This window comes from Panthera uncia, chromosome D1, assembly GCF_023721935.1.
Source record: "Panthera uncia isolate 11264 chromosome D1, Puncia_PCG_1.0, whole genome shotgun sequence".
Classification (NCBI taxonomy): domain Eukaryota; kingdom Metazoa; phylum Chordata; class Mammalia; order Carnivora; family Felidae; genus Panthera; species Panthera uncia.
The window spans coordinates 92,456,143-92,528,231 of NC_064808.1; the positions used below are offsets into that span (position 1 = coordinate 92,456,143).

The following is a 72,089-nucleotide window of genomic DNA, read 5'->3' on the forward strand; positions in this document are numbered from 1 at the left end:
AAGTTAACATAAGCTAGGTAACAGAAATTAGTCACTCCTGTGTGGGAGATGAGGGATGGGAGAGTAGATATTTATCTTTTCCATAATACTGTAAGCTCTGGAAGGGCAGGGACCATATCTAAGACCTCCTTCATAATTCTTTACAACACCTGCAAAGGGCTTAGCTCACAGTGCATGCTCAGAGCATGTGGAGAATCTTACTGAGTTCCACGGAAATCCTCAAATTTGTTATAGGCTTAAATGGAACGTAAGTCCTTGGCTTAGGATGTAGACTTCAAGAAGTCAAGGACCACACTATCTTTTTAAACGGCATTTATAATATAATATAATCTCCCATGACACAAATATCAAACCCACTCTGGAAATTCTAACTCCATAAAAATAGAAGATGTACATCATGGGTTATGTTGGTTTGTGTTTAGTAGATGAGAAATAACTCTAGTTAAAGCATTTGGATCTAATTTTCCTTTTACAGCACCAACTCACCCTTTACTATTTGTTACTTTTCCTATTTGTGCTATTTTTTATGTGTTTATTTATATGGCTTCCACCATGGTGTCGATACTAAAGAGCAGCATTAGCAATATTCTGAATATGATCTGGGTGGAGGGAACATTTGGATGTGTCTGAAATAGGATTTAAGAACTTCAGGATAAAGGGAATATTTACCAGAATAGGTATCTTCACTATTTCTTTGGGGTTCATTTTACCGATTTGCTCTTTGACTTTTACCATAATTCCAAATCTCTCCATACTTTAAATTTCAAAATGACTCCCAGTTTCATGAAATGTAGCCACTGGGAATGGAAAACACTTTGATCTTTAATGTAGTAAGTTTTTACTGGTATGGGAGTCTATTGTTTTTATTTTCTACTTTGAGCAAATCCATGCTTTAATATCTACTTGCTCTGAAACTTGTGAAAATAGATTAGGAAAAAGTTAAGAAGAACTTGCCTTTGGACTTTCTTTGCTGAAAGGAAACTCCCCAGCCAGTTCAAAGAGCAGATCCCTTACTGTTCATATTTTGCAAACAAGAGCATTTCTTCAACAAATGGAGGCAGTTGGAACATTGTCAACTCAGATAAGTTAAGCTTTGTGTCTCCCTGGTAAGTGAAACTGTTTAATGATAATTTTACTAGTCCACTTGGGAAGTGACCGAAGCACTCTTAGATAAGTTAAGATTTTTAAAAAGCCTGGAAAATACTTTTGCCAACTGTTTCTTCTTGGCCTCTTGGCAAAGATCAACAGTTACGTTCCCTATCTAGGGACTATCTCTTATGGGCCAGACCGGATGATCTAATAGGTCTTTATAATCTCTAAATACTGTGACTTTTATCCCCAAGTGAACTACACAGTTTATTTACATAGAAACACATCCACAGGCTTAAGGAAATGCAGTATGACTAATGCTAAGGAAAGTGAGCCAGAATGACTCAAGTGGCTTTTTTTTTTTTCTAAATAGGATAAGTAAATTAAAATCATAGACATTCTCTCTAGTTCCCTTCCAGCATCTCAATATGTAGATTTTAGATGTCAGAATTCCCCAGTAGTGAATTATTTTTCTGCCACCAGCAAATTATAAACATGTTGTCCTGTTAAATCAGTAAACCTTTGCCGTACTTCTCAAGAAAGCTCTTCAATGGAGATTTGGTTTAATTGTTGTTTTAATTTTACATTCTATCTCAGGCACATGGGAAATTAAAAATGTTGGGAAGGATAGAAAAATAAAAATTGCTAGAAAAATACAAGCATGATAAATAAAGCATAATCATTGTGCATTTCAACTTTATTAAGAATGTGTTTTTGTGCCTTGAGCTACATTTATCAAGACAAATGAAGCATTGGGAGGAATCTCAATTTTTTAATAAAAAAGTCGTTTCCTCGGGATTGTGTTGGCAAAGACCATGCTTTTAAGGAGTCTCCTCCCCCCCCCCCCCCAACCCCACCTCTGTGTTGTACAAACTTTTTATGCTTTCTCCATCAGGTGATACTTTGAATTGTCTATCTGGGACTAAAAATCAAACAGTTTTATTGTTGTTGTTGATTTTTTGTTTTAAATCAAATCTCCATAGATGACACTGGACATCCTTAATAAATATAGGGACAGTCGAGAGGTCTTACTTCCAGAGGACTTCGAGCTTCTCAGCTGATTACTTGCCCAACTTACTCTGGCATACACAGGTGAAAAGAATGTGGACATGAGATACCGAATAAGAAGGCAGATGACAAGACCCTGGTATTACCCGTGAATTGTGTTCCTAAGCCAACTGGGTAAGCTTCAGGCCATTCTTTACTTTCCGGGGAAGTGTCTGGATGCTGATCCTTTCTGATAAAAACGGGTCGTAGTGAGGAATTCTGTCCGGGGGCTGGAGGATCAGTCCCTTCCGTTGTGCTTTCTGCTTCCCCAGTCCTGATTTATCATTTGGAAGTCAGTTCTAGTTCAGCACTGAGGAGAAAGGCCATATAAACACACTGCATTACTCTCCGACAGCCTGTAACTGACTACACAATTGATTATGTTGCTTATCCTTAAACGAAAGCATTTCTTAAGAGGTGATCATTTTTCTACGGGTTCTCTTATATAGTATATGCTACAAGTTCCAGTAAGTCACTCCCAGCCCCCCACTGCGTCAAGCGAAGATATGTCTTAGGTCACTCCCACAGTAAATTCAACATGAAATGTGGTGTATATTCCTCATCCCGCAGTCTTATGGTTTAAGGGAGAGTATCACTCTCCTGAACATAGCTCATTTTACTAACTTATCTCCGTTTGGTGTCTCATCACATTCTACCATGATTTATCTTTCCTCTCCATTACTTTCATAGCGCATGCTTTGAAATTACCCTAAAACTTAGATCCCCGCTGAGGGCCGTGTTCATGGTCGAAGATGCGTTTGTTTGGACTGTTGGTGTCCTCCGAAGTCTAGCTCAAAGGTCACCTTCTCTCTTTCTGTTTCCCACTCACCTCCCTCAGGCAACCCTTCCTTTTGTGCTCAACTAACACTTTGTTCAAACAGTTAGCATACCATTATATGAGTGTTACACACGTCTGTTTTACTGAGAGCTTTAGTGAATTCTTTGATGGGACAGACACCATTTCAGTCACCCTTTTGTTCCCAAGCAGACACATAATAGTTGCTTAATAAGTGTTGGCTCACTTGAACCAGATTTTCTTTTAGTAAACAATGTTGATAGGCCCGTGATTTAGGGAGTGGTAAACTCAGCTAACATTGGCACCCCACGTTTCCGTTCTGTTTTGCATTCTGGAGCATCTAGGGATTTTTTTTTTCTTTCATTCTGCTATTGTTTCAGTGCACAAGATTGACTCTGAAATACGTTTAATAGCCAAGTGAAAGTAGGATGCGGTTGAGGCTTGGCTTTTGAAAAGTTTTCTCAGAATATCGGGAGTTCTCAGAAATGTAAGTGTTCAGTAAACTGTGGCTGCGTAGAATCAAGCCCAATGCGAAACATTAATGCTTATCAGAACGCGATTGACCAAATTTTATTACTTAATTTTTATTTCTGAGGAATCCCATGCGATTTCCCTGCAATGGGATGAAACTTCCAGGGGAGGAAATCTTCCTTGATGAAATCTACTCTTTTCTGCATTGTTTATTGAGTGCAAATAAAACCATCATGGTCATGAAGATGATGAATGGCTTTGCTTTGATGTTACTAACCTTCCACAGTTGTTGTAGCTTCCTACTGAGCCACATTTCTACTATAGTTTTTGAAGTTTTTTAAACCGAGGAATATATTTTATGATGGTGGTGGTAGTGATAGTGATGATGGCTTTTTGTTTTGTTAGCATTCATTGTCCAAATGGAATAGACAGTAAATACTGAGTTACCTTTTTCACTTACCAAAATTAAAAAGTCTTCCCAATTAAGTGACATACTATTACGATACCAGCTGCGTCTAGCGATGTCTATTCAATTTAAGAATTCAGTGAATACATTTTAATACATCTCTCTGTCTGAAAGGATTTCAGTACAGCCCTGCCCAGAGAGTTGTGACGATAGTTAACCACTCATTGGTTTTCCCAACCAACTTCATTTCACTTTATCAGATAATTGTTAATCTACTGATCTTCTGTTCTCTTTTCTTTTATGTCTGTTTCAAGTTTTAATTTATCAATAGTTAATCCGTAATTAACGCCAATAATATGGGCCATTCACAATGTATTGTATGTGCTCAATCTTCTCTGTTATACATAAATTATATATATGTATATATATGTGTGTGTGTATATATACATATATATATATATATCTCACATTCACTCATTCAGTTATTAAATAGTGCTTTACTGAGCATTTATGCTAGGCACTGTGGTAAATGCAAGATAGATATGATATTTCCTGCCCTCAAAGATCTTGAAATGTAGTAAAGGGAATAATGTAATTACAAAATAATTACTTCACAAATATAAATGCATTACGAACAATTCCAAAATGCTGCAGTGAGTCAGAGGAAGAGGATATTTCCAACTGTAGAATCGGTAGGAGGCTGCATGAAAGATACGTATTTTGTGCTGGGCTTGAAGAAGGGGTCAGATTTTGAGGAACAGAAATTAGGGACAAAATATTCCTGATGGAAAAACGTGAAGAAGAGGCTTAATTCGCAAGAAGTGGGACCTATTTGGGAATGGAAAGAGTCCATTTGGGCTTAGACATAGTAGAAAGAAGAAAAGACTTTACAAGCAATCTGAAATCAGTTCACAGAAGGAGTTGAGTGCCATGTAAAGGTGTTTGGAATTTTGCCAGGTAGCTATAGGGAGCAGGTAGGTTGATTAACTGTCCACTTTAAGATGATTAATTAGCATATAAAGTGGACAGGACAGGAAGTGGGGAGACTAGTTAAGAGCTTATTACCATAGACTCAGGTGATCCCTGTATCAGTCTGAACTAGAGTGTTGGCAACGTGTACAGAGAGGAGGGAATATTTGGCATATCCTGTCCGTGCAATGGGGATTCAACAGTAGATGAATAAGAATAAGGATGACAAATACTTGCCGAAGGTTGATTAAGTAAATTAATTTATTTTGGATTTAAACAGTATGGCGTTGTGCATTTTTACAGCAGTATTTGGCAGGCCGGGATAGACGCAGAGGAAACAAATGGCGACACTCAAGATCAGAGTTTGGAAAATGAAAAGGTATAGAAGATCAGAAGATTAAGATCCTGGGGTTCTAGTGAAAGCATCACTGAAATGTCTTCACAAATGTTACTGACTAAATAGAGATAGTTTAAGTACAGCTAGAAGACAGTGATTAACTGAGGGGATCAGAAGGAATTTTGAGGTTTCTTCTATCACGAATAGAAATTAAATACATCCAACACAAGTGAGGAGTGGATGTGCAGTAAGTAAGAGATTTCCTGAGGGTGGGGCCATTCCAGATGATGATGAAGTTCAGGTTATCGCCATGTGTACTGTTGACTGTAGTCATGGAAATGAAAGGGGATAAATATCGTTAGACTTAATGAGGCCAGGGTACTAGAAAGGCCCTCAGACAGCAAGGAGGAAAAGGTAGTAAGCTGAAATAGAACTGAATTATGGAATTAAAACACCCCCAGACAGAATGGAAGTTCAGAGAGAAATCTCACGAACTGTCTCCATCTCTAAGAAAATTGTGACGCTCAGACTGGGCAAGTCTTAGTGAAGAAGCCCCATTCTTTCTGCTGGACTCTGATGATTGAAGAATCCTTAGTTACCTTCTAATTTTTCAAGAATTCAATTTGTCATTTCCAATGCAACTGTTATACTCATTCTCTTATTCACTTAAGGCAGAGGTACCTCAGTTCACAATCACTCGATATGTTTTAGGATACAGTCGATGCTCATTTATGAATTCCATATTTTCAAGTTGGCCAACTCACTAAAATGTAGTTATTTGTAAACCCAAATTAATACTAGCAGTGCTTCTGTGGTCGTTTGCAGACACACACAGAGCATCGAAAATTTATGTCGCCCCATTCACATGTTCCAAGCTGAGGTCAAACAAGGTGACCTCCTTCTGCCTTCTTGTTGTGTGTTTGTGGCACCTCTACAGACATAACTACCGCAAATAGCGAGAATCAACTGTACCTTGTTTGTGTTAAAGGTAGCCGTTTTAATGGTTTGGATCCCCACTCAAATTCTTTGTCACTAATGACCATTTCCTCTTCAAAGTGTATAAGCTTTTCATCGACGCTATTCTCTGGTTAATCGGTTGAAGGAAACCAAAATGTGATTTGCTTAAATGTTTTATTTCGAAGGAATTTTAGACTTACGAGACAACTTACAAAATAGTACAGTGTGTAATCTAAATTTCCCTAACGTTAACATTTTTTATAACCATGGTGTAATTGTCAAAACTTGGAAATCAACATTGTTTTAATAGTACTAACTAATCCATAGACTTTATTCGAATTTCTCAACTTTTCCCTTTAATGCCCTTTTCCTGGTCCAGGGTCCACACTGCATTTAGTGTCACGTTTCCTCAGTGTCTTTCATGTTGTGAGAGGGGTTCAGTCTTTTCTTTGTCTTCTATGACCCGGATATTTTTTTTTTTTAACGTTTATTTATTTTTGAGACAGAGAGAGACAGAGCATGAACGGGGGAGGGTCAGAGAGAGGGAGACACAGAATCCGAAACAGGCTCCGGGCTCTGAGCTGTCAGCACAGAGCCCGACGCGGGGCTCGAACTCACGGACCGCGAGATCATGACCTGAGCCGAAGTCGGCTGCTTAACCGACTGAGCCACCCAGGCGCCCTGACCCGGATATTTTTAATGGTTACTACTGGTCAGGTGTTTTGTAGACTGTCCCTCAGTTTGGATGTTTTCTGATGATTAGATTGCGGTTACTTCTTTTTGGCAAGAAGTCCGCAGGAGAGATGATGACGTCATATTGGAGCCAATGATGCCTTACTAGTCTTTCTAGTGATGTTAATTTTGATCACTTGGTTAAGGGAGTGTCTGCCATGTTTCTCCACTATAAAGTTACTATTTTTCTCTTTGTTACTGTATTTCTCTTTGTAATAAGACTTTTTTTCTTAATGTTAAAATTTTCTAGAGTACGTTTCACTCAACCAGCAAGCACTCATCAGTTATCACTCATGAGTTCAGTGCCGAGCACAGTGATGAGTGGGTGGCTTAATTTTTAAACGGTATCCTTTTGTTCACTGGGGACTGACGTCTAGTTGGGGAGTAAGGTATGGCGCTCATTAAACACACACAATACAAGGAAAGAAACGGAGAACTACATTGTGGCAAATAGTATGGCACAGAATAGAAAGCTGTAGGGGTAGGGGAGGTATCTTGCGGAAAGTGGGAACTCATGCCAGACCTTGAAGGGAGGATTTTCCTAGGTAGAAACTTACAATTGTTAATTCAGTGAAATATATTGAGTACCTTAGTTCCCTGGGAACTGTGCTAGAATCTGGAACTATATAGAACTTCGAGGAGTTCCCAGTCTAGTGAGAAGGACAAGACAGAGAGAGGTCTGAGCGGAAAGCGTGTATGATCAGTGTTGTATAGAGGTGGGTGAGCACAGTTCAGTTTGTTACCGGGGCTAGGGGGGAGCAGTACTGCACCTCAGGGGTTAAAAATCGACAAACTTCAGGTTGTCTAGACTCTCCACACTCTAAGAATGTGAACAAAAAAAAGTTCCTGCCTTGATGTCACTGTCGACTACTTGAACACCTTTAGTCATAGAAGTTAACTTCTGAATACATCTTATTCCACCAGTGGGTCCAGTTCGTCCCTCTGTTGCTGCAGAGAATAATTCTATTCCCTTTTTTAAAAATGTTTATTCCTTTTTTGAGAGAGAGAGAGAGAGAGAGAGAGAGAGAGAGAGACCGAGCACCAGCAGGGAGGGGCGGAAACAGAGGGAGACACAGAATCTGAAGCAGGCTCCAGGCTCTGAGCTGTCAGCACAGAGCCCGACGTGGGGCTCGAACTCACAGACCGAGAGATCGTGACCTGAGCCGAAGTCGGACGCTTAACCGACTGAGCCACCCAGGCGCCCCCATCCCCTGTTTTTTTTAAGGATAGTCCTAAAAGAAAAGACATTATATCTTTTCTTAATGTCCTCTTTTCAAGAGAAACATGGATAAGTCTACACACTCTATGCGATTTCTAGATCCTTCACAACTCAGTGTGTTGGCTGGGTTCGTATTTAAACCAAACCTTAAAAATAATCCATTCTCTTGTACCCTGTTCCTCATGTTCTCACCCTTATGCTGGTCTCCTCCCCTGCAAATATTTTAAAAGAATTGTTATGTGAGGTCTCCCCCACCCAGTTCAGTTGGAGTTTTGAATCTAGCATTCAAAACTTATTTATTTCTGTCATATTCGGTGCTCTTCATTTTGACCTCTTGCCGGAGTTCTCTTTGAACTTTGGTCTTGTTGGCTGGCATAGCTTTTATTTCCCCTCACCTTTGATATCAGAAGATTTGATAAGAATATAATCTTTTTTTTCCTTCAAGGATTTAACAAAATAAACAAGACAGGGTCAAGAACAGAGCTCATGGGCAAACCACGTATGACTGGTCATTTCACCGTATAAAAAGCTCCCACCTTCACTGTCAGGAAGCTTCCAGGTCTCCCTCTGCAGGGAACACGTGATAAAGGTCATGCTTGTGGGCAGCGTGGAGCCTGACCCAACTAGAGCCCAAGGTAACGTGTTGGCCGGCAGTTTCAAAGCAGGTTACACTTCAAGGAAGATGAGTTACATTATGTCACGTCCTAAAAGCCAGGAAGAGTCATTATTGCTAATGACAGTGATTCTCTCGTGCTATGCTGCTTGTGAGGTTTTCTTAGATGCATGGTCTTACAGATACGAGATGGCATAAGTTGCCAATGAAGACTTTGGGTTAGAGAATGACACAATGAAAAGAAGAACTTAAATGGAGCTCCAGGTGGACTGGAGGGGGAAGAAACTGGAGAGAGGGAGGCCAGTAGGGAAACGGCTGGAAGTTACCCAGGAGGTGAGGAGGCGAAGAACTTGGTCAAAGACGATAGTGCGAAGTGGGGAGGAAGGAACAGATAAAAGACCCGGGTTCACAGAAGGGCGACAGACTTTGTAACTTTCGTAAAAAGCGATTTGGGGGGGGGGGGGGGGGGGAGGTGGGGCGGGGTCCAATCGAAGATAACTTTCACATTTTAAATCTGGGAGAATGATGGCTGGAACCAATAAGGAGAATCCTGTTTAGGGGAAAGTTGGTTTTCCTGTTTTTGTGTGACTCGGTGGTGATGAGAGGCAAGAGTATCTCAGACGGGAGCCTAAGACTATAGAGTCATCATCCACTAGCATGGAGAGAAGGGTTTCTGTGGAATGCTTCCTTTGTGGTATGGCAGAATCATAGGACCACAGTAGCTGTCAACTCCCCTTGGTTTTCTGGCTCGTCGGTGGATGGTTGCGAAAGCACCAAATACCGTTTCTGATTAAAACAAGGATCCCTTAATTTTGCAGATCCTCTTGATATGTTGCAAATGGTAAATGTGGTTATGAACATCTTGGAAATGGAAGTGTGCGAAGATAGATTATGTCCACGTCATAGAATGAGTCCTGGGAGTAAAATCTTGGAAATCCTATTCTTTAACCATCAGCAAATATTCTAACAAAGCAATCCACATACTTCCAAATCGAACATTCTACTTTCTTCTTTCAATGAATGTTCAATTTGTCATCTCTCTACACCCACTGAAGTACGAGTGCCAAGAGAGAATGAAATCATATTAACTTGAAGCCCCATTAATCAGCCTTTAGAGAAGACCCTGTTATTAAATTCTTGCTCATCATCGTCACCAGACATTCATTAAGCACCTGACTGTGCTTATGCACGGGGCCAAAGTCACATAGGCTTGCCCTCCCTGGAGACCCTACATGCAAGAGCAAGAGAGAAAAAAAAGGTAAGATGGCCCCATAAAAAGGCTAAATGAGCCCCTCGTCAATTATATCAGCAATTCCTCAGCTACCTGATTTTATCAAGGAACAAGGTCTGCCGCGGAAGTAAATTTTTATAAGAATAAAAGCTGACCTACCTGGGCATCACAACACTCTTGCCTGCTTAGCCTTTTAAAGCAGTTTTCTGCCCCTAACCCACTTGGTGCCTAAGGGTCACCCCTTAGCAGAATGGGCCATTGTTGAATTCCACACTCTCATCAAGTCTTTCTTCGCTTTTTGCTTTTTAGTCGTCTTAGTATTGACGGTTGGCAGTTGCCCCTCCTGCTCTCTTGTGTTTGCCTTTCAACTGCTTCCCCATGCCACCTGCAGCTCGTTTCTCTGAAACATAGTCGGGCCTGGCGAAACAGTTAACCAAAATGGCGGTAGGTACACTATAAGTGAAATGAGCCACCACACGGTTACGAGGGGGGGGCTCTAAAATCAAGGCGTACGTAATGTATCGTGGAGACATTCAGCTTGCCGCACTGAGCGTCCAAAAGTGGGTGATTGGCTCGCCGCTGTCTCCCAGGGTGGGCGCCAGGAGGTCGAGGTTGACAACATACTGACTGACTCAGAACTGGCGGGCGGGGTGCGTTGCTCTAGGTACAGTATAGATTAGGTCACGAGTTAGTATGTGTTTTAGGGATGGAAAGCAAAGTCTCGTGTCTGCAAAGTGGAGAAAGGATAAACTTTTCTGTAATCAAGCAGCGGCAAGAAAAATGTAGCTTACCGTGGGATTATAAAAATAAAAATAAGTATTACGCTGCCATATTGGGTGTCTTCTTCCAAGTATCCACATATGCACACACCATTTTGTCAATTTCACCGGTGGCCATTTTATTAAACCAGAGTAAAGTGGTGTTCGTTCACTAATGGGAATGCCGTTGTTTTCAAAGTTTCTGAAGAGTATTGTCCCCGGTAACCATGGAACAGCGCTCTGAGAGCCAAGCACTGAAGAGTACGCTAGACACACAGCCCTAGGGCAGAGACAGAAAAAGGGAAACAGTCACTTTGAAGATCACAACTATATTTTATTATTGAAAGGTTACGAAACAGCACGATTAGCTCAGAGCTTCAGGTTTTGTGTTAAGCTTTTGAGGATTATTTGTGAGTCTTCCTAAGTACCTAGGTGGGGGGCACCTGGGGGGCTCAGTTGGTTAAGCGTCTGACTCCAGCTCAAGTCATGATCTCACAATCTGTGAGTCTGAGCCCTGCATCAGGCTTCGTGCCCGCAGCCTGGAGCCTGCTTCGGATTCTGTCTCCGTTGCTTTCTGCCCCTCCCCCACTCGTGCTCGCTCGCTCTCTCTTTCTCAAAAATAAGTAAACATTAAGAAAAAAAGTTAAGTACCAAGGTGGGCTTTGCATATGTCAGGTGATATGTAGCATTCTTTGCTTTCTTTACTATTTTTAGCTTTTTCTAAAAATGAACATGTGGCCATACTCTTCTCTCTCATACTATTTTAGAGGAAAAGTATTTTAAGTTTCAAATTTATGATAATTTCTAGATTGGCTATTTAAAAAAATTTTTTTTAATGGTTATTTATTTTTTAGAGAGAGAGAGACAGAATGCGAGTGGGTTAGGGGCAGAGAGAGAGGGAGACACAGGATCAGAAGCAGGCTCCAGGCTCCGAGCTGTCAGCACAGAGCCCGACGCAGGGCTTGAACCCTCGATCCGTGAGATCATGACCTGAGCCGAAGTCGGACATTCAACCGAATGAGCCACCGAGGAGCCCCAAGATTGGCTATTTTTTTAAGTTTATTTATTTTTGAGAGATAGAGAGAACACACAAGGCAGGGAGGAGCAAAGAGAGGAGGAGAGAGAGAATCTCAAGCAGGTTCTGCACCGTCAGTGCAGAGCCTGAAGCGGGGCTCAAACCCACACACTGTGAGATCATGACGTGAGCCAAAACCGAGAGTCAGACCCTCAACTGACTGAGCCACCCGGGCACCCCTAGATTGGCCCTTTTAAACTGATGCAGAAATAGTTTGATTACAACCGTCATTTAGATTGCCTTTAGTAATATCAATATTAAGATAATCTGGGGGTGCCTGGGTGGCTCAGTCAGTTAAGCATCCAACTCTTGATTTTGGGTCAGGTCATGATATGACAGTTCCTGAGATTGAGCCCCACGTCTCTCTAACCCTCCCCCGTTCATGCTCTGTCTCTCTCTGTCTCAAAAATAAATAAACGTTAAAAAAATTTTTTTTAAATAAAAAAAGAGAATCTGTTATGCGTGCAACTTAGAATAGTGTTCGTATCTCCATTAGTGACCTTTCCACTTGTCTTTAGTAGATCTGTACAGAGAACCTGAAAACATAGCATTCCCATTTTATACATGGTTGAACTGGAACCCAGAGAGGACTAAAGACCCAGGCTCACCCTGGGATATGGATAACATGAGACCAGTGCTGTCTGGAAGGAACCGGAGAAGAAGTTCAAAGAAGCAGGAAGGGTTTTCTGACAGCAGACTAGGGTTCAAGTACAGAGGAGTAATTCACAAAAGACGAACAAGTGGGAGCAAACAGAGTCTCGGGTTCTAAAGGTCAGGTGATACGCGAGGAGAAGTTAAGCAAAAATAAACATCAGTCTGAGGAATGGAAGGTGTCCTCTCTGTCCAGTTTTATGTTGTTTGCTGGCACAGGTGGTTCTGGGGCCTCAGAACTTAGTCATGGCCAGATAGAAGTCCGAGGAGAAATCCTGCCCCTCAATGAGACGACAGAGAAACGCACATTGCCTCCTAGTTGGTTCTTTGTCAGTGGCATCCTGAAACTGAACTTCTCTTTCTGAGTCCATTGCACAATTCTGCCCATAAACTTATGAGATGGGTGGCAATATTTGAAAAGCCTTTCTCTCATCTTAGCAAAATGGTTTCAGGCAAGAGGGGGGAATTCAGTTTTAAAGAGGATCCCACTAACACCGTGAGAAGACAAGACTTTCCAGAGATCCTTTTAGAACAGCTCCCCTATTCTTGATACAACATCGATGCAGATGGTCCAGTATCCAGATCTAACTTTGCATTAGAACAGGAGGCCATCAGACTTTATCTAGAAAGGGCCGGAGAGTAAATATTTTGGGCTTTGTCGGCCATAGGGTCTGTGTTGCAACTACTCAATTCCGCCATGGTGGAATCCCGCCATTTTTCATTGTAGTGAAAAACAGCCATATCAAGAGTAACCAACGGGAGCAAAAAGGTTCTAGTGCGACAGGAAGCAGGATGGATTTGGCTCAAAGCCTCTAGTTTGCTCACCCCTAGACTAAAAGAACGAAATTTGTGGGGCACCTGGCTGGCTCAGTCGGCTTAGCGTCCAACTTTGGCTCAAGTCATGATCTTGAGGTTCATGAGTTCGAGCCTCGTGTGGGGCTCTGTGCTGACAGCTCGGAGCCTGGAGCCTGCTTCGCATTCTGCGTCCCCCTGTCTCTCTGCCCCTCGCCCGCTCGCACTCTGGCTTGCTCTCAAAAATAAATAAACATTTAAAGAAAATTTTTTTAAAGAATGAAATTTGCTTACCAACAAAAATGTATTAAAAAGCAACCCACATCTCCCTGTATGTCACGAAGAGTGTACAACAGAACGTGGAGAAATAAAGCTCATCAGAGGTGTTCAATCTCAGAATTTCTCAATGAGTATAACTGCTCTCATCTATAATTTGCCATTTCTATCAAACGGTCCTATGAATCAACCAGCCTTTGACAGTGTGATTATATTATCCATTTTATTTTGGGGACAAGGGATGCCTGTATGCTCCTTACCAAAAGAGTCTGGTTACTTCTTAAAGACAATCTCCTAGCAATTTGCCTCTTCTAAGCAACTGGGTTAAGGAGCCTCCTTCTGCCTTGATTTTCTTTAATCATATGCCCTCAATGTATCTATTATTCTAGTTTCTCCTTGAAACCTTCACACTGGGACCACATTTACCCATGACTTGTTTATCTTTTGTGTGTTTGGTTTTTGTTTAGACAATAGTTTGCTCTCCATTGACTGCAGTACTCAAAGCAGTGGCATAGAAAATCTAGAAACAATGCATAATCCCCAGTCACTTCTATTGTGGAATGCTTTATGTGATTTTTTTTTTTTTTTAAGGAACACATTTACTTTGGTAATTGTGTCCTGCCCAATCTAATACTAAAATCAACTCTAGGGGCGCCTGGGTGGCTCAGTCGGTTAAGCATCCGACTTAAGCTCAGGTCATGATCTCATGGTTCGTGAGTTCAAGCCCTGCATGGGGTGATCTTGAACCCTGCTCCATCCAGGTGAGCCCTGCTTCTCTCTCCCTCTCTCTTTCCCCCTTTCTCTCTGCCCCTCGTGGGATTCTCTCTCTCTTCTCTCTCTCTGCCCCTCGCTCGCTTGCACCCTCTCTCTCCCATAAATCAATAGATAGATAGAGAGGTAGAGAGAGAGAGAAAATCAACTCTAATTTCTCGAGTACTTCATTGACCAAAGTGACGTAAAAGTACGTCTCTGACTGGGAAAATCATTTGACATGGAAAACACGTATGCAGATGATAAGAGATTTGAGTATGTGAACAAGAAAATAACAGTCGGGATGTCAATCAACAAATATGTTTGGAAGCCCCACTGTTTCATGCATATGTAGCATGTACTGGAATATTGCTGGGGACTCTCGTAGGTATTATTTTAATCTTTACAACAACTGTATTGTGGGGATATTGTTACGTTCATTACGCAGGTTTGGCTTTGAGAGGTGAAATGACTTCCGCGGGTCTCAGCAGGATAAAGGACTGGGATTTCTACCTAGTCTTCTGGTAGTCGGCCTGTAGCACTCTCAAAACAGCTGCCTGTGGGCATATACCGAATAATTCCATGCAACTCAGATGCATCGTTACCCTCCTTATTTCTGGACACCGAGAGGACCGTAGATAAAATACAAGACAGGGTTGCTGCCTGGAGGGAAGTGTAAACTATTTTCCGAGATAAGGCATAGATGTCTTCTATGTGCCTTGTTCCTATGCTTCTCTCTGCATGCCCTGTCTTCCCCCCTGTCCAGCTGCTATCTTTCTACTCCGTATGTGTAGCAAATTTATTGAGATATAATTTACACGCAGCAAATTGTATCCATTTAAAATATACAGTCAATGAGTTTTGACAGACTCACATCCACAACACAGCCATGACAATCAAAATCCAGAACATCTTCATCACTTCCAAAAGTTTCTGTGTGTCCCTTTGCGGTCTTTCTCTCACCCTGGCCCTAGGCAAACTCTGATCTGCTTTTTGTCTCCATAGATTAGTTGGCAGTTTCTACAATTTTACAGAAATGGAATCAATATAGTATATACTCTTTTGTTTCTGGTTTCTTCCATTCAGTATAAAGATTTTGAGACACACCCATACTGTTACACGTGTAAATCATTTGTTTCCTTCTTATCAGTGAATTAATTAATTTCCACACAGAGCCCGATGCAGGGCTCGAACTCACGAACCACAGAGCCCGATGCAGGGCTCGAACTCACGAACCACAGAGCCCGATGCAGGGCTTGAACTCACGAACCGTGAGATCGTGACCTGAGCCAAAGTCAGATGCTTAACCAACTGAGCCACCCAGGTGCCCCCCTTCTGGACTCTTGAAGGGAGAGTCTGTCCTATGCCTAGCTTCTGGAGTCTCCTAGGTGTTCCTCAGCCAACCTTTCTGCCTATGTCTTCACATGGCCTTCTCCTTCTAGGTCTCAGTGCTGTCTCCTTTTCCGTCTCTTACAAGGACTCTGTCGTTGGACTTAGGGGACAGCCTGTTGCAGGATGACCTCATCTCAAGATCTTTACCTTAATTACATCTTTAAAGGCCCCTTTTCCAAACTAGGTCACATTCTGAGGTTCCAGATAGTCATATCTTTTGGAAGTCACAATTGAACTCACTCTACGCATATTTTAGAAAATTTCCTCCTAAATATTGTGTTTTATGATGCTGTTATAAATGGTTTAAAATTCTTCATTTCTAATGATTTGCTGCTAGTACCTAAAAATATAATTGACTTGGATATGTTAATCTTGTATTTGCTAGATAATAATTTGCCAAATGCAATTATTCTGGCCATTGTTATAGAGATTATTTTAGGATTTTCTACTTAAACAAGCACACCAATTACAAAAAGTTACATCAGTTACAAAAAAAAAAAAAAGCCATGTTGCTTTTTCTAGTTATGCCTTTTCTTTTTCTTGCTTTATTACAATTACTAAGATAGATGTCCAGTGAAATGGTGACTAGAAGTAATTAGAGCAGGCCTTTTCCCAATATTATGGGGAAATGATTTTATAATTAAGCATTAGGGATTTTGTTTATAATAAGTTTTTGTAAGATGTGTGTTATCAGATTGAAAAAATTCCTTTTTTATTCCTAATATGAGAGGTTTTTTAATAAAAAAAAGAGTAAGAATTTTTTTCAAATGATTTTTCTGCACCTATGGAAATAATGGTGCTTTTTCCCATATATCCTACTAATATGATGAATTACTTTGATTATTAGATATAAATCAATCTTATGTTTCTGGAATAAATCCTAATGGGAGACAATGCTCTTTAATATGTTGCAAGATTTGATTTATTACAATTTTGTTAAGGATTTTTGCGTTTATGTTTATCAGGTATATTGGTCTGTGATTGCCTTATAATTTATTTGCCCAATTTTGATTTAAAAAAATCAGTGAGGGAAGTACTCCCTGTTCTTCTATTTTCTGGAAGAGTTTTGTAAGATTAGCATTATTTCTGACTTGGATATTTGATAGGAATCACCAGTCATACCATTTGGACCCGGAATTTTCTCTGTGGGAAAGTTTAGACAATGAATTTAATTGCTCTTGGAGATACGAGGCCATTGAGATTTTCTGTTTCATCGGTGTCCATTTTAGTAAGTTGTATTTTTTAAGGCATTTGTCCATTTTATCGAAGTTCTGACCTCGTTATTTTTAATAGGTCTACCCTAGATATCTTCTCCTCTTGAAACTTTCCCTGACCCTTCCAACAGAAGAGATTTCACATTCTTCGTGCCATTACTTTACCTAGTAGCCCTTGTACTCCCACTTTCCTATGCGGCTGTGTGCCCATATGTCTCTTCTTATGCTAAGTGAAGGGCCTTAAAGTTTCACGATTGCATCCTCTTTATCTCTGAGTCTCTGCCACCTTGTGTGGTGCTTGGCACCTACCGCCAATGTTTCGTCAACCTGTTCCACCTCTCATGGTCTGATTTGTAGCTACACATGCATGTTTCTGACTTCCTCAGTAGATTAGGAGCATCTTTTGCAAAAATGGCAAGTACCAGTCCATGTTCATATTCCTTCCATGTGTTAGATTTAGAATAATTTAACCTCTAAAATAACACTAATCTTACAAAACCCTTCCAGAAAATAGAAGAACACGGAACACTGCCCCACTCACTTAAAAAAAAAATGTTTATTTATTTTTGAAGGAGAGAGAGACAGAGCATGAACAGAGGAGGGGCAGAGAGAGAGGGAGACACAGAATCGGAAGCAGGCTCCAGGCTCTGAGCTGTCAGCACAGAGCCCGACGAGAGCCTTGAACTCATGAACCGCAAGATCATGAACTGAGCCAAAGTTGGACGCTTAACTGACTGAGCCACCCCAGGGTTTCTTCCCTCACTCATTTTTAATCAAAATTGGACTATTAAATCAAACTGTATAGAAAGTCAGTGTTCTATAAATGCACAAAATAGGTTAAATGGAAATCAGGAAAGCATGCATCAAAAAGGGGAGAGAACTAAGGAAACTAACATTGTTGAGTGCTTACTATAAGCCGGACATTGTGATAAACAATTTCTATTCCTTATCTCATTTAACCTCAAAATAAATAGGCATAGAAAATACAATCATCCCCAATTTTACACGTCAGGAATCTGAGTTTCCAAGAAGTTAAGTACTTTGCCCAAGTCCACAGAGTTACTAAGTGGCAGATCTGGGCTTCAGATCCAAGCCTGAATGATTCCATTATCCATGTTAGTGGTTTCAATTATACTTTCGCCCTACAAGGCACTTGATGGATTTTTTCCCAGCTTACCTTTAAATTTTGCCAGAGTAGAATATTATGTGCCCCCTACTTCCAACTGAGTGTTGGAATGACTGTAAGTTTAGAGAAACACCCAAGTATTCCCTGAATACTTGTTCATATATATATATTTTAAATTTGTTTCGTGTTTGTTTATTTTGAGGGAGAGAGAGGCAGCGTGCAAGCCGAGGAGGGGCAGAGAGAGAGAAGGAAACACAGAATCCGAAGCAGGCTCCAGGCTCTGAGCTGTCAGCACAGAGCCCGACGCGGGGCTCGAACTCACGGACCGTGAGATCGTGACCTGAGCCGAAGTCGGACGCTCAGGAGCCACCCAGGCGCCCCTCTTGTTCAATATATCTTGATAGTAGATACAGGAAACACCAGAGCCAATCGCATAGCCTCTCTGCTGTTGCTAACTAAGATGCTTCTACCTTAAGTCTCTTGTCTCTCAACACAATAGTACTCTACAAATCACCTAACCAGGGTTCTCATGATAATCAGGCTTTTCCCAATGAGAAATAATGACTAATGCACCATTTTCCCAATACATTTTAGCCAAAGAACTAGGAAGGGGAGGCAAGTTTTTCAACGATTCCAGCCTATCAGTCGAAGCAAGATGTTCTGAGGTCTTCCCGGTGTGGAAAACAACAACAGCATAATGGCATTTGTTTATTTATTATTTGTGTACAATACCATGGTCAGGAACTTGCCGTTTCACCAGGGAAATATTGCAATACATCTTTGAGGAGATGACTTACTTCACACTGATCATTCCCTGTAGTCTGCCATGGGGAGGTTGATACTTTCATGCATTATAAGCACCAGACAAGATAGCTGGATAAATTTTCTCTCTTGAAATTCTAGTCTCGGTTGGAATGACTCCCTCAGGCACCCACAGCTCTAGGTTCTTGCTGACTAAGAAATGAAGCAAATACTCCCAGGGGTGTTCACATTTGGGAAAAAAAAAATCCAAAAAAAAAGTATCCCTGCTGTTTAGATGTCAGAGATCAACATGGGGAGATTTCTTACCTTTAGGTAGAAGATAGAGCTTCTTTGCAGTCTGAGCATCAAACTTGAGAGGACATCATCAAGACTTCGTATTAATTAGTAATGTTTATTCACACAAACCTAGATCAAATGATATTCTAGGTGGAGGCAGGTGAGAAGAGGCTAGAATGACTACGTGAACCCTTGGAAGCTATTATCGGCTGAGGATTTTTGATGAGTTGCCACTTGAAATCAAGGAAAATACCAAGGATAGTAGGAGTTGAGAAGAGAAGGGCAGGATGTAATCTTTCTTCTTCCACTTAACGCTGTGCATAAGGAGAGCCCAGTCTATATGAGCTGCCCTATAGAAACTTGCTGAATGAATGAATGAATGAATGAATGAGTGTTTGATTCTGAACTTTCTCACACTGTAACTTAAAATTATGGTGGATGTGCTGTGCTCCATTTGGGTGTTGCAGGAAGCCAGGAGGGACCTTTCTATTCGATCTTGGAAACTGAGAGTGACTTTGTACTGCCTGGTTAGAGCAAGCTTCTGGCCATTATTCCATTTATCCAGAGGCAGAAGGGACCCTCTTGCCTGTCACTAGAACACAGTTGCCAGTTTCAGCAAAGAGCCTATATTGTATTGCCTAAGGAAACAGTGTTTCCTCTTACAAGGTACAATCTTGGCTCCTCTGCCACGAGGGGGGGGTGTTCTTGAAAATGTGCTCCAGAGACCTTCCTATTTAACCAGGATGCAAATTGCATTGCTACCTAATTCCCCCTGCTGAGGCCCTATGAAAGGAAGAAGTTGGGACAGATACAGCAAGATATTAGGGCAGATTTTCCCCCATTCTTCCTGCTCTACTACACAGAAGTGAACTCGATTTCAACAAGATGACCCAATTCTTAGCATGCTTTTCTACCCACTTTTACCCACAACGCTTCCAAATCACTGTCTGATTCACATTGTGCAGAGAAACCAAATGGAAAAGAAAAGATAAACTGGCCACTAAAAAGTAAAATGGCATTTAATTAAAACTAAGCTTCCAAGTTAATGAGGGGGGGGGGGAGTGGGAAATGGTATTTTGTTAAAAAAAAAACAAACACACACACACAAAACAAAACAAAAGCTCTGTGATTAAACCTCAGGACAGCATAGCACATCACTACCCTTTTGTGGTTTCGAGCGTCTTTTATTTGTGCACTGGAGGCAGATATTTGTCATGTTGTTAATAATTGCTCTGCTAAATTGTACCCAACAGTGTACATCACTGTAACCTTGTTTATTCGCAGACCTTTCATTTTCTTCCTGTACTTTCCTTAAGCTTGTTTCTGACGGGTGATGCCTTCACAGGCGTTTTCAATTTTAAAGAACACAATCCGTTCATTTCACTAGGCATCTTTATTTGCTTAAAGTGGGGGAGGAATCAGATCGCAATTATGTTGTAAATAAGTCCATCCGCTTCCTCCCCTTTGCAGGAAAAGCTGGGGGTGACAGCAAAGAGAGCCCAAAGAAATAGAAATTCTACTAGGTTTTCATGAACTCAGGCCTTAGAGCAAATAGAACTAAATCTGTGGAGTTGGTGGAGGGAAGTGACAAAAATGCAAAGGGGGTTTTGTTAGAGCTTTTACTCTAAGGCATTCCAGTGTTTCCCTTCTCTTCCTTCCACTACCCTGACCCCACTCCAGCCCCATGGTCAGAATCGAGGGCGAGGGCACGGGGCGCTTCCGAAGCCAGAAGGAGAACAAGAATGAGGCTCTGGGTTAATCTTTCCGGGTCATCGTGAGAGGTGGAAGCAGAAAGGTAGCCTAGAGGGCCTCGTTTTTTGACCTCTCTAAAGCTGCCATCAGAGAAACTCCGAAAGAACTTTCTGATTTTTAAAATACTGAATCCTAAAAAAAATTTTTTTAATTAAATCAGATACTTAATCTTGTTGCGAATCTTTTGAGGTGGGAAAATCTGATGAGAAATAAACGTTCGCTATATTCCTATGCACTGGGTAGGCTCCTGGAAACATTGGAGGGATTGTTCGCCAGAAAGCCTTGGCAGTTTTCAAAGCTGGCTGGCCAAGTCATGAGAGACGAGGAGAAGTGGTTTGTGTAGTATTGAGTCCAGCATTGTGTGCAAAACACAGGTTTCGATGTAAAGAAATCTGTTGCACAAAAACCTTGGAGAACCTAATCCTCCCTTGTCTTTACAAGTACTCTCTCCTTCTTCTTCAAAAAAAATCTTTTTTAGAAAATCTGAAAAAAATATAAGAGAATCAACGTGGTCCTAAAGGAAGCGTATCTCTTTGTTTTAATTTTCTTTTCTTTTTGCTTTTACATTTAAGAGTTAAGACAACATTTCAGCAGAGAAATGTGGAGAAGGGTAAAGGGAAATCAATAAAGTTATTCTGTGACTTTTCCCAGGAGGCGGCTGTGTTAATCGAGAAAGGCCTGCTTGGCTATATATCGAGTCCGAGGAGAGAGCAGGAGTTGATTTTGAAACAGATTTTCCCAGCTAGACTGAAGGAGATATATATATATAATATACACATATGTACATACATACATGTGTGATGTTTACAAGAATGGTATGTATCTGCATTACGCTATTCTATACATTCTAACATATATGAAAAGTAGATTTAAAATTTAATTTAAAAAGTAGATAAAAATAATTGCTTTCGATAATTAGTGATACCGATATCAACAATTCCTCTAACCGTAGTTTCTGCATGGTGATCTAGGATCGTTTTACACTTTATGAGTTTCTCTCGTAAGTTCTTCGACTCCCAAAGAAGGAGCGCCTAAGGTGACAAACGGAAGGGATGGAAACCGGATAGATTTCCTGACGCAAGGCCGGTGGAAGTGTCATTGACCGTAGGGAAACTTCTAAAGAGTCTCTCTGGGTTATTCATGTGGTCACTTTCTCTAGTGATCAGTGCTATCGCAGGCGTGATTTCAGCAGAGTTTTTGAAAGCCAAGTTGGTCAGGACACTACCCAGTTACGCTGGGTCACAGCACCACATTCTCGAGGTCACTGGAAGCAGTGGTGGGTTCTTTCTGAACGGATTTGGGCAACATAATTGGGTGGGAGGCAGGATACCTGAGTGTCAGGCCTGACTTCATCTTCACAGTGATCTTGAGTGAATTACCTCTCCTTTCTGGATGTCAGTTTCCCTTTGTATGAAATGGGATGGATAATTCTTGCATCTTCTGGACAACTTCCTTATTGCCTAAGAATCTTGTCAAAACTTCTTTGATCCAGGCAATGCTCAGGAGATTTGGGAGACCGTTAAATGGGGATCTCCTTTTCATGACCCGATCTGCTGTGATTAATTCCTCCATTTTGAGACTCTGCACGTTTTTCTTCTTTCATTTTGGATGTCTGGATCCTATATTGTTTTTAACATCAGCTAAGATGCTCTATTTATTTTCGAAAGACAAATTCCGTCTGTATCATAACTGTTAAGAAAATAGTTTTGTAAGAAAATGGAATCTAGACAGAGAGAGGGACTGTGCAGTTCTAGAATTTTCCTGGAGGGGATTTAAAAGTTCATCTAGTCTCATCCTCTCATTTTATATTCAAGGAGGAAGCTAATGATCCGAGAGGAAAAATGTCTTGTCCAAGGTTGCTATGACAACATTTTTTTAAACTTTTTAAAAAAATTAATTATTTTTTAATTTGCATCTAAATTGGTTAGCATATAGTGAAACAATGATTTCAGGAGTAGATTCCTTAGTGCCCCTTACCCATTTGGCCCACCCCCCCTCCCACAACCCCTCCAGCAACCCTCAGTTTGTTCTCCATATTTATGAGTCTCTTCTGTTTTGTCCCCCTCCCTGTTTTCATATTATTTTTGTTTCCCTTCCCTTATGTTCCTCTGTTTTGTCTCTTAAAGTCCTCATATGAGTGAAGTCATATGATATTTGTCTTTCTCTGACTGACTAATTTCTCTTAGCGTAATACCCTCCAGTTCCATCCACGTAGTTGCAAATGGCAAGATTTCATTCTTTTGGATTGCCGAGTAATACTCCATTGTATAAACATACCACATCTTTACCCGTTCATCCATGCTGTGACAGAATTAAGCGGAGAACCCACGTCTCTTTAACTTTCAGTTCTATATTTTTTCCATTGGTTCATGTGCCTTGAGACCACTATAATTGGAAACAGTACCTGAAGTTCAAGTAAGCAGACCGGACCAAGATTTGTCAACCTTTGGCTTTCCCCAGGGCCATATTCTAATTCTCTGTGCATAACCTGACCAACATGGCGTTAGCATCCTCATGGAGGATGGATTCATGGTTGCCAGAGCCTCTTCTTTGTCCCCTCCTGTCCCATAAGACCCAGCCTAGACTCTGGATCTAATTGAACTCCTACTTTTCCAAGCTTACTTTGGGCATGGTTGCATCTGCACTTTATCTGACAGCTCTTAAATTTTATCTTTAAGTTGACTTTACATATTTTTTTAAATTTTTATGTTTATTTATTTTTGAGAGAGAGGGAGAAACAGAGCATGAGCGGGGGAGGGTCAGAGAGAGAGGGAGACACAGAATCCGAAGCAGGATCCAGGCCCCGGGCTGAACTGTCAGCACAGAGCCCCAGGCAGGGCTCAAACCCACAGACCGGGAGATCGTGACCTGAGCCGAAGTCGAATGCTTAATCTACGGAGCCACTCTTGTGCCCCAACTTTACACATTTTTTATTCGACATTTACTGAGAGTTTACTGTGTGCCAGTCCTGGGCAGTGGGCCGGAGATACAGAGCTGGATCCCACAGTCTCTTTAAGTACAATCACGGTGTAATATGTCCTGCATGAGATATGCTCATATGAGATGTGCTGTGTGGCGGCAGGAAGCGATGAAGAAGGAGAGACTGGGATCATCTGAAGAAGTCCAAGAAGATGGAGATCTGGGATAATTGCCTTTACTCTCTCCTCTCCTTCTTTATCAGAGCCAAGAAGTTAATTTTAGACAATAGTATTTTCCAGAGCCATCTCGGCCTTGTGTTCAGCAAAAGAGAAGTAGCATGTAGGATTTTTCTTTTACTTCCTGTCTTAGATATTCTCACCTTCCTCCATAAATTCTCTGAACGAAGCAGGTTTCCTGATACTTCAGTCAATTCCTCCTGTGCTACAGAAAGCAAGTCCTCTGGGCCCAGAGATGCACACATATGTAGATTCGTTGGGGGGAGAAGATGTTATTCACCAATCGTTTCCTCTCCAACTTTAATTTTTAAATCAGTTTTCTTGATTTGCTTTGCTTTTAAAAAGACCTTGACAGGTTGACACCTAGGTGTTTACTAGAAACACCCAATAGCTCTGTTAACGTTTTATAACAGAGCCCTAGCCGGATTTTGTTTGTTTTATTTTCAAAGTGCGTCTCCTCCTTCCTTACCTTAGAGTTGTTCTCATTTTCCCATCAATTTGAAGACATGGATTTTGAGTAATTGAGCACATGGCAGGAGAGGAAAATCATCAGTTGAAGATTGCTTGCCTGTGCGTAATCCGTTGATTGGTCTGTGTGCATAACACTGTGACCCTAGATCATATTAAATTCCCAGAAGAGGACAGACAGAACAATAATTTGTAAAGCACCCATCATGCGGCAGGCACAACGCTAACCATAGTAAAATCATAATCAGCACACTTCACGCAGGAGGTATTAAGTATCTTAGCTCTTAGCAGAGCTAAGAGACCCACGGGCCCATAAACCGAGCAATTTTCCAGACTTGCGGTAGGTCGTCATAATATCACGGCGAATCTTTGAAGACTTAAGAATGCCAGAAAGTTCACTTAACCTCCCTTCATTTGGGAGTGCAGGTTGGTTGCAAACTCCAGTTGGTTTACCCTGTCTGGATTGGAGAGTGTGCAGTCCAACATTCCTGAAGGGCAAAGCATCGGACCCCGGAAGGCTAGCGTGGCTCCCTGTGACAGAGTTCCCTGTGGTCTTCCTGTCATTGCTGTTTGCAGCATGGAGAGACTCTTTGATGAGTGTTGAGTGCGCCACATTTAAAATCTCTGAGTTAGCAGTTTCCACCTTGGGAATATTCCTGGGTTTCTCCCCCAGAGTGCTCCCCGTGCATCTATCTCCGTTTGAATCTTAGCAGGAAGTCTGGGGCTGCCACGGCACCTCGGTCCCCGAAATGTGTCTCAAACAGTGTTTCTGTGTTCTTTTATTAATTCTGCACACTCAGTGCTTTTGAAACTCATCTATTTCACAAATACTCAAGTAAATGTAATCGTATCTTTTTGAAGCTCTTCCTTACTGTGCTGTCATTACTAAATAATGGGGGAAACCAGGCGGCATAGGGTATGATTATTAGTAACAATACTTTGGATTTGCACAAACTCACTCTCAATGAACCCTAGGCAGTTCCTACACATTAGCTCATTTTTCCTCACCACAGCTGGGCCGGGAGACCTAGATTCTATTCTTGGTGCTTCAACAACCTTCTTGGGAAAAGTATTTAGCCACTAATTGCCTCAGTTCCCAACTATGAAAAGGGAATAATGATATTAGGATATTTGCCTCTCCCTGTCTTTATCCTAGACCTTTAGAACCTAACTAGTAAAAAAAAAAAAAAATGTTTTTAATCTGAAGAGCCTAAAAAGTCTAAAAGAGAAGGAGTGTGGCTTGACTTTATTTCCATTAATGAAAAGGTGAGATACAGTCTTAGGAGTTTGACTGGAAACCTTGAAATCTGAATTGTAATCCGGTATCTGCTTCCTGATAGACCATTGCCTTGGATACCTCTCTCCTTTATATTGGAAAGCACTTAGCAATCCAGCAATGGTGAATACTATAAAAGGGGACTGATCTTCTAAGGAGCATTAATTTGGTCAGCAAAGATGTCTCTATGAACCATGGCATCAATAAGACTGAATTTAAGATGAGAACACTCTTGGCTTCTAAAGCCTTCCCCTCCCCCCACCCCTCTCCTTTTCCTCACAACCTCCTGGCTGTGTAGCTGTTTCAAATATATAGACAAATAACTCCAGCCCAAGTCCCTGGCCTATATCTTTGGTCTCCTATCATCTCTAGACTCTTGGCCTGGCAATCTCCATCTTCAAAAGTTCCAGGGGCAGAAATAAGCCTTTTTGCTTGCCAGCCTAAACCTAATGACTGAATGGCAGGGAACCTAGACCAAAATAGAACTTGGCTCTTAGATGATATGCGTCAGCCAAGAATAATGCTTCTTTTTTAACGTCAGGCTCAATTCTATTAGTGCACAGGTAATAGGGACCTCATCCTTTAGAAGGGCCTTGATTTTCTCTATTTTTCACTCTCAGTTTACCCACTTATTGTATAGGAGTGAAAGCTGCTCTCTTTTACCTGCCTACATCCAAAAGGCTACTGAAATGTACTACTTACAAATTGGTCAAGTCAGACCCCAAGGCAGTAGGCCATAGAGTACCTTCCAGAGGGCTTCACAGACAACATGGGCTCGTCAGATAAGTGACAGTCCTTGTATGGAGTTAATCTAGAAGCCAAGAAGAGTCCTCTGAAGCTCACCCAATGAAGGATAAGGAGGTAACAGAATTAGTATACATATTCATATCAAAAAATATTATTTATTTTTTTTTAAATTTTTTTTTAACGTTTATTTATTTTTGAGACAGAGAGAGACAGAGCATGAACGGGGGAGGGTCACAGAGAGAAGGAGACACAGAATCTGAAACAGGCTCCAGGCTCTGAGCTGTCAGCACAGAGCCCGACGCGGGGCTCGAACCCACGGACCGTGAGATCATGACCTGAGCCGAAGTCGGACGCTTAACCGACTGAGCCACCCAGGCGCCCCCCAAAAATATTATTAAATAATATGCTGAAGACTTCTCTCACCATTGATTTCCCCTACTATCCTAAAAGGTGAAGGAAAGCGAAATAATATGTTTTTTCTTTTACTAGGCAAAAATTCAAGTCTTTAGCCTGACATTACTTAACCTGACACTTGGAACTCTTACAGATTTGGGGTATAAAATCTGCCAGATGACTCCTTTGGAGACCACTGGAGCTTCAGACTGCTTGCACCAAACACTGCTCCCTACTGGCTCAAAGTCTCGTTGCTTCAGGAAAATGGTTTTGCTGATCAATGCAGAAGGAAGCTTCGTCTTCCTCCCCTTCCTGGGAATATCTTTTTGTCAGTTAACGAGGGACTCTTGCTGAGGGAATTTAGATAGTTCCCATCTAAAGCATGTTTAGAGTTTAGGGGCTGGAGTCGGGGGGACTGTGGGTATGCATCCAGCTGTCCCTTGAGAGTCACGGTCAGCCGCCAAGGATGCATCTTTAGAGACTTGAGTGGTGTCAAAACTCTGAATGTGCATCAGTGCCTGTCAAAGGACAGATTGAGCGCCATCATATTCTCCCTGCCCGCCCCTATCGCCCAGATGAGGTCTCGGGTGGAAGCTAGCCTGCCAAGGATACCACTTGTACACGCTTCAATACACTTTCCTTAGGCAAATAAGGACTTGTGTAACCTTTTTTCAGAATACAGATTACGAAACTCTGGAGCCTTTCGGTCATACGGTCACGAACGATTTCTAGCTTCTCAACCTCTTTTTTCTGAAATGAGGGCATCTGAGCTCGGTTGCTTATCTCAGGTCTGGACTTACCCACACAGTTTAAAGTGCAAGAGATCTCCCTCCCTCCCTGCGTGTAGCCCAGAATAGGCCTTCACAGCCACGTCATCCTGGACACTTTATCACTTGATATTACCTCCTAATCCACAGATCAGTGAGATTTCAGACAGAATCTGTCTGGCTCTCAAACAGAAACAGCATGACTTCAGAACATTTAGAATGAATTAAGCAGACCAATTTGTTATTTTTCAGAAACACAAAGGTGGCTCTAAGTGGGACCTCAGCCAGAGTATGGTCTTAGAAAATAAGGTTGCAGTTCACCCTTTATTGAATGTTATTTTATGTGGCATCGTACTAAGCGTTCTTCCAAGGGTTATTTAGACATGAGCTCTGATCACTCAAAAAGTTACAATCAAAGCCACATCAGCATAAACGTTTATTAAAAACTTTTGCTATGGGGGTACCTGGGTGGCTCAGTCCGTTCGTTAGGCATCCAACTTCGGCTCGGGTCATGATCTCATGGTTCAGTTTGTGGGGTCATGCCCCACGTAGGGCTCTGTGCTCATGGCTCAGCGCCTGGAACCTGCTTCGGATTCTGTGTCTTCTTCTCTCTCTGCCCCTCTCCCGCTCACACTCTGTCTCTCTCTGTCTCTCAGAAATAAATAAATGTCAAAAAAAAAAAAACCTTTTGCTATATACCAGGTGCTGAGCTATATACCAGAAACACAATAGCAATCATGTGACAACCACCCTCCGCGTTCATCTTGGAATTTGGAGCTAGAGACAACATAGTCTATGGATAGTGCCAACACCAGAACATCGAGTTCTTTCCTCTAGCTAACGGACTTATACTGCCGAGCACAGTGCCTGACATACAGTCAAGTACTCAATAAATATTCCTTGGCTAAAATGAGCTAATGAAAAGAATGAATGGATGTTAAAGTGAAGTAAGTATAGACTGCTATGGAAAACACATCGGAGGAGAAACCAGACTCGTGGGAGGGGATGAACTGTGTGGAAAGTGTCATTTACACGGAGACAAGAGTCAACACAATGATCTAAAGGAAAGACCGGGCTCATGGAGTTCGACCTGGTTCGGATCCTAGCGCTGCGCTCAGAGCTGGGCATTTCCAACTATCCCAAACCTTTGAAAACACTGATGATGGCTTTGGAAGACAAAATGAGATATTATTTGCCTGTTAAGTGTCTGTCACATCGAAGAACTCAAGAGCAGCTAGTAAAGGAGTAACAGAGAACAGAACTGCAACGTTAAAGCAATAAAGACCTGAGGAGTAAGGTTAAGAGCACAAACACTTTGAGGGATGGATGGCAATGACGAGCTTAATTTAAAGTCACGGTGGCAGCGGGGAGAGGTGCTCCCGAAGTTCTTAGCTTCTAAGCCCAGACAAGGCTGGGGGGAGGGTAGGTGTCTTACGGGATTTATCTTCCTCTTCCGATCCGTCTGAAGGCTTTCGAATTCAGCTTTTAGCTGCAAAACCACGTGGGCCCTGCCCGTCACTGTTTACGGTATGGTAAATGCCCTTTTCAGATCATCAGATCCTCTTAAAATATTGTGACGTGTCGAAGCTCGAGACAGACCATATATGTGTATATGTTTATATACAGAGACATAGAAATACACACATAAAAATATAACCTTTTTCTCTAGAAGGCCTTGCAATAATTAGCTTCTGTTGCTTTTATCTTAAATACCCACAAATATACCAGACCCCTTTCCTTCTGTGCTTCCTTCCCTACATGTCCATCAGGCCCTTTCCCACTGCATTCATATAGTTAGATCAGCGCGCGCGCACACACGCGCACACACACACACACACACACACACACACACACAAACACACACACACCTGTTATCTACCAGCTTCAGCTTTTTTTAGGTGAGCCTTTGGGAAGTGCCCTGATCTGAACTGGATTGTCAAATATGTTAATATGGGGGCGGGGACGGGGGAGGGGGAGGAGAAGATGCTGGCAGCTGACTTTGGGTTTGGGTTTTCGGTCCATAACAGGAGATACAACTATATTTTGACATGCCCCTCCCCCCCCCCCCCCCCCAAAAAAAATGTCAGACAGGAGAATGTGAGAGACCAAAGAAAGGGAAAGGTGGGGGCCAAAAATGAAAAAAGCTGCTGGACAGGAGAACATTCTAGACATAAAAATTGGAGGAGGGGAGAACTAGAGGTGTTTCGAATGACAATGGGGGAGGGAAAGCAGTTGGTTGGGCCTTTGAAAAGGTGCCAGGAACCAAGAGCCAGGGGCAGTGGCAGAGGGGAAGGCCAGGTAGGACAATTAAAACGGAAATCTGGCTCCTTACAGCGCAGCTGGAAGCGGGCTACAGAATTTGCTGCAGTGGGAGGTGGGGCCAGTCTGGCAGTCTGTGGGTTTGAAAGGAGCTGGGCGGGTTGGGGAATGCCAGTCAGCCTTTGTAGTTCTGGGCTTGGGGCGGGGGTGCCGAATCCTGGGCTTCAGGTCAGAAGCCTGGCTAGGGTGGCTTTGGAGAAATTGTCCCTCTGCTCCCAAACTCTTAAAATGCGCTCATCCCTTCACTGGCCTCCAATCACAGCAGAAACACGTGTCCTGGAGGCTGTCCTCCAGGAGAGGTCCCAGCTCTGGTACCTGTTGGCTGACTGATGGGGTCCCTCTCCTTTCCGATTTCCCTAGATACCCTAAACGGGGCTGAATACAATATCTCTACATATGTCCCTTCATCCTGCCCAAATGCTTCACATCTCCCAGACTCCTAGGGTTAATCCCAGGGACAACCTTGCTTTGAAAGAAAAAAATGTGCTGAGCCTACTAGAAGATTTGGAACTCAGAGGCCTCTGTCTGTCCCTGCTTCAGCCAGACCCCAGACAGCCGGCTCAAGGAGATGGACATTTACAGAGAAAGAAGCAGTAAGTTTATGTTTGTTGCTGTTTGTTTTCAAGGCTTGGTCTCTCTCCCCAGAATTAAGGTCCCTGAAAGCATGAAGCTTTCTCTTTTCTTTTCTTTTCTTTTCTTTTCTTTTCTTTTCTTTCCTTTCCTTTCCTTTCCTTTTCTTTTTTCTTTTTTCACCCCTCTCCTTTCGTTTCTTTTTCTTTTCTTTCTCTCTCAGCAGAAGTAAATGATATCCCCTTCCCATCTTGGGGGATGATTCAGAAAAGCAATCGAATTAGAAAGGGTTTCTTCACTGGTGTTCCTATCTTGGGTTAAAAATATCTGAAGCTGATTTGTGCGTGCTTATTCTCAACACTGTAATATTTTAATGTGTATCTGCATTTGTTCAAGTAATTTGTACTGATTGTTCTTCTCCAGAATAAATACTATATATCTGGCTGATTGGTTGTAATTAGGATGAATTTGTCCCGGCAAGGCACTTGCACGGATGTCTTCTTTGAGGATTTTTGCGCATATTTGCTGCTCATCAAAGGGAAGGCTAGAAGGACTTTGGAAGGAGGGTGTGGTCGAGCTGATTCAGCTTCCTTCCAGGCCCATCCCTGACTTCTCTCTGCTCCTCCCTCTCCCCATCTCCTACCCCGGCTCCACACATCCTTCCTGAGCCAGCTGTCAAGGAAATGGCATATACCTTTCTTTTCTATTACCGCCTGTGTTAGACGGCTAGGTAGGCGACCGGTCCCTGCAAACAAACTCACTGCATTTGTTATCTGAGCATATTTTTCCCAAGCAAGACAGAGACCGGGCTATTGAATCTACTCCCTAAGCTCCTCTCACCCTGGGATTCTTAGCCAACACGGTAATAACAATAATAATACTGTATTTAGAAACTCTCCAGCACATTTCCTCTCTGAGAGTCTTACAGATGTTAACTAATTAATTTTCACAACGCTCCGTACGAGAGAGGTAACTATTATTAACCATGATGGAATATACATATGTATATACGCGAAGGACAGCAAAACAGTTCACTTGCTTATCATGGTTCACTTGATATAGTAACTGGTATTTTTAAAACACCCATCATAGATACAATAATTAGAGATGTGCTTTTGTTAACAAAGCCACTACCCACTTCTAGCGTACCCTTGGGTACTAAATAATTACCCACTTTGTGTGGTTATCTAGCTCACTAATTACCCACAGAAATTGGGGTCAGGCGTTAACTGCTTGAAGTAAGGATCCTCCAAAGACATCGCTGAGTTGTGTAGAGAAAACGATGTGTTCGTAGCAAAACTTTCATAACTCATACATTTGTATATCTTTGTAAGCAGAGTGAATACAGACAGGGGCGGATTCGCTGGGCGTGTGACAAACCGCGCTGAACTGTGGTTGCACACAGAGAGGGGTTTAGGGGAGTCTCCGAATTTCATTCTCTGCTTACCTTTCCTTTCTGAAGATGGGTGCACTGACGTGATTCCCATAATCTGGCCTTCGTGTGCAAGCACACTGAGACAATTGACGACTCTGGTTGGGAATGATTCATCTTGGCGTTACAGGGAGGCACCCAGTGAGTCAAAGATTTTTTTCTTTGACAGCTCCACCCTTTATGATTATTCTAGCATGTCTTTTTTTCTCATCAGTCTAGTGCAAACACACTATTAGCCAAATCTGAAAAAGATTCTAACCCAGTCCCCAAGCCTGCCAACCATGTCTTTCTCCTTCCCAATAACGACACACACACACACACACAAAAGTATTAAAGGGAATCCAATGCTATGATTGTAAGTCTGTCTGGCTTTGTTTTTTTGTGGTTTTTTTTTTTTTTTTTTTTTGCCTCTGTTTTTTCTCCCCCCCCCCTCCCCTCCCCTCCCTTCCCCTCCTCTCCTCTCTTCTCCTTTCCCTTCTTCCTCTCTCTGGGTCTCCTCATGTGTGCTTTTTCTTCTCCTTTTCCTTGGCATCCAGCTGCGTTTCTGCAGGTCTCCCAGTGAGAGACAAAGCACAATGTCTGAGTTTAGCACAAAGAAGCCACCTTTAAAAAACATCGACTTAGAGGAAACCTGTGTCCTCAGATATCTCCCTCCCTTCCCTGCTATTTACGGAACCCAGCGTTATACTTAACACAGCACTGCCTGTTGTCTGCGTGATTCCGGCCAGCAAACTCGGGTGGAGAAGGCAACATACCCACTGTGTGTGTAGATAGGTAGAGACCCCGATTTTCAGGAGCTACCTGCTTTCCAGGATCGATGTGTAGCCGAGCTCCGAAAACGCGTGCCACCAGAAATGATGGGAGACACTCCCCTACTCAACTCAGGATGTCTTTCATTTTTATCTTCTGCCACTTTTTTGTCATCTGAATTATTACTTATCATTACCAAGGGGCTGTAGGCTGATCAGTGGAGGGTGCGTGGATCTGATGGACATTGGAGGAGAAATACTTCAGAAAGAAGGAAAATGTCTGCGGTAGAAGTAAAGGGGTAGGAGAGGCCGCAGTGAGTGATGAGTCCATTGCAGAAGCCAAGTGGTAAATTAGTGCATATGGCAAAGATAGTCAAGGAGCAAAGCCTGCCGCTGGAAGGAAAGAGATTTTGAGCGTTGTCGTCATCTCATGCCTGAATAGAGTGCGTATTTTAAATAGGGCTTGGAATCACTGCTCTTCGTGCCTCTAAACGCCGATTGCAAGGAAGTATTTGGGGGCTGTTGACTTTCTGTCCGTAAAGAAAACCCAGCAAGGCTCACAGAATTCTCTACCTGCACGCATACAGGCATAGGTGCTCTAAATGCCCGGTGGGATGCGGAACCATTAGGCGGAGAACTGCGCCCTGGTCTCCTCTTCTTCACTCCTTTCTCTCCCCCCCTCCACTCCTCCCCTTTCTTTTACCCCTTCTAGAAAACGTGATACCTGATCTCTGGGTCTAGCAGGCTGAGGGTTTTTGTTTTTTTTTTTTTTTTTTTTTTCCTGTATTCGTATAATACAATGTCTGGCCTTCCCCCTGACCTGCTGGTGTATTTTTGGTCTCATTAGCAGTCAGGGAGATGCCTTAGTGCATCCGGGGCTGCGAGTCAGGGATGAGACACTACAACGGAGAGAGAGAGAGCGAGCGCGAGAGGATATTAGAAGGGAGGCTTGTCTCCAAGATATGGAAGGAAGTGAGAAATGACAGGACCGCAAGCTTTGTATGTAGGAGCCTGGCAGGGCGGGGGAGCGGCGGGGAAAGCCAAGTGGATTCTCAGAAAAGGAGGGAAGCCGTAGATAGAGCTAACGGTGATTAGAGGGGGGATATTGATTCCTTATTCTGCCAGAGATTTAAGCAGGCATGCGAGGAATCTGCACCATGGTTGGCAAAAGGAGCCTCTGTAACCAGACACTCGGGCTTTCCAGGAGCCCAGGGAGAGAGCTGAGAAGAAAGGGGGCAGTGTGGTCTAGGAAAATTCAACTTGTCGCTGATTTGTGCCTGATGCTTGCTGTCCGTCAGCAGCCTCCCTTACAATCTTTTTTTCTCTCTCTCTCTCTCCCTTTTTTTCTTGCCTTCTCCTTCTTCACTGAAGCCTAAGGGAGCCAGCAAAGATTAAATGTGCTTTCTCAAAGGCGGCCACTTCACGCTGCTATGTCGAAAAGGCCATTATTATTATGATTTTTAATAGTAAAAGAAAAAGGGAGAGAGAGGTCGAGACAGGGAGAGAGAAGCAAGGTAGGTTGATGACGGACTAGCCTTTCTGAGAGGAAAAGGAAAGTGAGAGAGAAAGGAGAGACCCTGAACTGAACGGAAGATTGTGCCTGAGAAGAACCTACGGAGGTGAGAAAAAAAAAAGTTGTCTTGGAGATGGGGGGTGGGGGATGCTGAGTAGACCCTGTACAGAGGGAAAAGAGGCATCATCTAGTTGTCTTGCTGTTATGATTCTATTTTGGAAGAGTGGGGGAGAAGAGGGGAGAGCCTGGAGTTTTAACGGTTTCTAGTTGCATATGGAAACATCTACCAAGTATTTAGCATTTTTACTAAGTGCCCGGGGCCCCTCCAGTGTCTTCCTTGGAGGGGGCTGCTTTGTCATTCTCTTTGACTAGCCAGCCATCTACCTTGCTTAGGCTGGAATAAAGGAAAAAAAAAAAAAAAAGAAGGAAGGAAGGGAGGGAGGGAGGGAGGGAGGGAGGGAGGAAGGAGAGAAAAAGAAAGAGAGAAAGAAAGAAAGAAAGAAAGAGAAAGAAAGAAAGGGAGAAACACAAGGAGGAAGAAAAATTTTAAGAGTCTTTCCACCCACTTCCCCTCCCTTTCCTTTCGGTTTTGGAGGCGGCACAAGAACCCCTGGCTTGGGGAAAACTCAGCTTCCAGGCAGATGGGAACAAGCGACTATCTCTCAGGTACAAAACTGGTAGCTTCTGCGACAAGAGAAGGCAATTATGCTTCTGATTCCTCTGAAATATTGGCAAGAGGCTCCAAAGGTTCGGCGGCGGCGGGAGTGGGGCGGGGGAGACGGATCTCCCCAGCCTGCACCCACCCCTTCCCCACCTCGCCTCCCAAATGACAGCCTGGTGCTGGCTCTGGGTGATTTGGCCTTGGCCTCAGCCAAGCAGCTGATGAAGACGAGGCCCCCGTTTGCAGGACTGGCAAAGTGCACGCTAAAGAAAGAAGCAAGGAATTTTTTAAAAGCAGCTCTTGGGAGGTTTCTCATTCTTAAAAAAAAAAAAAAAAAAAAAGAGAGAGAGAGAGAGGGAGAGAGAGAGAATTAAAAACGTTTTTTTCACTGAATATTTTCAAAATTTGATCAGTCCCAGTCCCTCCCTCCACTTGCACCAAATTGCCTTTTTTTTCTCCCTCGTCAAAGCATGAGAGCTACAGAGTTACAGTCTCGAGATTTGGTGTATCGCTTCCTGCCCCCGCCTCCCTCCCCGCCCCGATGTCGATGTCGGTCCTCTGTTGAAACACCTCGCCCAGGCTAGCGCACTGCGAGCTCCCATTTCCCCCCCTTGCTCGGAATGGTGTTGCACGAGGGCTGCAGCCTGCTCCGCTTCCATTGGGTGAGTTTAAAACGCTATTCGTACTTGTACCTCCACGGCCTCCAAGCCCTGTGTCTTGGGTCTTCCTCCGAAAACCTGATTTTCTATGATTTTGCATGCGGCATGCTTGCCCAGGGGGAAAGAGATGCCTCCTATTTTCTTTACCGTCATCTATGCTAGTTGTAAGTTAAAGCTCCAAAAGGACATTTGATCCTTCTTTTAGACCTTGGTTTTGAAGACAGGGGCGTTCCTGGGTCTATGCATATGATTTTCCTTGTAAAACTGGATTGCCCAAAGCGTCAAAGAGTTTTTTGTGTTTGTTTTTTTTTTTCTCTGATATGCTCGCGATCGTATGTTCAGGTACGTATATGTGTCCACAGAGAGTGCGTGTGTGCATATGAATGTATCGTATTTACGTGGGCTCTAAATTTTGTGACCTGAGGAAGCTTCGAGAGTGAGGGAATACCCTGCCACCTGTTTGTGGCCTTTTTGGTCATGAACCTGGACCAGAACCTGGCTGTGGTTCTTGCTTTGCCTTGCTTTGTCTCAAGAAAGAACAATTTTCCTGCGCTCCTCTCAATCCCTGAGACCCTAACTTGTGATGTTTACCGTTTAAATCCACGGGTTAGGCTCTTGGGAGCTGTGAGTCGTGCTTGTGCATCCTGGAAATTGGGTGGAACTTCTTTCTTTAAAGCAAAAACAAAAGAAAAGAAAGTTTGTCTGAACTGACGGAGCACGGCTCAGAGGTTTTCATTGTTAGATGGGGTCAGGTGAGCAGAAAGTGGCCGCTCTCCTGGATTTCTGGTGAAGGAGGTATACGTTCTGTTAGAGGAGCGTGTTGGCTGCTGTGCGTACGAATGTGTATCACTGATGCCCAAGGCTTGTGGAACTCATCTACCGTGGTCTGTTTCTTGAGAGCAACACGCAGTACTATCCGAGCGTAACAAGAGCAGCTCAGTACCTGGTGCTTGACCTCAGAACATAGCAGCTGAAGTCCCAGCATGCCCCGTGCCTCCAACTTTGAAACTCAACAGTTAATCTGAAAATCATGTCCAATTAAAACGGGCATGTGGACATGTTACACACTCAGTCCTCACACGTATGTATCACATGTACGGCCGGACAGTGAGCACACAGACGCAGATGGGGGCAAACCAGGAGTTTGGGCTAAAATAGTAGTAGGCTAAAAATTCGACTCTTGCTACGCTACAGGGAGGATGAAATTGATGGTGTTCATGAGGATTACATTTGTGGTACTTTGCGAGATTTTAAAAATAAGAGAGACAGAGCCTGCGTGCCTGGCGTCCGTTTTAAAATGTTACACGCTGTGAGTTCAAGAGTAATAGGCGTTGGAAATATATTTTCTGAATGTATGAAAGCAAAGAAATAGCAGCATGCACACAATATGCAATTATTGTATCTTTTAGGAGTAATCAAAGGGTGGAAAAATTTATCAGGATTTAAATGTAATCCAACAAAGTTACGTATAACACCAAACTGTACCTTTAAAATAATCTTAAGGTAATTTGTCAGCATTACCTCGTCTGCAGTTTTCAGAAAAACGGAACTTTCTGTGACAGAATAATTTTAGTGATTTAGATCTATCTCATAGCTGAAGAAGAGGAACATTAACTTACCTTTTCTTTGTTGTGAAAAACTCCAATATACAATTTTATTTAGACAGTTTTGGTATTCTTGGGCCAACACTTGTCTCGTATTTTTGGAAAACACCTAAATCACCCCTGACTTCTAATGCTTTCTTCTTTTAAAGACTTTGTATTGGCTGTAACCTCATTTTATACGTGTAGTCGAAGGTTAAGGAAACTGTTCTTTTCCTGTGTGTGTGTGTGTGTGTGTGTATGTATGGGTTTTTTTTTTTTTTTTGAGTGTTTATTGCAATTTCAGTCATTGACTCCAAACCGTAGTCAAGAAACCATTTTGTATCAGAAAACTGAATTGAGAAAATGAAGCGTGCAACAATTGCACTACGTCTTTTGTTGCGACCTCTCGTGCAGTTGTACTATTTAAATATTACTTTCCAGCCTTGGGGAGCCTGAATGGGCTTCAGAGAAAAGAGTTATTTGATTTTCAAGTCACCTTCGGTTTCTCCACAGTGGATTAATGATTTTTTCCCCATCTTAAGCTGGTGTGTATGCATAGGTATTTGGAAATGATGGAAAGGGATCTATTTAACTTATGGATCTATATTACCGCATGATGCATATCAAATATTTGCAAAACATTTGGTGCTTTACTAAGTCAAAATCTATCTGCAGTCAGTTCTGTAAAGATGGACTCATGGGCCAATAAAAACATGCTGGATATCATTCTTCTATGATTTTAAATGGGAACAGGATAGTAATTTAATACAAGTGATACAGTTTGTATTCCAAGGCTCTCTTTTGGTTTTTGTTGTTTTTTGTTTTTTTTTTTAACATGTTTTCAAGTGGATTGCTCATGCCCTGAGGTTGCCATCACAACTGATCACACGGGCATTTAGCAATGCACAGCGACGCACAGGATTTTGAATTTCAGCAGCGGACTGCTCGAGTGTAAGGGCAGGTTTCTCAACACCCCTTCTTCCTCACCGAGCCCATCAGCGAAGTTCAGTGAAATGAATAACATAATTGGTGGTTGGTTCAATCACTACCAGTCTAGACTAGCCCAGACGCATCAATTAGAGAGAGCTGTCTTTTAAAGGGGGAGTGCAACCGAAACAAGCCGGGCATTATTGATACCGATCTTTAAAAGTGCAAATCCAGCTTGGCAGATAAAAAAAAAAAAAAAAAAAAAGGGGGGGGGGGGGGGGGGGGGGGGCGAGGTTTGCGTTGCAGGAAGAAAAGAAAAAGACGTGAAGTGGAGCTTTCGGACACAGAAGGACAGGAAGCTTGAGAGAAAAGGAGCGGATAATGAGTGAAATGCAATGCAACACCTCGTTGGAACACACAGTTACAATTCAGTTCACAGGGCATCCTGGTTCACCATATTTTTAACTAGATTCTCCCCCTCCTCCTTTTTTTATTCCTTTTTTTTTTTTTTTTTTTTTTTGCCTCTGTTTCCAAAGAAATGCCAGCTCTACACCAAGGCAGTTGGAAATTTAACAGCTTTAGGAAGCTCTACTGAGAAGAAGGCCAAGTAATACGAACCAGCCAAAACTCCTTTTGCAACATTTTTCCCCAAAAGAAAAACACACAAGATGTTTATTTTTGAGTCTCTAATTCTACCTTTAAAAAAAAAAAGAAAAACCCAACTGTACTAACGACCAGGACTCATTTTAAATCCTGCACCTGGGAACTAATTTTATGGGCAAGACACCTTTAGGTAAACAGCTCATAGTTTTCTGTTGAATACAGTAAAATGATGAAGAATGTAACAAAAGGCTTTGGTAATTTGGTGGTGGGGGGGGGGTTGATGGATAAATACCAGATGATTTAGAAAGCGTTAGGAACACATCAAGCCCCAGGGAAAGAAAATGTTTGATTGGTATTAATTAAAACACTGCTAATATATTCTAATAAAATCAAATTTAACATTCTAAACTAATCCGCTTGGTATGTCAAAGGAAAAGAAAAGTATTATCTTATTTGCATCTCTGCCATCCAAACGCATTTGCTCATTCAGCAGAATTAATTTTTATCACCAGCCTGTTTAATCTCCTCACAGATTTAGTCAAACTTATTCTTTCAAACTAAAAGGGATCAGGGGAGGGAATCCATGGAAGGTATCGGGAAGACTAGCGACTGTATTTAGTACTGGCTTTATATTTTACCACGTCCTTTCCTCTTCATTCCCTGGTACTGGGGTGTGGAGGAACCCACGATGCTGCAGGGTGGGGAGGGGGGGTGAGGGATGGTTAATTTTCCTCCCTTTCTCTTCTACCTACTGGATTATTGGGGAATTTCAGTTGCCAGATTATTTGAGTGGCATTTATTTCCACGACCGATGTTGCTCCGTTGATTAAGATCTCATTTATTTCTAATTTCAGAATCTATTTTGTTACAAATTCGTGATGCGTTGGGGCGGGGGGGGGGGGTGGAGAAAAGGCTTTTGCACTACATGCCAATTTCCTCTTCTCAATTCTTTGCAACTGTAGTCCTCCTAGGAGAAAGTGGGGAGGTGGATGTAAAATTCTATTTACTAAGAGCTGAGTTCTTTGTTTCCTTTTTAAGTCGGAATGTCTACAGCAAAATGTATATTTTCTGAAACGGCGAGTTTTGTGCTCTTGATGGTTAAACTCTCACAATGGATAAAAACTGTCCCCAAATGACATCACGGCCAAAATGTTTCTCCTCTCATTAGCCTCTCATGACTACGATATCCTATGGAAAGATGTGCCCAACACAAAAAAATGAATGGGCCGTAAATATTGAGGGCCGCGTTGGCGTCTTTCAAAAGTGGGGGATTTTGCCCACTTATCAAGGGGATGGAAACTACCAGACTACAGTCCTGATGATGCTGCCTTTTTTGCTCCATTGCCTTTTTCAGTTCTTCAACGCAAAAGAGCAATCGCAGTTCGGTTTCACATGTATTGTTCTATAATCCAGGCAATAAATGCTAATTAGTAATGCTCAAGGATCCGACCATTCAGAGTAATTATCATAATTTACTTCTTCCTTGTTAAAGACATTCCTTGCTGATTAAAAAAAAAAAAAAAAAAGATTCAATCGTTTTACCATTGCACTGCAGTGGAAATGCAGTGGGGAGAGGTCCAAGGTATAGTAATTCCATCCTGGCTGCGTTTGAAGTTGCCGACATGTGCCTTTTAACTTCTTCCAAATGGAATTGCAACTTAATTTCTAAAAAGAGATTCATGTAAATGCATAAAGTTTTGCATGGGCACCAGGAATGTATGATTTTATTTTACAAACCCCAGGCTCCTCCTTCCCGGCCCACCCCCCTTCTAAAACCACTTACTGAGTAGAACAAAGGAAACTGCTAACTATAGAGGCATCATTAAGTGTGAACAGCAGTAGCATGATAAAGTATGTGATATGACAACATATTTCATTGCACAAAAGTGCAGATAATTAAATAATTCAATAGTAACCCTGACTAATTAGCAGAAAGATCTTCGAGGAGGAATCAAGAAAATGGATCCAATCAACTTGAATAATACGCTCCACTCTCCAAGATCACAAATATATATTTGGTTATTTGATAATTGATTGATTCATACAGCAAGCTGAGGACAAAAGCCTGTTCCTCAACATGGAGCTTTGATCTGGCCTCCTTTTTCGGACAGATTAATCATATGTTCTATAAGAGCGGAATTGAACGGAGGGCCCTCTGTTTTCAATCAAAGATATAATCCGCCATTCAGTTGCATAGTTCTCTTTTATCAGGTGTTCTAAAAAATTGTGAGCCCCTTAGCTTTTTATATCATTGCCTCAGACTCTACATGGGAAGCCTCCCCCATGTTTTGTAATGAGGATTGTGTTTAAGTTTGTTTCTTCTTGCTGGAAGCAAATAAGGATCCTATGCACAGAAGGCAGAGGATAAATAACCATGCGGAATATTATATTTGGTGGAATCTCCCCCCTCCCTTGGTTAATCTATCAAGGTAATATTCCCAGTTTCATTGTTCATTGGTCCTTTCAGGGAGAGCTTCAGCTTTTACTTGAGGGTTGTAAGCACATTAGAGGAATAATTCTCTCTGGATACTATGGAGAAGGAGCCACCTGCAAGATGTTGATGCTGTTATTGAAATCTCAAGTGGAGTCAGCTTTCAAAAAATTAGATATTAGATACATCCGATATAATTTGCAATGTGTAATTATACTAATGTGCATATAGTTGTGTGTGGCTTTACATGTTGCCTACTTGAGATTCCCACCCCCCCCCCCCCCCCCTGGGTGTTTCTCATTCTTTTAAATGGCTCCTGACTAGAATGTTCTTAAAATCAGCTTTAAAAAAAAATTCCTCGCTAATTGATCTAAGAGAAAAAGGGCTCCACGGTCTGTGTTCCCATGCAAGAATGAATGGATGTGCGTGACCTTGATGTTGGAAAGTAATGGTCTCTAAGAGGGTTATCATTGTGGACATTGGGACGAGTTGTAAAATATTTGCTACTCTTTACTGATTTACTCTTCATCCAGACTGTGGACAATTTGTGAAGGGAATGGAGAATATTAGAATGGTAAATCTTACTCGTAAGAAATCCATTTCCTTTACTGGGATGAGATAAAATGCCAGGGAAATGGCTTTAGGCAGAGATAATCATTTTTTATTTAATCAGAGCAACCAAAATCATAACGATAATAACTTCTTTTCCATTTTTCCTCCATCTTGCGTGGCACACGACGAATACCTAAAACTCTGCCTTCGGTCATTTATGCACTAACATCAACTTCCCACCAAGGAGCTGACCCCCGAAGATCTAGCCACTAAGGAAAAAGCCAGACAGTGCAACAGTGAGTTTGGTCAGCCTGGTGCAAGACACTTGCTCTACGCTCTGTAGGTGAAGGTGCTCTTGATGCAAATTTGGAGAATCATTACCATCAGATCACGGAGGGACCCTGAGCGAGGCTACGCAAACATCCCAATTTATGCTTATATGTTCGGGAGACAAAAAGGAGTCCAAGGGAGGCTCATCTTGAGATGATATAAGAGATTACTCATTCCAATTAAGTAGGCAGAGGCCCCAAAGAAGGCTGGCTTGTTAAACATTTGACTCATACTAGACACCAAAATACGGTGGCTCATATTTTTATACCATTTGTTCCTCAACAGTCATTTTAATAATGGGGCCCATATCATGAAGGAGGCGCTCTGCATGGGCCATATCTATGCAACACCAGAGCGATGCGTTGTTTTACTTCTCGTTTGCTCACGTATACAAGGACTTTCCCTTATTAGCTACCCCCAAAACTGTGCCAAGCGTCCTTCTTGACTCTAATAGCATTTTAATGTATTCACAAGTGAGTCCTGCACACGTGTGTCAGGGGCTTAGCGACCCCCGTCCCCAACGATGTTCACAAAACACTGAGTTCTAAAATACAGACCTCTGTAACATACATTTTTAATTACTCTTCCGGGATCAGTTGCTGCATGCTTGCTCAGCACAGAAAAATACCTGTTAACAATATGTCATACAGGGTTATATTTCATGTTTTAGGAAAAAAAAATATCATACCTGCTATCTAGAGACCCATCGTCAACATATCCAAAGTGTTTTGGGCAGATATGTGGCAGTATATCAGTGATACGTGTTAGTATATCTCTTTTGCCGTGCCTAACTCATTATGCACCTTCATTGTGCTGGCATAATGAAAAGGCTGACAGTAAGGGCTTTCGTTACATCAAAATCCACCTGCAAAGTATATTTCATTCATAATAACTTTTGCAGCATAAGAGAAACACGAATACAGCTCTTCCCGAATATCCTTATCTGCAAAATGAGTGGGTTGGATGAGTTGGTCTCTAAATGTTTTTGCAGCCTTAAGGATTTTTGAAGTTGCTCTAAAGTATAGAAATAGAAGAACCATTCCAGGACCCTGGAATCCGGAGTCTGTTTTTACCAACAGTTGTCCTTTAAAGTTATATTTGATTCCACCTCCAGGTACTTTATTTACTAACATCTTTTGCCTTGCTGCTAAAACAGTAAAGTCTGAAGTTCATTTTCAGGAAGGGCAGAGACAAAAAAGAGGAACAGCTGAAGAATGAAAAAAGCTACACAGTGGGAGAAGGAAATTCTTGATCTGACTTCTAAGCCCATGTCCTTCAGCATTAACACAGAAGAAACCCAGACAAGCACCTGTCTTTCTATTTTAAGACCATAGTCTTTGGTCCTTCTGCCTTCATTTAATTTCTTGCAGCATGGTTTTGTTTTACCCCATTGGGTTAACGGCTTTGAGTTTCACATTTCCCTTTCCATTCGATTTATCTGAATCATGTTAATATTCCCTTCAAAACCCACAAAGTCACATTAACACGCCACATTTCCCAAATTAAATCTTAACATGTTCAGGACCTCCTGAAAATTGCCCTGCCCTATTTTCTAAAGCCACTCCGAATGTATAATCTCTCCTTGAATTAAGCAAGCCTGCTCTTCCTGGCTTCCCGGTCTTTGAATGAGCTCACACACTGCTATTCCTCCCCGCACACTCTGCTCTCCACCACTGGTACCTTTCAGCAACCTTTCTCTTCTTTCTTTCTTTCTTTTTCTTTCTTTCTTTCTTTCCTTTTTCTCTCTCTCTCCCTTCCTTCCTTCCCTCCTTCCTTCCTTCCTTCTTTTCTTCCTCCCTCCCTTCCTTCCTCCTTCCCTTCCTTCCTTCCTCCCTCCCTCCCTTCTTCAGTCTCTCCCTTCCTCCCTCCCTTTTGTTCTTCCTTTCCTCCTTTCTTTCAGTGGGCACCGTATGTCGTGCTCTGAGCCAGGCACTAGAAATACAAACACAAGAAACTGACATTAACTCCTAACAATTTCAGTGACTTCATTCACCCCTGCGTTGCTAAGCACTTCTGTATCCACAATTATTTTATTTTGCCTTTGGTCTTCAGATTTATTTGAATTTGTCCTTAATGTCCTGTGTTCTTTTGTTGTTTTCCTACGTGTCCTATTTCAGTAAGTTGCCTGTTGGATAACCCTGAAGCTTTTCTGACGGAGCTTTTTCTCCCAGAGTGATTAGCGTGAGGTGCTCACACGCTCAAGCAATGCTGTTGCTTGACTGGTCCTTGAGCGACGTGAAGAGCGAGAAAGTGCTACGTCTTTCTGGTGATGCAGCATTTCACGTGGAGTTAGAAATAGCATGGCCCCCAAAGTATCGTTACGTTTACTTATTTTTATCGAAGAGTCAATGTGATAACTTTCTGTGACATGTTCTGTTATTTTTTTAGTTGTGTCGATGTTCCTTTCAGCTGGTCCTATAGCCCCCCTCCTCAGGAAGGTCTCCCCAGGGAAAGGACAAAAACTTCAGAGACACAGCCGCACTGATGGACGCTCAAGCCAACAATGGAGTTGAAACAAAGAAAGAGATCGCCTGAAGACACCTTCCCTGCTAAGCAGCACACCCCAAATGGCGCAGTTGCAGGCAATAGAACTCTCAGAACAGGAGACCATGTTTTCAAGAACCAGACAAAATTTAACAGTGACATCTAGATTTCTAAAGAGCCAAGGACTTTCCCTTCCTCGTGTGTATTCCTCTGTTTGTATTTAAATTCAGTGTGACATTCATTTCTAAAATATTTTCCCGGGATGAGTATGTTTATGAAGGCATCAATGTTTTTAGAACAGAAAATTGCACACAGGTGTTCATGTGGTAAGGAACAATTTTAGTGCTATAAGAACATCAATTTTTAGCCACACACGGTTTGATCTTAAGAGTGACCTGAAGGAACATAAAGTACTTTTGAAATACCAAAGTAGTCAGAGGCAATCCAAAGGATAACATAGTGGACATTATCCCACCTGACACAGACCAGTCAACCATTCTTTTAATCCAGCAAAATAGGTTCGCTGAGACATGATCCCTGCCTCTAAAGAGTTTAAGTTTAATGAGACCGAGACACACAAACTTTTGAAAAGATAGTAACCAATCAGGTGCATTGATGTTAAGACCACAGTAAAACTAAAGAGATAATAAGCAAAGAGTTCGGAGGAGGTCACCATAATCTGGGCAAACCTGGCCTGTTTAGGGAAGAAAGTTTCCAAAGGAGGAAAACACAAGATGAATCTTAAAGGGTAGTAAGATTTAGGGGCACCTGGTTGGCTCCGTTGGTAGAGCATGCGACTCTTAATCTCAGGGTTGTGAGTTCAAGCCCCACATTGGGCGTGGAGCCTACTTACAAAAAAAGGGGGGAGAGGTATTAAATATTTAGATAAATGGAAAGGAAAGAGAGAATAGATTGCTTTAAATGAATGCAATGTGAGCAAAGCCATGGAGGAAGGAATCTATGTGGTGAATTTGGGAATTATGAGTATACGTGTCTAGTTGACATTGAATGCCTGCATACATAGACATACACGGTAAGGACTTTGCACACACACGTCCCCTCTCCCACCTTGGGTGTCACCTAGAAATACCATCTTGTTTTCCACAAAAGCAAGTGGGAGTGATTGGTGGTAATATGAGAACTTATGATTTTACTTTTCACTTAATAACAATTAGTATTTATCGAGGTCTTAATGTATGTTAAGCATTTGACGTATGAACTCGCTTAAGCCTACAGCTCAGAACAGCCCTGCAAGATAGGTACGATTATCCCTGTTTGGAAGCTAACATTTAATGAGATTAAGCAACTTGCCAAACTGCCACGCACAGGGTCCGCACTCAGAATTGTGACCGTAAATCTCATGATCTGAAGCACGAAGTCCCAATATTGTGATCAGTGTTGCAGTGTTACCACTTCTGTATTCCCCGATAGTTCTTTATGGTGAACAAATAGCTATGACATTCAGTTATCCCCTCAAATTTTTCAGTTTTCTGCTTAAATGACATTAGAACGATCGAAAGACTTTTCATGGGAGAAAACTGACAGAATTGGGGAAGAGAGCTTCTCAGCATTTTAGGCTTTTGTTTGTTTTTTTGCCAGACGTTGAGGAAATGGTTCGCCTTGTTCTGCACAAAATCTAAAATTCCTGAGGATTAATAAAGGAGAGGGGAAACTCAAAGGTCATCTGTTGCAACGTGCTTTTCTACAGACGGCAAATCAAAGTGTGAGTGGCTTACAGGAAGCTCACACATTTGAGTGTGGCAGAGCTAGGTCCAGAAACCAGGCTGTCCAGTCTCCTCTCCGAGGCTCTTGAACTACCCCACCCTGCCTACACGAAGTATGAACTTGAATTTGATCAAGGAAAGTGTTCTGCCTGGGTGATCGGGGGGACTGCGCCTAGCAGGTTGTTTCCATTTTGCACCTGTTTCGCTTCCCACCTCAACGTGAAAACTAGCCAGTTATGAACTGACATCTTCTGATGCAGACATTGTCAATGGTCCACCCCCAAAGAACACATAATGGCTCAAATTATGTGCGCAATGTCTCCAATGCTATTCTTAAGTTATTTGGAATTCTTAGTTCACCTAAACCAATCGGATCTTCTAATGAGCATTTCCTTACCCGATTTTATGCGCAGTATGTATTTGTAAGTGCTTCTGCATGAATATTTATACACGACTGTTTCAATAGTCCTTATGTTTTTGAAAATATCAATGGTTATTTGCTATTTTAATCCTCACTTATCCATGTAACTAACTCAAGAATACTTCAGCCATAAAAAGCTAGAAGTGAGGAAATCTCACTCTTTTTCACCGGCTCCTTCGCATTTAGTTGGCATTTAGTAATGATTAATAAAGTGGTCAGCTGGATGACACAGTTCCAAAATGCAATTCTGTCTTGAAGGAGTCAGTTAAGCTGCATCTACTTAAGGACACACATCTAGACATTTGGAAGCACCTGAATATTTGTTGTAAATTTCCACTTCAAAATCTGGCATTGTCAGACCTAGACCTCCTTGTGGCTCAGGCCGTCCTGTTTTCAAAATGATGATTATTGGCCATATCTCACACAGTTCTCATTAAGTGAGTAGCCAAGCACAAAATGTGACTTTGTTGACATTTTCTGAGACTTTGTCATATGTCCCTTGAATCCCCAAATAAAAGCAACGTTGCATCAACTGTGAACTTGTCTTGATTTCTTGGAAGAGCATGCTCTCATAATTTGTTTGTTTTCACTAGTGTTTATCAAAGCTAGTTTCAGGATCCACGAGGAGCAATTAATCTGATGCGATGGGAAAACGTAAATTTAGAGACCGTAGCTAACAATCCCATATTGCCTTTCAATAAACAGCCCTGTCATCTACTCAGGTCAGAAAGCAAGGTGTGGTCCTTGTCTTTTCTCCTTTCAATTGTCACGGCTAATCATTCAGGAAGGACATGTACCTTTTCCCTTCTTCTGTTTTCAAGTCCTTCTGCTTCTCTTCATCTTCTGCGCGACTGTAGTTAAGACAGCTCTGGTGTCTCACCTGGATGACGGCGGCATGCCTCCAGTTTTTCCCTCCCCACTGCCAAGCAGCCGCCAGGGAAATCTCTCTAAACCACAAATATGGTCATATCACGCCACGGTTTCAAACTTTTCACGGCCTTCCCATTGCCCTTGGAATAGCGTGATGCCTAAAGCCCTTCATGTTCTAGATCCTGGCCCCAACATTCCTCTCTGAACTCATTGAGTGACTGTCTCCCACTACCGTTCTAGGTTCTTGCCATACCTCTTTGCCATTTCTTAACATTCTCTTTAACCTTCAGGGCTTCTCAAACACCTAAACCTTCTGCGTAGTACTTTTTCCGCTACCCTTTCCAGATCCATCTCTTGTCCTGCTGGTCTCGTCCTGGAGGTCATTTCTTCTTGGAAATTTCCACCCCTGTCATCCACTCCCCTGACCTAGGATGAGCTTCCTCAGGTAGGAGATTTCATAGCATTCTGTGCTCACTTCACCCAGATTATGATCATTTATGTGCCAGTCTCCTCCCTTTGGATGTGAAATTCTAGACCTGCCTCGTTGGGTAGTTGGATACGGTAGCCGCTTGCCACATGTGGGCTACATCAATTTAAATGAACTAGTATTGAAGAAAATTCAAAATTAAAAATTCGGTTTCTCAGTTGCACTGGCCATATCTCAAGTGCTCGGTAGTCGGATGTGGCCAGTGGCTACCCTGTTGAGCAGCCCATATAGAACAGTTCAATCATTGATAAAGTTCTATTGGACAGTATGGTTCTGAAAGACAAGTATTGGGTTTTGTTTGTCATTTCATCGGCTAGACCTGCAGCCTTTTTAAACTTGTATTTGTTTAGGGGCGCCTGGTTGGCTCAGTAGGTTGAGCGTCCGACCTAGGCTCAGGTCATGATCTCGCAGTTCGTGAGTTCCAGCCCCGTGTTGGCTCTGTGCTGACAGCTCAGAGCCTGGAGCCTGCTTCGGATTCTGTGTCTCCCTTTCTCTCTGCCCTTCCCCCCCTGCCCCCCCCCCCCGCCTCTGTCTCTGTCTCTCTCTCTTTCTCAAAAATAAATAAACGTTAAAAAAAAACTTGAATTTGTTTAAAATTCATCTGAACCACAGAGCAAAAAATTGAGTGACTGTTTTTTCCCCAATTCTCCCAAGGATGATATATAACTAAAATGATACTATATGCATAGGAGGGAAATTGATTCATGACATGTTAAGATGCCCAGGATATAGAGATTTAACTCTAGCATAAAATCCTCATCGAGAAAGTTGACGACGGGCTATCCTAGTGCATGGCGCAATGTAAGTACTTCATAAATATCTGCTGAATGAATGCATGACACAGTTGGATTCTTAGGCATCTCATCTTACTCCTTTTCACCTAGCTGCATGGACTTATGTAAGAGACACGTCTTTAGATTCCGGAGGGCCACTTCTCAGGAGGATGTGGTGACAGATGAGGTCCTCACTTTCATCTCAAGGATAGTTGAACTGTAGCAGGGCCATGGGATTGCCCGTTATTTCGCTTTCCTTCATTGTTTACACTGGCAACCAGTAGTAAAGAATTGAGTTCCTAGTCAGTGAATAAGATCAAAGTGAAAATGATCAAAGTAGATACCAGGTTTGATAAGCCCTCTTTCTCTTAGGGATTGGCCAAAGGGCACTAAAAACGTTGATCATTTCCTGAGCACCTACTATGTCTGAGACATTTTATGAGGTCCTGAGGATACAGGAAGTGACAAGACAGACACCGTTCCTATGCTCAGAGTGAAGCATTAACGTTATTTCAGTTCCTCTCCCTGCCTTGTACCCAAAGCAGGAGTTCTCAACATTGACTGCGTATTGTAACCACCTGGGGGGTTTAAAAAATACCAATACCAGCATCTTTCCCCCAAAAGGCTCTGAAATAACTGGTGTGGGGATGGCCTGGGAACCGGGAATTTCGTAAAGCTTCCTGGGTGACTGTCATGTGCAACCAAAGTTGAGAACTATTGATTTATCGGGACATAATCTTGGAGTGAGCTCAGAGATTAAGAGCTTTTGGTATTGATAACTGATAGCCTATTTGAATCAAAAAGGGAAACTGTAAAGTCTTCTGCCTAACATATCTACATTCTACCTTTCATGCCTCAGAATATAAGCTGGTACTTAAGAGTCACTAAGTTGTCTGGGTCAAACAGCCGGTTTATGACTTAGGTAAGACCCGATCCCGTGCTCCTTGATAACACCATGCTCTTTCTGCTCTGCTGAGCTCTCTCAGGGAAACAGAAAATATCATCATCTTCAAGTCAAGAGAAAACCAGCACCCACCACGGCCATAATTTTTTAAAGCAAGAATTGAAGTTGGACCAATTTGAATCCCATGGACTCACAGCTTTCTGCTAATCAAAAGTCAGCACCATAGATTCCTTTGTTAGAGTGCAACATCTTTTTGGGGGGAAAACATACAACGTTCTATATATAATTGTAAAGAGAGCGTTCAGGTTCCCAGGGGCCATGACCACAGTCTCACAAATTCAGAAAATCAATATGCATACGTTCAACTCCACATGTAACCACGAAAGACATTTTGCCTTTAAACTTGAACTACTTAATGGCAAACATGGTAGTAGGAGGAGAAAATAAGAGTGCATTGTGCTCCCACATTTTCTGTCTCCACCCACCTTGTTACAGGACATTCCACTGAGTTGAACGTTTCACAGCGCAGGTAAAAACTTCCAGTCCGTCCCCATGAGAAAAGCTGACTTCGAGAAATAAATACCATTAAAAAAAAGTTACCCCTCTTAGCTACCACCCGGTTTTAGATTCGACTCCCAGATCAAGAGAATCCAGGAACCAGAGTCCCCTCTTCTTCGTCCGTGGAAGACCACAGAGTGAAAAATGTGCCTTTCCATTTTTTAAGGTTGTCAGAATAAAACTCACGTTCCCATACATCCTTCGAAACATATTTCAGTGTTTGAGAGCCTACACAGTTGGGAAATTCTCTTTTATTTCGATCCCAAATCCCTCACGCTGTAGTTTAATCCCATTTTCTGTTGTTCCCTGTGGAGAGAAAGAACAGCTGGTCTCCGTTCTCTCTAAACTCAATTCCTTCAAGTCCTTAAAGACACCTACCACCCAGCCTTCTCTTCTCTGGAATAAATAATAACAGTTCCCATCAGGAAAATGTCTCTCTTGGATTGTGCATATTCGCTGCCATATCACATACATTCATGCTTCTCACATAATGTTCATAACCAAAACAAGCCAAGGCCAAGAGCAGAAACAAGCTAATGTATCATTGTTTTCATGAATGAAGTTACAGATCCAATAATAGATGCTGAATACATAGCTGTGAACGATAATCTTCCAATAATTATGTGCCCAAATTATCATAATTTCTTTTAGAAAGTATTGGCGATCTGTTGCTTTTGGAGAGGTGAATTAAAAATTCGATGATTAGGTTTCAATTTCTTTCATGCAAGTTCTCCCCATGCCCAGCAATGGAATATTCCATTCAGCATTCCACAGCAGGAGCCACCATTGCTTTGACAAAAATAGATACAGTATTGGAACGTTCAGTCAATGGAGTAATCCAATTGTCTGAACATTCTTTTCTGCTTTGTCATTTACATTTTAATAAATCCCAGAATATGTCAAGCCGTGTCGAGTTGTACCAAGTGTAGCTAATAACATGCAGTTACCAGATGCAATGAGGAAATCGTAACATGCAAGTCCTGAAATGCATCAACATTTGGTTTGTGTATATTTTTAGGTTCCGACATTTAAATAGGGACACTCTTAAAAATAAAAATGGATATTTAGCAAAATCCTTGCTATTATCAACATTCTGTTAGTATATTCACTTTTCATAAAGGAAGCTATAGGGAGGGGATGCTGTACTTAATTGATCTCGGAATGTTGGCATCTGGTAACCACAAGGGTGACCCCATATCACCAGCAGAATCTGGAATGTTAAATCGTCATCTTATGCCTATTTTTCTCCATTCAGGAGGCTCTCCATTCACTGCCTCTCCATTCAGGAGGCTCAAATAATCACACTTTAAAGTCACTTGACATTCCACGAGGCCAAGATTTGAGGCAAACCAGTCCTGAGAAAGATTGTGTGTGTGTGTGTGTGGGGGGGGCGATTAGTATTATTGTCGATCACACATAACTTATCCCATACCTATATTGACCACTGACTATTTCAACACTTTGAGAGATTTATTATCCTGATGGAACCCCCTGAATTTTATAATAGGGCAGAGCTGTAACGATAGTGGAGTGGGTCTCAGCATATTAGGGATCCCTAGACAGGTATGTGCCTGGAGAGGAGGGTTCTTCAAGGATGAGACTGTGTGGAGTCATGTAAGAGACACGTCATTATTCAGATTATTCCATACTAGCAAAAACTCACGTGGGCTATGAGGCTAAAATTCAGCTCTGGTTATCTCCTTTGTATCTAATTCCCTAAGTCACTTAAATTAGCACATCACAAAACTCTCATGTGAGGCTTCTTCTCTCAAACTTCTGATACATACCTTGGGTTGTTAGTTGCCAAAGGGCCAGTGTTATTTTCGGACATCAGGTAAATCTGATTAGTGTTATACTTCTAATAAACTCAACAGTTAAAAGGAACCAGTTGGTTTTTGCTGATGTATAGAGCAGATTATATGCTTGCCGTAGGGACTGTGAGCAGTACACCCCCATTACCACATGGGGTCAACTATGGTGTTGAGGAGAATGATATCATAGCTTAGAGCAGTGCAATGGAGAAAACGAAAATGTGTTGGCATTGCATCGCCCAAGTGAGGTCATCAGCATTTCCTGAGTCCCAGAGTTTTCTCCTACTCTGCCCACAGTGCGATAACTGATAGATTCAGGGGGAAAGTATGACCTAGCCAATAGTAGAATGATCACAATACCTTGAAGACCCCTAGACAAGGATCCTTTACAACTTTCCCGTTCACTTAGAATATGACCGAACACTTGCTCTCATAAAATACTACATGATTATAGAATAATGGTTTACAGCTTTGGATTGCACTGGATTGAACCTATCAACTAATGATCTCAGCCAACATTAGGGAGAATTTTAGAAGGTATGCCAGATAGTGAAGGTTGAAGGGCACAGCTGACAGTTTTATTTTCTTGAATAAAGGTCCCTGTTCTAGATCGAACTCAGTAATTATTTCCTTCAAAATATCTGGAGATGACTTAGCTCTTCCATGAAATGAGACATGTGGTAGTTGGCTTGTTCTTGCTTTGCAAGATCTTGAAAGTAAATGTGGTAAAATGTTTTAAGAAGTCCTTTCTACTTTTAATATTCTCTCCTTCTCTATTAACTTTTGACACTGTAACTACAATGTGTCTTGATGAGGGTCTCTTTGGTTTCATCTTATTTGGAACTCTCTGTGATTCCTGGATCTGGATATTGGTTTCCTTTCCAACTTAGGCACATTTTTAGCTATTATTTCTTCAAACACAACTTCTGGCCCTTTTCCCCTCTCTTCTCCTCTGGGACCCCTCTAATGTGAATATTAGTCCATTTGATATTGTCCCATCGGCCCCTTAAGCTATCTCCGCTTTTTTTTTGTTCTTTTTTTCTTTTTTGCTGCTCTGATTGGGTGAGTCCCACTGCCTTGTCTTTGAGTTGACTGATTCTTTCTTCTGCTTTGCCCAATCTGTTGTTAACCCCCCCACCCCCGAGTCGGTTTAGTTACTGTGTTTTCAGCTCTGTAACTTCTGTTTGATACTTCCTTACATTTTTCGTCTTTTTGTTGAAGTTTTCATTGCGTTTGTCTAGTCTTCTCTTCAGCTCAGTGGGCATCCTTATGACCAATACTTTGAACTCTTTATCAGGCAAATTACCTATCTCTGTTTCATTAACGTTTTTTTTCTGCGGTTTTATCTTGTTCTTTCATTTGGAACACATTTCTGCTTCTTTATTTTGCTCGTTTCTCTGCCGTAGATGAAATAGCCACCTCCCAGTCTTGAAGGAGTGGCCTCATATAGGAGGTAAACCTTGTTGTTCAACCCTACCTGGCTCTTTGTTGTCTCCCAAAACTTTGTGCTTGTCCAGGAGCCTATTATATTTTTAATAGCTCCAGAGGCCTCCTTTACAGAAAGACTGGGGAGAGAGGGGTGGTGTACCTTAGTCTGCTGTAGGCACAGTGCCTGGGGATGGCATTCTGCCAAGAACCATCTCTCTGACTGCCACAGTCCTATGGGACCTAGGAATGCAAATCCCCTTGGCCACCAGCACCAGGCAATCAAGATTACATCCCACTGGCTTTTAACTCCCCAGGTTAATAGAGAAGAACAGGGATGCACATGTTATTTAAAAATTAATATGGTTTTACACGAGGCACTTTTGATGTTTTCTTTGGCCAAATGTCCTTTTGGAATCAAGCTCTACAGACTTTCAATGATAAAGGAGCCACAAGGGCCATCTAGTCTATCTGTTGCTTAAATTGTCTCTGTTAGCCTGTAACAGACTACTTTGTGGATCAGCAGTTCCACCTGTGGACAACTCAGATCGTTCAAGTACCTTTTCTTTACACTGAATCACAGGACACTCTTCCGTCTTTCTTGGACCCATGGATCATAGAGTGCAAATTCAGTTCTCTTCCACCTGATTGGTCTAGGTATCTTCTACTACAGATACCTAAAGGAAGAAATCCTGTGCTTTCTAGAATCTTCTTTTCTCTAGGCCACATGGCCCTAGCACCTTCCATTAGCCCTCCCGTGGCATTATTTCCAACATCTTCATCATTCTTGTCAGTCTCCACACTCCCGTTTGTCTATCCGCCATTTAAAAGGAAGAACTGAATGCAATTTTCTAGCCACGCACTGGCCAACGGAGAGTGGAATGTGGTGATCGCTTTCCGAAAAACGATTGTTCCCCCAAGTACGAGGTTTCTATGAATAAAGCTTCATATTAATCTTCCTGGCAACCATGTAGCAGTGTTGACCCATATCATCTTACTCTCTGTTAAAACACTTACGTCTATTTTGTACATGCTGCTGTCAAACACCATTTTTCTCATCCTTCGATTCAGCCCATTATTCTGTCTCATAGTATCTTTTTTTGATCTCAATTAAGATATCTGCTATGTTAGATATTTCTCTGAAAGTCATCGTACTCGCATATTTGACTCAAACTTTCCCAAAGGAGATCTCAGGAAGCCTTGTCGAGTGACTTGTGGAAGTTAGAATTCCCAGTGTCATCTCCCAAAACTATCAGTCTAATAAGTGTCAAAGAAAGAAGTGGAGTTAATCTGGCGCCCTTTAGACATTTTGTTGTTGTTGTTTGGTCTCATATTTCCATTATTATATTTACACGTTTTCTTAACAACTAGTGATGCTGGGAAGTAGCTATCTAGATGAATGATGAAAGGAAAAGGGAAAGTTGGTTTGGGATCAATATTTTGCATCAGGCAATCAAAAGAGGGACGTTTCATATGTGAAAATTTGAGCACACTAATGCACGTGTTGACGTTTTAAATAACTGGCTTTTCTTTGTTCTTGCTCTCTTTGGGTTGATAGACAACCTTCCTTGAGAGAGAAGCTTTTGGGTAAAAGGAATTGGAAATCTTTTGTCCGTAGTATATCAAGATATAAATATGTCAACTCATCTTTGCCCTTATGTCTTCCACATAATAAAGTAAAAGTAAATGTGACCAAAAAATACTTTGCCCCTCATTGTAGTAACAATTCTCTGTAAGACGAGAGGGAGTTATACAAGGTGAGTCTGGCCTGGCACTTATTCAGGAGTTTGGCTACCAAAGTGCCTAAAGGTCCATAACCAGGCATTTCAACTCAATTCAAACTGTTCAAATGAATTAAAACTCATGATAAAGCAGTTCCACAATCTGGCCCCAGAGGACAAAATTCTTAGCAAGGCTCCAGTACACTGTGCTATTGGATGGTAATGTTATCCAGAAACACTGGAAGTCTTCATTCTTTTTCTCTTTCCTTCTGTGTGGAGACTGGGAATTCTTTCTCTGTACTCCATTTTCTTTCACTGTTTCCTTTTTTCTTTCCCCTTCCTTCCTCTTCCATCTGTCCTTTTCTCTGTGTGTCTTTTTCTTTCCTGTTTTTTGGTTGGCATTTCTCTCTCTCTCTGTCTCAAACTGATTTTCTAAAAAGCTATGGCTCTTTCCACTAATTATGGACTATTTAAGAATCAGTACTACTTGAGTTTGGTGTATGTATGTGGCTTTATTTCTCAGGCTACTGTTCCCTTGGGACTCCATCTTTGAATAAACCTATATTAACATTTAATCTAAGGATACTAACACATGTAGTTGTCAGGGGTCTGAACTTTCCATGAAAGAGAAGGAAAGAAAGAAAAAGAAAGAAAGAAAGAAAGAAAGAAAGAAAGAAGAAAGAAAAAAAGAAAGAAGGAAATAAAGAAAAGAAAGGAGCCTTCTCCGAATGGCTTCTGTGCTGTCTTGCCCCCAAGTTACTTTCTTATTTTCATCTATCACTATTTGGTAGCTTTGACCAGGGAAGGATCCACTCATCCCTTCTTTCCTGTTCCAAGGCTGACATCACTCATTTTCATTACTCTCTTTGAGACTACTACTCCTATTCTCTAAATGGTTCTTACCCTGCAATGTGCATCAGAATCATCTCGAAGGGCTGTTGAACCACAGATTGCTGGGTCCCATCCCCAGAGTTTCTGACTCTTGTAGGTCTGGGGCAGAGACCCAGGACTCGCATTTCTATCAAGTTCTCAGGTGCTGCAGATACTATTAGTCCTGGGACCACACTTTGTGAACGACTGCTCTAATCCTAAACCATCATTTCACTCTCCTTTGACCGTTTCTCTAATGGGATAAATAATACCAGTTCCTTTCATCTTCCTTAGTAGCATCTACTTCTAGAACTTTTAATTATCAAGTGGCTCTTCTTTAAACTATTTCCAAATCCATATTTTGCTGGATGGCCAGAACCGGATGCAGACTCTAGCTGATCGGGACATAATAAAAATAACAATGCTTTATATTCCGATGATGGATTTCTCCCAAAGGGTTGGAGCCGTACTTTCTCATCTGTTATCTTGTGCGTTTGCATAATATCCATGCATTCTTATCTCATTTTGGTAAAAGAGCCATTTGAGGGAACATATATTGGGCAATTCCTTATGAAGATATGTAGGACAAGACTTGAATTCAGCTTTCCTGACTCCTCGGTCACAGCTGTCTTTGAATTCGTGAAGGATTTGTTTAATTCCTAAAATCTAAAATCCACTTCAGCTCGTGGGATCAAGATACCTATTTGATCTATTAATACACTGTCCAAAAAATGAGAAAATTGCTTCATTTTGAGTAAAAGTTGTCATTGGCTGTTTGCACACAAACCAAGCCTAATTTAGAGAGTTGTATTCAACATGAACATTTAAAACTCTTTGACCTGGAGTTTAATTTTTGGGTTCACAAATAAAGGTTTTAACTGTGAACCACCTTTGGCTTTCGGTTCACTAAACTTACTAATTTTGGCATAGTCTGTCACCCAGTTTTTCCTGTGGTAGTCAAATAGCCTTCTACCTGGTTCTGCAAATGGGTTATGACATTGTGTCATTGTTACAATTTGCTATTCACAAGAAGATTGGGAATTTTTACTTTTGTCACTGATCTGGTTCTATGCGCTACATGTTTCCAAAACAAAAGTGAGAAAGAGATTAGAGGGAAAGCAGTTCTTCAACATACCAATTTCATTATTTACATTATCTCAAAGTCCTGTAGCTTGTTAAGCCCCATGGTCTTCTCTCGGCACTGCTTACATCCTTTCGCGTCTTCCCATCCTGACAAAGAAAATGAAGAGTCTCACTGTTTATGAAACAATAAAGCTGGATTAGATGGGTTTTTAAGGGTCCTATTGTTTGCCCCTAAACCATTGTTGCAAAAGTGAAAGGCTCCAACTGTTCGTCTGACACACAAATTGCCATCAGCAAGGTATTAGAAGGAATCTCATTTATTACCACCAAGGAAATAAATAACACCAATGGACCGAGTGTCTTTCATCCGAATTAGGCTAACCAAATCAATTCAAATCATTAGAATACATTATTCCCAATTATTTATAAATCTGCTTTGTAAATAGCCACTTACCTGCTTGCCCAGAGCGATGTAACGCTTTATGCTACACCCACCGTTTAAAAAATTGTAGAATTGACTGGCAAAACATTTTAATGGGCTGTTACATATTTTGTACTTAATGCACTCAATAAACGTTAATTGTGGACCTACTACATTTTGGGAATACAGGGATGAATAAACACGAGCTTGGTCCTCAAAGTGCTCACCTACTAAGGGGAAAGAGACATGTAAAGAAATGAATGCCCTTCTCTGGTTCTAAACTGCGCTCAATTCCAGGAAAATCAATGGTCTGAGTTTCAGCCTGATTTATGCGTGGGTGAAAAAAAGATGAAGAGACTAGAGAAAATATCCAGAGGAAAGTAATAGATGAAAATTTACATAAAGGTTCATGTCCATTGCCATCCAATGACTTTCTCCAGTAAGTGCAGGTTTTGGGGTAAGCAAAATATAATAGGGAAGATGGGGCCATGCAGGTGAACATTGTATTCCAAAGTCAAATAGAAATGGTTTTTAGACTATCTAGAATGTTGTGATCCCATTCTGTCTGTTCTTATGGATAACTATGTACATTAAAAGTATTTGCAGGGGAATCCCTAGCAATGGGGAAACATTTATTCTTCGAATTATGTTTCTATCTCAAGAGAGTCCATTTCCTTAGGTAATAATACATTCTTTCCTCTATGTAGCAAGATGGTTTGACTGACTCACATTTAGCTGAACACATGTCAAGGATACACATGGGTCCACCCACACTTTCTTTAAACAATGTGCTCATCTCCTTTAAACAGTGGCATTTGCCAACTGGACCTAGGCTGGACTGAGATCATGGTACTGGTGAAGATCGACAAGACTTTGTGGAATAAAACGAAGTGGTGTATTTAGAGATTGAACTTACAACCTTATGAATACAAAGTCCAATCCAGCTGATTGTAGAGCCTGATAATGAATAAGATTATCTTCTCAGTTTTCATTTTCCAATATCTTCTTCAAAAAGGCACAACCCAGGGTGCCTGGGTGGCTCAGTCGTTGAGCATCTGATCATAAGGTGATGATCTCATGGTTCGTGAGTTCGAGTCCCACATTGGGTGAACGTGAGCCCCGCTTTGGATGAGCCTTGCTTCTTTCTCTCTCTCTCTCTGCCCCTCGCTCACTTGCACCCTCTCTCTCTCCACCCTCACACAACACACTGAGATGAAATGCTGATTTTAAGACCCCCAAGGTGGATCAAAGAGACCGTCTTCAGACCTTTAAGCGAGAAGAGCTTCTATAGCCTGTGGGTGTCAAGTCTATTATATGTTCAGCTGGGGGACTCTGGAAAGGAAATGATAACCCTCTCTTTCTCCTAAAGTTTATTTTTGAGAGAGGGGGAGGGGCAGAGAGAGAGCGGGACAGGGGATCCCAAGTGGGCTCTGTGCTGACGGCAGAGAGGCCAATGTCAGGCTGTCAGGTTCACAGGAACCATGAGATCATGACCTGAGCTGAAGTCAGATGCTTAACCGACTGAGCCACCCAGGCGCCCCGAAATGATAACCGTCTTAATGCTAGTGCTGAGAAAAACTTCAGAGGTAGCTTTTGAACCCTAAAAGGGAGCCATACAGTAAACCAAGTCGCCTTTTCCCAAAGTCACTCATTTTTGCCTTTTCAAACATACAACTCGTTTCCATTTCCAGCCTTACTCATCATCTTACATTCTCCAAGATTTTTTGCAATCATGATTGTCATAATCATCTTTTTATTAGCTAATAACCACGAGTAAATAATTCACCTTTCCTACTGATGGTTTTTGTTTCAAAGTTATGGTATCAGGAACTTTTACAGATTTGGTATCAGGCTCCGAAAATTGGCATTTCTTATGTGTGGGATCAGTTTGGGATCAAGGCATTGCTGAGTTCTGATTGGCCAATTTGCTTATGGTCTGATTGCCACTCAGTAATGCCCATTCACAAAAGCATGGGATGAGTTAATCATGCCCGCAGCGAGGCATGCTTGTGTGCTTTTTATTTTGTGTGTAGCTTATAATCACTTTTTCCTACATCTGGCTAAATATCGGACCATGGAAGCTCTGCGTGTGCCAAAGAGCAAATGCTCCAAATATGTGCACATTGATCTTCATTGCCTAATCGCCCCTTTATGAATAAAGCATTTGCATATATAGTGACTTTGTGTGAGACCAAGCACTGTTTATTGGGAGCCAGTAGAGCTCTGATAGAATTGTAAGCATCGTTTGTGAAGTTGGGTGGAATTTTGTCCAGTATTATCCCACTTAGTAGGGTCTGTGCCTGGCCCTTAGCTTTGTCACATGTCTCCTCTCTTTGGGACGTCAGGTTCAGCTCTCTGTACCTATCTAAAAAATAACTGATATATGACTGCTTCTTTAAGGTATTATTTAATAAGGTGGGTTCTTCCCCTGGGCTTTAGTGCTTTAATAAAGGAGCCTCGGACACGGACATGACTTAACATCGCAGAGAAGAGTTCTCCCATGATAGGCTTTCTGACAGCCTCGTGGGGTGAAGGCAGACTCGTGGGGTGAAGGGGGGAACTAGGCAGGCTAAGTCACTTGCAATCATGTCTCCCACCACCATTTGCCTGAGAATAACTGCTGAGCAGCTAAGCTTATGTCTTCTGTACCCACGGCTTTGACTCTCTACACTCTTTGTTCTCAGTAATCTGAACACTCTGTTTCTTCCACCTGCCTTCAAATTCAAAGCCACTGAAGCTTAAATAGTGCTGTCCCTAGAAACGGGGCCCGTCACTCCCGTTAGACGTTTCCATCGTTGGGTCAGAAGAGCCACACGAGGTCGTTAAGCCCACGCAGAGAGGTGGAACAAATATGCTACTTGTTGGGACTGTACAGGACGTCTCTCAGAACCCAAGGATGCCATTCCGTACCTTAAAATGTTCCCTGTGGATATTGACTAGTCAATGCAGCGTCCTAGAAGTTCTCGATGCACCTTCTCCCTTTGCGTTTTCAATTTTTTAAAAGTTTTTATTTATTTATTTTGAAAGAGAGAGCAGGGGAGGGGCAGAGAGAGAGAGGTAATGAGAGAGAGAAGCCCAAGCAGGTTCCACACTGTCAGCTACGAGCCCCATGTGGGGCTCAAACTCCCGAACCATGAGATCATGACCTGAACCAAAGTCGAGAGGCAGACGCTTCACCGAGTGAGCCACCCAGGAGCCCCTGCTTTTTCAGTTCTTAAGAGCTTTGACTTCAGGCATGGACCACCCAACTCAGCCATACAACTCCACCTGTCTTCTCCCAGAACCTTTAGCTATCCCATTTACTTTCATAAGTTCACCTGGAAGCATGTTTGTACATGAATATCCAGCCAGAGCCAGAGGCCACAGACAAACCAACCTGAACGCCTCACATTTAAGTCCATCCAGCCCTTACTCTTCTTTGCTTCCGTCACATTGAGAAGGGTGACAACATTCAGGAGGGTGACATCATACCGGTCCAGGACCTAGGCACAGACACATGTAGTCTCATGAAAGGCCACGTCAGGATTGCCTTCGGTCACACCCGTTCGTTAACTTCTAAATGCAAGTTGTGTAACTGCAAACCAAAAATGCTTGCTGGTCGAAGATCTGTAGAATTTATTTGAGACATCCAGGATGGAGATTGATGGTAGACTCATCATTTCCTCCTTTTTGCCTTGTGTTTGTATTTCGCTACTTGTTCAGGTTTATTATTTATTCACTGAGCTATTTTTCTCCCCCTCTCAGCCATATCTCTCTTCTCTTTTATCATGTGCTTCTCTGGACCATCCTTCTTACTGTCTGCCTACTTTGCCGCATACACTCAAAATTATTAGCGCTGATGCTAGACCACTTGCCATCCTCACGCAGCCTGGAAACATCTGATTGCAGGGTAGAAATGCCTTTAAATGGCCATTCTATTCAGTCCCCGGCTGTCAAGTCACTACTCTGTCCATGATCAACTGCTATCATCATTCACATCTGAATAGAAACACCGATTCCTCAAGGAAGGCTTTCCTGACCTCCCCCCAATTAGATCCTGTCCCTTTGTTTGTGTTCTCACAACTGGCTTTAATGTTTTTCTTTATAATATTCATGGTTCGCGATTATATCTTTGGGCAATGATTTGACCACGTATGTCCTTTCCATAGGACTATGAGCCTCAGAGAGGAAAGATGTGTATGTCTCTCTCACCACAGCATCCTTCCGCCTTTGTTCGACACGTAGCCCATTATAGGCGTCGATACGTGTTAATTCGTAGTTATTATTATTATTAATACTAAAGTCTATGGTAAGCCCTGGAAAACAAAAGCTGGCTATAGGTAAAGGATTGATAAATTTACGTACCTTTTCCATCACTCATCCATGCATCCATTTGTTCACTCATTCATTCAGTACAGGTGTCAAACAAATAACACAAATATATATTGCTTGACCACTCTGTTTAAGTACCTTTTCAAGCAAATAAGGGTAAGAGTTAAAAACCCTTCCCGTTGAATGTACCTGTAATTGCACAGGAAAGACAGGAAGACACAGAAAGGATTCTAATACAGAGGAGAGACTGCTAAATGCCCAAGAGCTTAAGAGTCGTAACGTGGAGGCCTCGGGACAGCTTCACAGAGGACGCTGCCTTTAGCTAAGCCTCGAAGGCCATGAACAACTTGCACAAGTAGAGGTGGAAAGAAATCGTGCTCTAGAGGGAGAGAAGGGTGAGACCAAAGCTTGTGACTCTATCCTTCGAATGCCATGAGCATGTACAGGCAACAGCTGGTATCTTAGTGATCTTGAAAGAGAGGTAAAGTAGAAAGTAGATTTTGAAAGAAAGTCCTGGAAGGACCTGTATGCTCGGCACAGGAGCTTAGATTTTATTCTTGGGCCAGTGGGAGCGGCTGGAGGCACGTGGGCTTGATGATCTCATCTGAATGATGTGTTGGGAAAATTAATTGGGTATCACTGTGTCTCGTGGTTAAGTTGGCTGTTGTGCTTATCTGGGCAACTTCCTCTTCAATGCTTGGGTCCCTGTCCCTGTGTCTCAGTCTCCGGGGGCCTGGGCTCCAACTCCTGCTGCCCATGGGTCAGCTGCTGAGTTTCCCTGGTGCTGGTTACCTGCGGTCTGAAACTCTGCTTATCACCTGCAGGGGCTCAACTGACCCACTTAGCCTTGGTCTCTCAATAGATGGACTTCTCGTGACACATCTTATGAGCCAGATCTTATTTCCATGGTCAGATGAGGAATCCGAGGCTTCTAAGTGGCTGAACTGATTTTCCAACCCAGGTCTCCTGATCCCCGGTCTGTAGCTCTTCCCGGTCACAAGTTCCTAATCTCTCTTAACTTTAATGAAAAGGCTGAGTACAAATCAAACCACGACAGCTAAAATTTATTGAGATTTGATTTTACCTTCTATGTGCAGACACTGTTCTAAGAGCTTTAGAATCCTTTAATGACCACAAAAAAAAAAAAAAATCTTTGCGAGGTAGATACACCATTGTTCGTTTCACAGATGAGGCAACGGTAATAAGAGAATTTAAGTAACGTGCCTAGTTATGAAGCTACTAAGCAGAAGAGTCTGGACGGAAGCCCTGACAGTCTCTCGAGCCTGGGCTTTACGGCTGTGCTGCTGCCTCCAAAGTTAACAGATATACACACGCCCCTGAACGCACAGAGCCGTTGTCCCATATACAGTAGGTGCTGCATAAATGCTGCTATCAGTTCGCTCTCAGAACTCAGCTGATGCTGTGTGCCCCCCACTGGTACCAATTTTGCAGTGTGTGATTTGTTCTCCAGATGCTCACACACAAGTGGTTATCCCGAGATTAACGGCCCTACAGCTGTGCATTCGTGTTGGTCCCTCACCTGCTGCCCGCGCGAAGGGTCTGTCCTCACTTCCCAACCCGGCCTTCCCGAATTCAGTCTTCCTTGCTGCGGTGAATTGTGGACGGCCTTTGCTCTTCTACTCTCGCAACAGACGTGGTCTTTGGAATGGATCCGCGAAACCAGTTTCTGGAGAAGGAACCTTTCAGGAACCCCTACCTTTCTTGGCAGCATCATATGGCTTCCGAGAAGTCCCTTAAAAATTCAACAGAAGGTATTGCACGGAAAAGGGGAAGAGAAGTGGCCATTGCATACCTGCTAGAGTGTGCCGGGGACTTTGCATTTTTACCCACGTGTCTTGGAAAAGGAAAGACGCCCACAGTCACAGCGAGTACGCAGAGCTGCAGCAAAAGCCTAGGCACGTCTGACTGCAAAGCTCATCCGTTTGATCACCAAATACGTCTTAAGGGCCTCCTCTGGGTGAAACACTCTGTTAGGCCAGGGAGATGGGTTAAGCGAGCAAGATGGGCTCGACCCCTGCCTGACAGGAGCGCTCCGTCCGGCAAGGAGAACAGATCATCGAATAAATAACAGCACGGTGTGTGCGAGATACCGGGGCGGAGGAAATGCAGTCGACGTGCCCCTTCTCCCTATTCCACAGGTGGGGAAAACGCAAGCCTTACATTTAACACATGGGTATCACGTCAAAAAAAAAAAAAAGCATTTTCTCCCCTCCAGTCTCCATTCCTCCCCTTTTTCCTCCAAGTTGCCAAGGAGTTTATTTGAACAACCAAGTCTCCTCGTGGTTTGCAAAAGCACCATGACATCTACTGTTGGAAATTTTAAAACTCTGAACGGGTTGTAGTCCCAGGACAGTAGAAGCTTGGGAAGAAGGTCAATGGCAGTCGGCAAAGTAGATGATGCTAGGAAATTCCAGGCAAAGCTTGCAAAGAGGGTCAGTCTCAATACACCAAGTTCCCTCTGCATGAGTGGTCAGGGAGAGCCAGCAAGCATGGGGCGGTGCCTTGGTGAGGGCAGCGTCGAGCTGCGGGCCGTGAGAGGGGTTTGCGCCCTGGTCCTGTTTACAATTTGTCTGAAGCTTCTTGAGCTCAGCCCAGCCAGATGGACTCTTCCTCTCAAATATCAGACCTGATCTTTTCAAATAAAACGGTACAAAGCACATTAAAAGCTTTGATCCAAATGTTTACTTTGCATTTGTATGTGTTGGGGGAAATGGGGACAAAGGAAGGATTTATTAGGCCTTGCTGTGGGTGGCCACACAGCCACTGGGCATGTCAGAGGGAAATGGAGAGTGCTCTGAGCTGACACGTACTGGGTACACGTCAGTGCTCAGATACTCCGATGCCCCAGCTAAAGTCCCTGGACTTGCTCTGTGGGCCTCCAACATTTCAATCTTCTTGTCCACAAGGGGGGAGGTCTTGAGTTAGGAGCCCTTGGGGTATAGCTGGTCAGCCCATCCCTCTGCCTTAGGGCAGGTCAGAGCCAGACACCTTTCTTGAGATGCTTCTAGAAGTTTCTCAACATCTGGGTGGCACCCCCTTTCTTTTTCATGAACATCTCATGCTTTAAAAGTACTTCACATAGGGGCGCCTGGGTGGCTCAGTCAGTTAAGCGTCCGACTTCGGCTCGGGTCACGATCTCACGGTTGGTGGGTTCGAGCCCCGCTTCGCGCTCTGTACTGACGTCTCAGAGCCTGGAGCCTGTTTCGGATTCTGTGTCTTCCTCTCTCTGTCCCACCCCTGTTTGCACTCTCTCTGTGTCTCTCAAGAATGAATAAACGTTAAAACAAAAAAGCATTTCACATAAATTCACTTATTTGACCTACAGCCTTCTGAAACAGGTGGCTAGGACACATAGCCTTTCTCCCCCTCTTCCTCCTTCCCTCTCTCGCTTTCTCTCTCTCTCTCTCTCTCTCTCTCACACACACACACACACACACATACACCAGACAGATATTTCTGCTACACAGATTAGAAAGCTGGAAGTTTTGACTGCAGGGAGGAGGACCACTTTCAACAAGTGATCTCATTAATCTTCTTAAAAGTCCCATGAAGTAGGTAAGAAGTGCCCATTTTATTTTATTTTATTTTTTAACGTTTATTTATTTTTGAGACAGAGAGAGACAGAGCATGAACAGGGGAGGGGCAGAGAGAGAGGGAGACACAGAATCTGAAACAGGCTCCAGGCTCTGAGCCGTCAGCACAGAGCCCGACGCGGGGCTCGAACTCACGGACCGCGAGATCGTGACCTGAGCTGAAGTCGGACGCTTAACCGACTGAGCCACCCATTTTAGAGATGAAAAATACTGAAGCTCAGAGAAGTTAAAAACTCTAGGGTTCATTCCTCATTGATATGGATACCTATTGTCATATCACCAAAGGGGTAGAGCTAGGATTCAAATCAAGGCCTGTTTGTTTGTTCTCTCCCCACCCCCGCCCTGGGCTAGCCAACCCCAGGTTGCAAAGCTGAGAGCCTCACAGGACTCCTGGCTTCTGTTTCCAGCTCAGTGTTCTTTGCTTCCACCAATATCCACGGCAAAGGGGCTACTGCTCTCAGAACATCCTCCTTTATATCTGTTTTCTGTTACACATGCATACAGCAGAGACAGAGACCGTCTAAAAGGAAAACTGCTAGTGATGCTTTGTTATCGGTAAATAAAAGGAAATCATATGGGCAGAATAATATACAGTGTTCTGAATGGGAGTTCAGGAACCTTCTAATGTGAGGAATGAGAATATAGCAAAGCATGGCAGCTTCATTTTAGCTCAACAGAAGAACAACTATGACTCCTTAGCAAATGCAGTAGATGGAGTATGTAAGACCACCGTCAGATAAAACTGTTGCACGCCAAGCCCTCAGTCGCTGCATAGTTCAGGGGTAGGCACTAGAGAGGAGAGGGATCGAGAAATTCCAGTACAAACACAGTGCGTCAGGCTTAATAAAATGCGGTGCGTGGTGAAATTAAATGCCTCTTTGAAAAAATATCAGCTATTCCTAGGTTTCAAAACAAATGAGGCATTTTGAAAAATAAAGATAAAACATGATTGTTGCATGTTTGTCAAATAGCATTTTAAAATATCTGGTCGGGGTGTGTGTGCTTGCGTGTGTGTGTGTGTGTGTGTGTGAGAGAGAGACAGACAGACAGAGACAGAGACAGAAAGAGGGAGAGAGGGAGAGGGAGAGGGAGAAAGGGAGACTAGGTACTGTAATTTTAATTGCTTGTAATCTAACTTGCCTTTTTGTTCCTTTTTTCCTTTCTTTCTTTCTTTTCTTTTTTTGTATCAGTTAATCTGTTGGTTACATTTTCAGCTTTTCTTTGCTTCTGGTTTCATTTTCAGATGAAAAAATGCTAGGCACACAGCGCTGCTGTCTGGTTGCCATGGCGACCACAGCCTATTATCCTGCCTTGTCATTCATCAAGAAAGAATTGCACTTGACAGAGGGAGAGGAAAATGCCTGCAGTCTGCAGCATAGGAGGAAAAAAAGGTTTTCTTTTCTTCTATGTATGTAAAAGGTCTTTAATGCCCGTTTAGTTACATGTTTTATTTAGCATTATTTATTACTTGTAACGACAATAATTGATACCTGTAAAAATACGTCCCCTCCCCCGAAAGTATTTAACTTGCAATTTGTTCCTTTGCCTGGCTTTCCCATTTTCAAACCTATCCCTGGTGTTGTACCCCTGCCCCCACCCCTACAAACATCGCTTCCACTTTCCTAACAGAAACGGCCAAAAGATTATATTCTCCATGGAGAATGATCATTGTAAGGGTAGCTAAACATACCACTTCTCCCGAAAATTGTGTTTCATAACCAACAGTTCTCTTGTGCTGCTCTTCTTAAAATGAATTCGTGTGATACACCATCAATCAGTACGTGAAGATTACTTTTGATTAAACAAATTCTCCAAGTGTGCCGTGCCTATGAAATAGAGCGTTAGCAAAAATAATACGAAAGTACAGCGCTGTTTCCATTACATAACCAACTATCAAATCATGACTGCTCTTTATACATTTGGATCCATCCCAAATCCATTGTTCTTCAAGGCAAGAAAAAGTAATTACTTGTTATTTGACTACTCCTCGTCGTGGCCATTTGAATTAACTCTGCATTACTTCCCCAAATAAATGGTCTAAGAAGTTCTATATGCTTAAATACCTAGGCTCTCGTTTATCATTTTTTTTTTTAAGTCTGGTATTTTCCACCTCGCCATTCACCTCTTAAGATATCTGTAGCCAGTGGGCCATTGCAAACAACTTTGCTCTGCTGGTTGCTTTGCCGTTCTGGAAATTGTTTGATTTCCTTCTTAAGGTGGACAAAGTAGTTGTAAAAGAGGCAGTATGTTAAGCGGGTATCTTCTGAGCTTGGTGTTTGAATACCTGCTCGATCTTTTGTCTCGGGGACCGGAGAGAAGCTGGACAATGGTGGTACTCCATCCTGAGCTGTTTCAACAGCAGCCGTAAGCACCACTGATGTTGGCTGTGGTGGAGCCACGTCACCTTGAGTGTAAGTGGACAACTCGGCGGAGAAATAAAGAACTTCTGAAGTTCAAGTTTTACTCTGTTGGGAGACAACTTCCCTACCAGAGGCCTCGCTCCACTGGCTGACACGGAGACGCCGAAATCATATTTCTGCGTTGTAAGTGAGGCAGAGAGTTGGATAATTATCTGGCCACTTTTGGTATGGAGATGGTTCAGATTCTAACCTTCCCACCACTTCCTTAATTATCTGGATAATTCTGGCAAGAGGAGGTTTGGGGGTGGAGAGGGAGACTTCTAAAAGAATTAAACAGCTACAGCTGTCAGGAAATTTGTCCGGGGTTTTAGATATTGCTACGTAAGCATTCAAAACCCCTTGATTGTCAGCACATCGAAGGTAACTTCCATTAACGCAGACTTCCCAGCATCCTTTATGTACCTTGGCCATGTAAAACTGTAGAAACCATGGAATGTTTTTCTTTAATCTTGACATTTGGGAGAGCAAAAGGAAACAACGAGAAAGAGGAAAGATATATTAAGTTTAGAATTGTGGCTATTTTCTATTGGTTCTAAACTTTTACTTTAATAATGCAGCAACACCACTGTTCATTTCCTGTTAAACTTCAAGCCTACCTTTTGATTTTCAAATGTCCCTTAGGCTAATGTTTTCACTGAAGAATGAAATGAACAGGCAGAAACAATTAAGCGAGCAGATACAGTGAAAACGAACACCACACTGCACTTTCACAGCAGAAATGGACGGGTATGAAGGAATTCTGCTTGGAATTTGATCCTACAGGAGCAAAGTGCTTGCTTCTTGTCATTTTTCTTTTGCCCACCCCCAATACACACCACTTCCCCTTTATGAGGGCGGGGGGGGGTGGGGGGGGGCGGAGATCTAGGCACACAAAGAACTCCTAAATACTCACAGGCATGGGAAATATTTTCTCTGCCTGTTACTCGTACAGGATAATCTCCAAGAAAAAAATAAAAGAATTCATCTAGATATTTTACACTGCAAATGTCTCCCAAAGCCTGTTAAATGTTCACATATGTCTTTATGAAACTTGTAATATAGATTGTTTATACACTCTTGATTAAGGGCACGAACATCATTAAAAAGGATCAAGTCAGTTTCAAGATGGAAAATTATGAAACCAGATAGAATTGTAACCTACAAGGATAAGTGTGCACTAAAAAAAAAAAAAAAAAAAACCTTAATAATCCGTGACTCTTTACCTAAAGAGATAAATCAATAGCCAAAAGTGAGCTGTGAGAGAGCCTTCTACGTTCTATCAGGAATTAACAAGGGAGTAATTAACTCTACCTCAAACAAATCTGCCATCACATGTTTATAGCAATTCTGTCACTCTATGAAAGCTATATCTTCTTTTTTAGCACTAAACTGAGAAATTTTACATGGCAGGAGCTTGGCATTCCTAATTTTGGATTTACTTTATTAAAACAGAACTAAGTCATACACCGTGATATGTAAGAGACTGATTATAAGAAAGGTGAGGGAGCTAAGAACGGGGTAGCGTTGCATACGCTTTGGAAGACTCTGTCTTAGCATCTGACAAAAGGCCTGTGTGACAGCTTCAAGACTGGTTCCCATTTAAATTCAAACATTATTTCTAAGATGGTATGCAATGGGAAATTGCCTTGTGAGAGGATCAGCACACCAACGACACAAACGAAATTTAAACCTGTGGGTGTCCTTTGTCAGGTAAAACAACACCTCAGGAACGAATCTGGACGAGGAAGGTCATCCATAAGATTTTACCCAGTGGAAGGCGTGGTTTTGTTTTTTATTGAATGCATCCCTCAGTATTTTCCCAATGAAACACCTCTCGTAAACCAGGGACTTTGGATTTTTGTTGTTGTTATAGGTTTTTGTTTTTTTTTTAATACCAGTAAAATTAGTTTTACTCTGCAGTAATGAAGATCTGAAGATGGCCGCTCTAAACATAAAACCAGCTACAGAAGGGCATTAACGTGGATTTTTTTATTTGAGATTCCAAGATGGGATAGATTTGCTACCCTAACAAACGACAGGTTGTATGGGAATTGACTTCATATACTAGGGAAAAGGAGGCAACTTACGTTGGTTAAAATCCCAGACACTGACATACTCCCTCTTCTTTGTTACTTATAAACACGATAACAACCACAAAACCCCCACCTGTGTGGTGTCCTGACATGAGAACTGTTCCAGTAAACCATTCTGCCCAGTGTTGTGATACTAATCCTAGAGAGCTTACAAAAGCGCGGATGACTTTCCAGCTAGCTACGGAAGCCATTAGTGGGATAGGACATTTCCTTAACCTTATCTACAGCTATATGTCGCTAACAGCATTCGAACTAAGCGAACTGAGATCACCTGGTCATCTTTCTTGTCTTTGTAACACAGGAAAAGAAAAGGAAATGTTTTACGACACAGTGTTATTTTTTACATTACGGTGTTGTGTTCGTTAAATGTCCAAATGACCTTACAGAAAGAAAAATATGGGCAGTGGTGGCAGGTGGGGAAAGTATAATTAAATGTACGAAAGAATTTATGGAGGTGGTTATCACTACGTTTTGAAACTAATTGCTGTCATTTGGGATTCTCTTTGTCCGGAGGCTCATATCAGCCTCCCACAAAGTCATGTCCACCCAGAATCTGTGAACGTGGCCTTATTTGCAAAAAGGGACTTTGCAGACATAATTAAGCTGAGGAGATCATCTGCCTATGGATGGGCTCTAAGTCCAATGACAAGCTTCCTTGTAAGAGGAAAGATCAGGAGGGAACACATAGAGACACAGAGAGAGGTCACGTGAAGACAGAGGGAGATAAGGTGGAGGAGTGATGAGTCGACAAGGCACGTGATACCAAGGACTGCCAGCAGCCAGTAGAAGCCAGGAGATAGAGGGGCGCCTGGGTGGCTCAGTCGGTTGAGTGTCCGACTTCAGCTCAGATCATGATCTCACGGTTCGTGAGTTCGAGCCCCACTTCGGGCTCTGTGCTGACAGCTCAGAGCCTGGAACCTGCTTCAGATTCTGTGTCTCCCTCTCTCTCTGCCCCCACCCCCCTTGCTCATACCCTGTCTCTCTCTCTCTCTCAAAAATAAAAGTAAACATAAAGAAAACATATTTAAAGAAGCCAGGAGATAGACGCGGAACAACTTCTGTCAGCCTCGAGAAGGAGCCAAGCTGGCCACCGCCTTGATTCCGGACTTCTGGCCTCCAGAACTGTGACACAATATGTTTCAGTTGTTTTGAGTCCATCAGTTTGTGGTAATTTGTGACAGTAGTTCTAGGAAACTAATACAAGGTCATTCAACAATTAAAGCAAACAGAGGACATATTAGCCCACGGAATGCAAGGGAGGACAGAACGACCGAGCCGTTCGAAGGCCAAGGGTGCAACTGGACCTCGCGAACGACCAAAACTCAGGATCCAAATTCCGCCAGGACGCTCCATCTTTCCCCTCTGCTTCGTCGTCTCACATTGACAAGGGGCTTTCTTCACTTGCAGGAGACATGGCTGCTAATATTTCCTGAGTTTCCCATTTGATGGCCTTAATTACCTCAGACAGACCAATTTTCTCTCACATTTCCAAATTCTGTGGAAAGATCCTACTTTCCAAATTTCGTTCGTGCCTATCTCTGAGCTAATCAACCAAGACGAAGCTTCCAAGATCTTATAAAATATGGCAGTTCCTGACGTGGAAGTGTTGGCACCCAGGTGTCCAACTCACAGAACCTTTTCTTTTCTGTGTGTGACGCTATAGCCATTATTCTTAAGTACAACAGTGCGGTATTTGCAAAGACATTTGTTCTGTGGATAAGATCTGGAGGTGAGTCCGGCTCTCCCATTTACTAGAGGTGTGATGTGAGCAAGTCACTTCACTTTTCTGAGCTTCTTTATCTCCTTTTGAAAAATAAGGATAGAGTCCCTGTACAAATAGAATGATTCCAATCGTGTTGGTTAAGGACGGTAATAGAAGAATAGAACTTGAATGGGCCTTAAAGTCAGACAAGGTCAATCACTTCATTTTTGTAGATGAGGTTTCAGAAGTTAAGTTGGTAAGAAAACCGGGGCAAGAATTTAGGTTACTCAACCTCCAAGTTAGGACTCTTTTGTTATTTTATAGGACCTGTCCCCATTCCTGTGGATATAAAACAAGGTCTCATCTGAAGGGGGTCATTCAGCAAAGTAAAAAGCACCTGTCTGAGAACAGACACTGATATTATGCTTTAGATTAGATGGTAACAGACGGCTAACGATGTCAAAAAAGAAGGTGCAAAGGAGTGGGTTGGGAGTTCAGATGTGAGGGGCCCTGCCTAGGTACTTGCAAAATTTTGCCCGCCCTTCAGCTCACAGAATGCAGTTATTCTGAGGCAGCTTCCAGAAAGGAGACA

The 72,089-nt window shown here is 42.3% G+C and overlaps 1 protein-coding gene and 1 long non-coding RNA gene across 2 annotated transcripts; both read left to right on the plus strand.

Annotated features, from left to right (window-relative positions):
* The first annotated feature begins 10,852 nt into the window (after nucleotides 1–10,852).
* Nucleotides 10,853–29,565, plus strand: BLID (BH3-like motif containing, cell death inducer). Its single transcript, XM_049641010.1, is given in 5 exon segments — nucleotides 10,853–10,886; nucleotides 19,407–19,448; nucleotides 19,451–19,556; nucleotides 19,558–19,633; nucleotides 19,635–29,565. Coding segments are annotated over 5 exon segments (342 nt in total). The 3' UTR covers nucleotides 19,719–29,565.
* A 2,682-nt stretch (nucleotides 29,566–32,247) lies between these two features.
* LOC125915168 (uncharacterized) lies at nucleotides 32,248–46,988 on the plus strand. Its single transcript, XR_007455595.1, has 3 exons — nucleotides 32,248–34,186; nucleotides 34,676–35,403; nucleotides 44,215–46,988. It is a non-coding gene; the product is annotated as an uncharacterized LOC125915168 (long non-coding RNA).
* Nucleotides 46,989–72,089: the final 25,101 nt, after the last annotated feature.